This window comes from Lottia gigantea (genome assembly GCF_000327385.1).
Source record: "Lottia gigantea unplaced genomic scaffold LOTGIsca_30, whole genome shotgun sequence".
Lineage (NCBI taxonomy): Eukaryota > Metazoa > Mollusca > Gastropoda > Lottiidae > Lottia > Lottia gigantea.
Genome location: NW_008708987.1, coordinates 2,157,305 through 2,228,616, shown reverse-complemented (window position 1 = coordinate 2,228,616; position 71,312 = coordinate 2,157,305). Strand labels below are relative to the sequence as shown.

General features: G+C 35.0%; 9 protein-coding genes across 9 annotated transcripts in view; 4 read left to right on the top strand and 5 right to left on the bottom strand.

Moving 5' to 3' along the window:
- The window catches only part of LOTGIDRAFT_232653 (hypothetical protein), a gene marked incomplete at its 5' end in the record, with an annotated part of 23,644 nt that extends 19,211 nt beyond the window's left edge, over nucleotides 1-4,433 (bottom strand). The window contains 11 exons of the mRNA XM_009057560.1: nucleotides 14-104; nucleotides 428-526; nucleotides 854-1,081; nucleotides 1,365-1,600; nucleotides 1,980-2,125; nucleotides 2,438-2,517; nucleotides 2,770-2,849; nucleotides 3,096-3,193; nucleotides 3,373-3,445; nucleotides 3,562-3,720; nucleotides 4,272-4,433. Coding sequence (XP_009055808.1) covers nucleotides 14-104; nucleotides 428-526; nucleotides 854-1,081; nucleotides 1,365-1,600; nucleotides 1,980-2,125; nucleotides 2,438-2,517; nucleotides 2,770-2,849; nucleotides 3,096-3,193; nucleotides 3,373-3,445; nucleotides 3,562-3,720; nucleotides 4,272-4,433 — 1,452 coding nt within the window. The remainder of the gene's footprint in view (nucleotides 1-13; nucleotides 105-427; nucleotides 527-853; nucleotides 1,082-1,364; nucleotides 1,601-1,979; nucleotides 2,126-2,437; nucleotides 2,518-2,769; nucleotides 2,850-3,095; nucleotides 3,194-3,372; nucleotides 3,446-3,561; nucleotides 3,721-4,271) is intronic.
- Nucleotides 4,434-6,343: 1,910 nt separating this feature from the next.
- LOTGIDRAFT_119100 (hypothetical protein) lies at nucleotides 6,344-9,456 on the top strand (the record flags this gene model as incomplete). Its single annotated transcript, XM_009057559.1, has 6 exons — nucleotides 6,344-6,427; nucleotides 6,789-6,943; nucleotides 7,106-7,309; nucleotides 7,501-7,670; nucleotides 8,078-8,154; nucleotides 9,250-9,456. 6 exons carry the CDS (start codon nucleotides 6,344-6,346, stop codon nucleotides 9,454-9,456), a joined length of 897 nt encoding a protein of 298 aa, XP_009055807.1.
- Nucleotides 9,457-14,853: 5,397 nt separating this feature from the next.
- LOTGIDRAFT_216002 (hypothetical protein) lies at nucleotides 14,854-18,198 on the bottom strand. Its single transcript, XM_009057558.1, has 6 exons — nucleotides 18,119-18,198; nucleotides 17,285-17,324; nucleotides 16,473-16,649; nucleotides 16,101-16,160; nucleotides 15,505-15,689; nucleotides 14,854-15,047 (listed from the first exon to the last, which is right to left on the bottom strand). The coding sequence occupies exons 1-6, from the start codon at nucleotides 18,119-18,121 to the stop codon at nucleotides 15,000-15,002; spliced, it is 513 nt and encodes a 170-aa protein (XP_009055806.1). The 5' UTR covers nucleotides 18,122-18,198; the 3' UTR covers nucleotides 14,854-14,999.
- A 66-nt stretch (nucleotides 18,199-18,264) lies between these two features.
- Nucleotides 18,265-24,241, top strand: LOTGIDRAFT_189800 (hypothetical protein). Its single transcript, XM_009057557.1, has 11 exons — nucleotides 18,265-18,292; nucleotides 18,433-18,582; nucleotides 19,022-19,085; nucleotides 19,349-19,491; nucleotides 20,004-20,147; nucleotides 20,428-20,557; nucleotides 21,236-21,336; nucleotides 21,989-22,059; nucleotides 22,361-22,533; nucleotides 23,478-23,602; nucleotides 23,924-24,241. The coding sequence occupies exons 1-11, from the start codon at nucleotides 18,281-18,283 to the stop codon at nucleotides 24,074-24,076; spliced, it is 1,266 nt and encodes a 421-aa protein (XP_009055805.1). The 5' UTR covers nucleotides 18,265-18,280; the 3' UTR covers nucleotides 24,077-24,241.
- A 2,122-nt stretch (nucleotides 24,242-26,363) lies between these two features.
- Nucleotides 26,364-29,494, bottom strand: LOTGIDRAFT_118992 (hypothetical protein; the record flags this gene model as incomplete). The annotated part of the gene is made up of 5 exons (XM_009057556.1): nucleotides 26,364-27,025; nucleotides 27,384-27,520; nucleotides 28,148-28,244; nucleotides 28,427-28,617; nucleotides 29,154-29,494. 5 exons carry the CDS (start codon nucleotides 29,492-29,494, stop codon nucleotides 26,364-26,366), a joined length of 1,428 nt encoding a protein of 475 aa, XP_009055804.1.
- A 4,523-nt stretch (nucleotides 29,495-34,017) lies between these two features.
- LOTGIDRAFT_232649 (hypothetical protein) lies at nucleotides 34,018-35,597 on the bottom strand. The gene is made up of 4 exons (XM_009057555.1): nucleotides 35,498-35,597; nucleotides 34,847-34,902; nucleotides 34,704-34,814; nucleotides 34,018-34,286 (listed from the first exon to the last, which is right to left on the bottom strand). The coding sequence occupies exons 1-4, from the start codon at nucleotides 35,565-35,567 to the stop codon at nucleotides 34,143-34,145; spliced, it is 381 nt and encodes a 126-aa protein (XP_009055803.1). The 5' UTR covers nucleotides 35,568-35,597; the 3' UTR covers nucleotides 34,018-34,142.
- Nucleotides 35,598-36,815: 1,218 nt separating this feature from the next.
- On the top strand, nucleotides 36,816-41,032 carry LOTGIDRAFT_232648 (hypothetical protein). Its single transcript, XM_009057554.1, has 6 exons — nucleotides 36,816-36,909; nucleotides 38,124-38,255; nucleotides 38,699-38,958; nucleotides 39,402-39,529; nucleotides 40,298-40,477; nucleotides 40,714-41,032. The coding sequence occupies exons 1-6, from the start codon at nucleotides 36,855-36,857 to the stop codon at nucleotides 41,000-41,002; spliced, it is 1,044 nt and encodes a 347-aa protein (XP_009055802.1). The 5' UTR covers nucleotides 36,816-36,854; the 3' UTR covers nucleotides 41,003-41,032.
- On the bottom strand, nucleotides 40,998-45,655 carry LOTGIDRAFT_232647 (hypothetical protein). Its single transcript, XM_009057553.1, has 6 exons — nucleotides 45,542-45,655; nucleotides 44,736-44,858; nucleotides 44,007-44,263; nucleotides 43,149-43,279; nucleotides 42,147-42,326; nucleotides 40,998-41,936 (listed from the first exon to the last, which is right to left on the bottom strand). Exons 1-6 carry the CDS (start codon nucleotides 45,594-45,596, stop codon nucleotides 41,642-41,644), a joined length of 1,041 nt encoding a protein of 346 aa, XP_009055801.1. The 5' UTR covers nucleotides 45,597-45,655; the 3' UTR covers nucleotides 40,998-41,641.
- A 7,384-nt stretch (nucleotides 45,656-53,039) lies between these two features.
- On the top strand, nucleotides 53,040-66,907 carry LOTGIDRAFT_161717 (hypothetical protein; the record flags this gene model as incomplete). Its single annotated transcript, XM_009057552.1, has 3 exons — nucleotides 53,040-53,146; nucleotides 55,129-55,268; nucleotides 66,756-66,907. The coding sequence occupies 3 exons, from the start codon at nucleotides 53,040-53,042 to the stop codon at nucleotides 66,905-66,907; spliced, it is 399 nt and encodes a 132-aa protein (XP_009055800.1).
- Nucleotides 66,908-71,312: the final 4,405 nt, after the last annotated feature.

Genomic DNA, 71,312 nt, shown 5'->3' with positions numbered 1-71,312 from the left:
GTAGCAAACTGACCTCAATAGGGACAGCATCTTTCGCTGAAATGAAAGTTAAACTTCCAGATATTAACTTCTGTAAATCATTACTTTCTTCAAACTTCAATAACCTGCAAATAAAATCAGAAGTCTGTGGTTCCTGCAATTCCACTAAAACACTATTGCCAAGGCTTGATTATTAGCAGATTTTGAGATAGTGGTATAATGGAACGCAATTATTGTATATTTGCATGAAGCACAGTCATTTAACTGAATATTGAAATGGTTCAAGTCAAATGCTATTAGTATCCCTGGTACATATAAATAGTTTAGAAATCCTCTATACATCTAAGGATTTAACATTTACTGTCTAAAAACACTGGGCTTTGGGTTTCAAATCCAAATCTTGGCATCCCATTCCACAAAAGAACCACCAACTAACACCACAACCTACCTAAGATGTTGTTTATAAGGAACCATATAACATATAAACTGTTGACCACACATATCTTTTGTTAAAAATACTTTCGATGCTTTCCCTAGACTACCATCTCTAAAAATATACAGAAACAACCACAATGAAATGAATTCTTATTCACATCTTGTTCAAATCCAACATCATTTAATAACTGAAACGAAAACTGTGCAAGTTATACAGTGTAAATGAAATAAAATGAAACGAGTTTAAAATTCTACTTATTTGAACCCCTTTTGGGCTCATAAACATGAGCAGCGCAATTCATGGTGCAATAAGGAAACTTTTGGCAGAACATGACAATAGCCTACCCTAGAACAGTCTGTAGCACACAGAACTCAAAGCTGTTACCATGTTAGTCCTCTTGACCTGCATCACTGACAGATAACAATAGAGTTGAATTACCTCATAGTGGGAGTTGGTTCAGTCCATAAATGCTCCAGACAAATCTCGGGCTGTAGTGGTTCAACCCATTCACTATAACTATCTGGGGGTATCAGAGATAGGTTGTGGGGTCCACTTGGTGTTCTCATGGAGACATTTGGTGATTTAGTCACACCCCCAGTTTGACCTAAGACTGGTGACAAGAATTTCCTCATAGAATTGGCTCCAACAGCTGGGGACTGACTACGACTGCAATTAGAAATGAGATACAATACAAAAGACAAGGGATCAACTCGTCTTAAATTCAGCCAAATTGTGGAATTTTCTATTTTTCTTTTGTCATCTATGTACATAATTTTCAAAAAAATATATAATATACAATATGATTTGATTCTTATTGTCATAACAAAATCTTATTTTGCTAATCACAGAAAAAATACATCACAAAAGAGGTCAATTCAAATGGTAAATTACAATGTAATACTGCTTAAATTAAACCTGTTGACAGTTTCTATAAATAGATGACACGTACCTTACGGCAGCCATTGTTTGTAAACTAGGTGAACGAGATGTAGAAGTAGAGGGCGTTGACAGTTTACCAGACAAGGTTCGTAGCGGGGAGACATTCGGTGAGTTGATAAACGGACTGGCTCGAAACCTTGATTGGGTACTACTTGATTGGTTCAGACCCGCCACTGGTGTTGTTGGCATTAAGTGACTAAAACTGGCGTTGCCTGTATCAAAATATCCAGATATGGTACAACATTCCTACAAAATAAAGAAAGAATTAAGCCACGTTCACAAGGATAACAACCTTGGTTTTCAAGAACCCATTTTACTAACTGGTCCTTGAAAAAGAAAATTAAATGCCATATTTACAACAAAGTTCATTTAATTTGTAGATATGTTGAAAATCGTTCAAGGCTGAAATGTGAAAGAAAGAAACAAACAATTTTTCAGGGATAAATACTACTGGTTCACAAGGATTTTTTTTACCAGCTTGGTTAGACTCTGCAATCACTATTTGTAAGAGGTAACCAAGCAAATGAGGTAATGTTTCCACACCTCTCAATTCAACTCAAAAATACTATAAACTGTTTTAGTCCATTCAGTGACAGACATGACTAAAAAACTTTGATGTACTAACCTCTTGTCGAGCACGTCTGATTCTCCAGGCTGAATGTAAACCTAACATAGTATCGTAAGTAAAAGCTATAGAAGGTTCTATATTAGTAAATAATATATGTTGGGTATTGTCCGTTAAATAGTTAATCTTAGGACACCCTCCAGCACCTGTAAAATAATTCCATGTCATTTGTCACTGAGAGTCAAAAAATATAAAATAATATTCCCTGAACCTTAAAGAGAGATCTTCTTATCTTCAGTCAGGGTTCTTTGGCTCTTGCAATTCCACCAAAACTAAGCCTTTAATAAAGTACTTTAGCGAAGGCCATAAGATATCATTAACAGCTTTTGTGATGGTGACATCATTTAACACTCAAATTTATCATTTGCAAATTTGCATAGAAAATTGTAACAAACGTATGAAGATTTTGGAAAAATGAAAAATTGACAAAATGTCTCAGTGTAAATATTAAACAATACCTGAAGTTTTAGTAATGACTGGTGCCACCTCTTCTAATGGATGTAACATACTAAATACTATAGTCTGATTCGGTGCATTCCTGTTAAATACAAAAATATTTAATAAGCTCTCCACTACACCAGGGAGAATAAATGGAGTTTAATGTCCTACTTTTCTACACCATAAGACAAGCAATGCCATGCAGTGTGCGTGAGAAACTTTGTCATGATATCAGCACTAGCATACTCTTTTTCATTTGTCAAATATCACGACATCTTTAACCGGCACAGTCAATAGCACAAGGCCTAGTGTCCCTTTCAAGATTTTTAGTTGAAAAAATAAAATTTCTTACTTTTTTGGAGCTGAATATTCAAACTGTGCTAAACATCTTTCAAATAATAATCCATTTTTAATTGGCCAAGCTTGAGACACCTGCAAAAACATTGGGATGGCTTCTAGCATAAAATAGTTCCAGCACACTGGAAATCTTAAATGGGTGCCCACAAGCCTTTAAGGCTAAATAGATTATCCATACATAAAGATATTTCAGAAAATAATTGTTCCTGCAGTCTGCCCACCATATCAATCATCCTGGCTGGCAATAACATAATGGCTGGTTGGGTATTTAACTTTGGCTTTAAACTTTTAAATTTGAATGTTTTTAAATAAATGAATTACCTGGAAAGGCAGAGCTGTTAAATATTCACCTCCATCTTCTTTAAAGAAACTGAGAGTACTTGTTGATTCTATTACACAAATACCTTTCTGTACAGTCCCTAGAATTATAATATATTATATTAAGACTGAAAAACTATGTGTACTGGTAGATTCCATTATACAAATACCTTTCTGTCACACAGTCACACAGACATGGGTCATGCCCACAACCGAGCTCGACATTTCATGTGGGGGTATAAAAAAAGGATTTTCAGCGAAAGCAATGAATTTATATTACCTGTAGATTCTACAGAGGAAAGAGGAGTAGTATTCTTGTCTTTTCCACTTAAAATAAACGTCCCCCATAATGCCTGAAAAATATTTTGTGGACAAAATGTAATACTTAGCTACTTCATCAACTAAAATCTATTTTGAGAAAAAAATCAATCTGCAACATGTCTAGTAAATTTATTCCTCCAACTCTTACCTGAACAACTGGTGAATCGACTGTGAATGTTTTAAGAACGTTTTGTACACCGTTCTGTCCACCTTTACTCCAGACAACAGTTCTATCACTGACGTATAATTCTTCATCGTATTTTTCTTCCCCTTCTCCTTCGTGGTGTCGAAATAGCCATTGTTCTTTCTGTAATAACAGAATTAATATTATTAATGTTTCTTTGTTTGAATTCACCATGATTTGATTTTGTTGATGACAGTGTGAGAACCACATAAATCTAATACTAGTACTGATCAAACTTTGCCAAAACAATTTACATATAATTGACAGTGGTGGAGCCAAAGGGGAGCAGAGGGGTCACCTGCCCCCCTGCACAGCCCCGCAGACATGTTTTTTGGGCAAATATCTCATAACTAGGTTAGAACCACGTGCAACCTCAGATATTTCGCCCCCTCGTAAACCTGGTTTACGCCACTGATAACTGACTGTCACTCTACTCTAAATTCCTTTACTAGTAATTTTTCAATAAGTATATAAAGCTTAGACTACATATTGCAACATCATCTTGGTGTTTCTAGTAATAACCATTTCGAGTTTTTAACATGCTTCTAATTTTTTCCATCCAATTTGAAAGTTCATGAATCGTGGCATGTCCTTGGGCAATGTATTTGTTTACTGATATATCGTGCCTGCCATCACCAGAGAAAATATAGAAGAAAACTATTTTGTCCACCTACCTTGCCAGCTTCATGTGGTGAATCACGAAATATTTTGAGAATATGGAGACCATGTTCAGCATGTTTTGTATTTTGTACTTGCAGCTGAAAATGACCAGGATGATGGTGAATGTATTCTCGGCCAAATGGCACGAAATCCTGGGTTTCACATGCTGCTATCATCTCATCAGACTCCAGGATGACTGGCTGAGTTCAACCCTTCTATGATAACTGAAAATATAAATATCAGCTTATATTTTACATCTTCTATAACAACTACAATGATAAATAAACATGTCAGTTTTTATTTACAAATTATAAATACAAATGATAGGATTTATTTACATATATCTATAACCACTGAAATAATATATCCACGAATGTAAAGGAATTTAACAATTCAGACTAACTGTTGTTTTTATAGGATTGCTTTTTATTGGTCATTTTTGTATGAATTAGAATATTAACTTGCTATTTAATTAGGATATATTATAACACTTATTAATTCTAATGAGTCAAAATATCACTAAACACAATATCAGGAAGAAACTCGTTAGATCATGGAAGGCAAGAGTAGAAACCAGCGAATGCCAGAAAACATGAAACAAATAAAATCAAATGAAATGAAGTGATCTTTACATCCTACTTTTCTGCAGGAAGACGAGCAACGCCATGCAGGGTACAATGAGGGAATGTTTGCCAGGACAGCAGCATTAGCCTGCTCTTTTTCGATTTCCAACTATCGAGGGATCTTGAACATGCACAGTCTGAACTGAAGCAAACAGGGCCTCGGTTTATTGTCCCTTCCAAAAGACTAGCACTTTTTCCATGTCGGCCCCTCATACCTGCATCACTGACAGGGGGAAACCGGGTTGAAATATCTGAAGGTATCATCACGACCTATGCCGGGACTGAACCCTGAAACTTCAGGTTATCGAGCAAGCGTCTCACTGAGCCACCGTGGCTCCCAAAACATGAAACAACACATCCATATCAACATGTCAATCATATAGAAAGAAGGACCACTTTGCATGTCATCAAAAATAGAAAAAAATTATCAATAGACCTGACATTATTGTTTGTCCTAAACTACGGATAAAAAATACAGAGGTGTTCTATGTGCTATACTGTGTTCCTATTCATTCGGTAGTTAAAAGACGGGCACCTGTCCGACTAAAACGGTTTATAACTCACAATCGACAGATGACAAGTGAAAATCTTCATGAGTTGTGTTGTTTTTGTTCTCTTCTGAACTAAGAAAGTCTATGCAGTTGCACATATTCTACATTTTTAATGTTTTAATTGACATGATTCCGTTTTCAGGATCGAAATTTTGGAAGACATTTCCCGCAAATAGACATTGCTTCCGGTTCAACTTGATTTTGTGTTTTAGACCAAAAGCTTAATATCGATATATGGTTAATAACTTTGGCATTTTGCAAATTTCTATTGAAATCATAAAAGGCGTTCCTTAAGAGATTGATTATTTCAGTCAAAAAACTCCCTGTAACGTTACATCAAATTGTATTAGTTTTCAAAAACACACACCTCTGGGTTTGACAACTTCCGGGAGGCCACCGTTTCGCTAAAGTAGTTCAACCACATAAATAAACCAAAATCTTTCTAAACAATTTACAATTTATATTTTCAAACTACCTTGCAGACATGAAACTGCGTCTAAAAATCTCAATTTTGGTATTGGTTTGTTTCTTCAATTTGCCTGTGTCGTATGGAGACGTGGAAATTGTGAAGATGAACGGTAGGCCTAATGTTTATTTTATGAAAAACTCACTCTCACTCACTCCATTATTTCGGATGAGTAGTTTGGTGCAGAGGGTTCTTATGTTTACAGCTTACGTCCTATTTTAATTCTTGATTATTGGATAACACTCTAGTGTTTCATACTTTCTCCAAAACAGATATTACCGAAGCAGACAAAATCACCGACAATGTATGATTAAATCATGGCTGATGAAGTTTCATCCTAAAAATTATGTTAGTACTGAGGTTGACTAAGAAGCAATAAATCTTAAGACCGACTGAATAGATAAACAGTATGATCTGTTTGTTTCCATCCTTTTAAAGTGGCATCCATGTCGGTTGTTTTTTTTTCAGTTATCAGTAGAAAGTGTCCTGGTCTATATTGTGGAAGAGTGAATCCAGGGGCTGAATGTGGGGTAGGTATTAGGATTATTAGTTTGCTTTAGTGTTTACAAAGACTTCAGCACTACAAAACATACCTGGGCTTATAAACTAATCTAACAACCTGAGAAATATGCACTTAAGCTTACCAATGACATAGCTGTTGCAAAGGCCCTTAGATATTACTGCTATCATATATAAACCAACGGTTAAAACAACATAAGGCAACTCGAAATCCAAGATCAACATTTTAGATAGCAACGATGTACATCTTTAATAACAGGAACTACATACATCTGAAAGAAAATGGAAATGATTCAAATGGAGACACATAAAAAGCTGAAATCACCTCTTTACAATCCCTTTAATTATTCTACTTGGCTTAATATTTTCCAGGCGTGTCCCCGTGGTTATCAACCTAATGAAAACTCGCTGTGTATCAGATGTGAAAATAAGCCTACATTTTATGATTGGTTATATATGGGCTTCATGGCTCTGTTATCACTTTGTTTACATTGGTTTTATATAGACTATAAAACTAGGGGTAAAAGGTAGGAAATATTTTAATGTCTTCTCATTAACATTGTCATACTAATTCCACAGGCACAGGCAGTGGAAACAGAGATTTTACCATGGTCCACCCTGGAGTCAAAGTTGTTATCCCTGTAAAAAATTAATGTTTTCTTTTCATTCTTCCATTTTTATCTATACAGGTCTGTGTTGATATTACATATCAGTGCCTTGGTAGAGAGTGTTGTAGCAGGAATAGTAACGTTGGTACTAGCAGATCCTATAGGACCACTGGAGATTAGATCGTGTCCTGTGAACCACCTAGCTGATTGGTACACTCTCCTGTATAATCCTAGTCTAAACTATACTACTACATTACATTGTAGTCAGGAGATAGTCTATCCACTGTAAGGAGTGTCACTTCTTTTATTTTGTATTTTGTGATTTAAAGTTATCAGCTGGTAAACCAATGATTATGTATATTTGTATATTTCCCCTCTTCTTCATTGCATCTGAAGACAACACATGTCAATTGTGATGAAAAGTTATCTGCTATGGTTATTTTTCCGTTTAATAATGTGTTTGAATTCTATTACAGATATACTCTAGGAATGATATACTATGCTTTCTCTATAGCACTATTATTAATAATACGACCTATAGTGTCATGTAAACTAGCGGATGGCCGGGGAAACAAGTCTATTTATGCTGCCCTGTATTTCCTACCTATATTAATAGCAGTGAATGCTGTTGCTGCAGGATTGTTATGTAAGTCTTTGATTTCTTTAGCTTTTACATTCAGAAAGTGAGGTTTAAATATAATTTTATTTTGAGAAAAACCATACCAGACGATCAGACAAAATTGATCGTAGAATTTTTAATGAAAAAGGTTTCTGATGAACTCTGCATGGTGGAAAGAATTTATTTATCGTAAGATTTAGGTACAAAGGGGAGTTTATTCAGCTGTTTTGATTTTGTTTCTCAGTTTTACAGAAGTTTTCATGACAATATAACATAAAAAAATTCTGCATTACACTAGTCTAAACATAAAACATTTATGGTTAACCATTTGCTAGATTAAGACAAGAGTTCCATCATTGAAACACCGTTTAATTCAATAAAGTGTATTGTGTTTATTATAATGATTTGATAAATTCTGTTTTTGTATATTTCAGATTATGCCTTCCCTTCTATAATTTTAATAGCCTCAGTTGTAACCAGTGCTTTTCATTTATCTTGTATGGATGATCAGGTAGGTAGAAAACACCCCTGTTTTTACACATGATACATATACAGTTCATATTAATTGAAAGAATGCATGTGTGGAATAGTTCAATAGAAAGTTAAGGGGTGTCAAGTAAATGCATGGTATTCTACAGCAGAATTTAAAACTCTGTTTCATTCCAGTTTTTATACGCCCACACGTAAGATGGGCGTATATTGTAATCACCCCGTCGGTCCGTCCGTCCGTCCGTTTACATTTGACTCGTGCTCACTCTACAGGCTACAGTTCTTTATGGATTCTTTTGATTTTTATTTTGTATGTCAATGTTGTTATGAAGATGATCCCTATTGATTTTCGTGATGATCGGATAATTTTTCACCGAAATATCCTGTCTGACTTGACGTTTTTCTCTATTAGCTATATTGTGCAACTCGTGCTCACTCTACAGGCTACAATTTTTTACAGATTCTTTTGATTTTTTTTTTGTGTGTCAATGTTATTATGAAGATGATCCCTATTGATTTTCATGATGATCAGATAATTTTTCACCGAAATATCCTGTCTGACTTGACGTTTTACTCTATTAGCTATATTGTGCTACTCGTGCTCACTCTACAGGCTACAATTCTTTACAGATTCTTTTGATTTTTATTTTGTATGTCTATGTCATTATGAAGATGATTCCTATTGATTTTCATGATGATCTATTGATTTTCATGATGATCGGATAATTTTTCACCGAAATATCGTGTCTGACCTGACGTTTTACTCTATTAGCTATATTCTGCAACCCGTGCTCACTCTACAGGCTACAATTGTTTACAGATTCTTTTGATTTTTATTTTGTGTGTCAATGTCATTATGAAGATGATCCCTATTGATTTTCGCGATGATCGGATAATTTTTCACCGAAATATCGTGTCTGACTTGACGTTTCACTCTATTAGCTATATTGTGCAACCCTGTAGTCACTAAAGACTGTTTAATCATTTCTGACAGCTGCCAGTGGGCGTATGTTACCATGCCTCGCAAGCTATCTTTACAGATAGTTCTTCCAACAATGTATTCAAATTTGACAAGCAAAATTATCTGATTTATTTTGTTTCATTTCAGACAATGAAGAGTTTAATTAAAAACAGTTTAACGAACCCTAGAAATATCATCATAATATTAGGACATTGGGTGTTACATGCGTACGGTATAATATCATTAACTAGACTAACACAGCCTGTATTTCACGCCCCCCTCATAGCCCTAGTTCCCTTCCCTGCCATATTTTATATACTTACTGTTCGATTCTCAGACCCTGATAACTTGGAGAAAGTTTAGCACTTTGTAAAGATTTGGAATTTTTTCCTGTGCAAGGAATTATGAATTTTTTCCTGACCAAGACAATTGGAATTAGTTCCAAAAAGAAACCATGGAAAACTGAAGATTTTGAATTAGTTCCAGGCAAGCTGGTGAGGATCATTCTTGGTGTATTGTTAACTGAAATGTTAAGATATAGTCATCCATAGTATATTAGTGTTGTGATAATATGGTGATAATGTCATGTCATGCTGTAAAAAATGGAGCTACACATTCCTCCCACACTGGGTCAATAGCTCATTCGGTAGTGAGTTTAATTGTCGTCTGCTAAGATTTGTGTTCTGTGCAGTCCAATCATCAGGAAAGAATTCTGCTTCCAAGAGCCGCCTTTCAACTGCTACCACATAAGATTGCCTCAATACAACTTGGGGACAATAATTACCTGTGATATTGTGCTGTGTGTAAATGTGAAGTCATGAGAAAATATTAAATACTCAAAATGAACTGCTTTGTTTTACAATTTTAAGTACCGTACTAGTTCTTGTTGTATTATGTACCAGAGCATTAACCCTTCCAATCAGTCAGCAGATGAAATTGTCTCGAATAGATAACATCTTGAACATGAAAACTTCATGGCAGTATTCCCATGTATTTAGAGAGCAAACACTGTTAAAACTGAATTCTGGGCCCCGCTTCTACAAATTCATTACCTTTCTCCCAGATAAGTTGCAGAATTTTGGGGTCCCCTTTCTCAGATGTTAAGACTTATGTCACAAGCCTCACCTATGCATACTTTCATCCCTAGAGATTTTACTTTTTTTTGTTCTGGGATAAAATTGATGTGGGTATAGCACCAGTATTTATATATATACAACCAACACTAACTGGAATTGTGAAAAATTTATTCAAAGAAAATCTTTAGCAATGGCTCTTATTTAAAATGAGTTTATGCAGGAACAGACAATATTAACAATCAGAAATAAACAATGGCTGAACAGACAGAGTACATATAGGGATTGTAAATATACAACAAAAATAAATAAATAAACATTTAGATTTTATAACCCACAGGCATTTGTTTCTAGTATAGTCAACCGACAGGCATTTGTTTCCATTAGAGAAAAGCCAAGACATTTGTGCTCGTCCAATGACAATTTGAACTCTCTTTATGTACACAAACAATAACTGCTCAGTGACAATATCAGGTCTAAATGGATGGGCTTGAGTTGTTGGGCTAGGATGCTATATATCAATATAGTATAGCAATGCCCTTACTAATAAGTAATATACATGTATACAAATGCCTGTGTTTTTTCCCTTTGAAGATGTGACAAAACTTTGTGGAGTATCAATTTTGAGGATCCTGTCTTACATGTATGGTGGTTGATTTTATCAAAAAATACACATAGTAAATAATATGCTATGACTAACTTGAGGCTGTTAAATATTAGCACATTATGCCTATATTTGTGAATAATCAACGATAGTATAGCACATCTAAAAGACATGTCAAGATAAACATTACACAGTTCAAGTTAAGTAGCTATTTCAAGAATGATTATGAACATTCTAATTTACTTTCTATCAATGGGACATATAACGGTTAAAGTCAATTTCATTTCAACATAAAAACACTGCAAAATAACATCTAATTAATAAATATACAATTAATTCTATATCAGAAACCATAAACTACATCATGATAAGCTAAGTGGGCCGTTATCAAGCTTGCTAAGGCAATTATTAATCTTACTAGGGCATTATCAGACTTGCAAGGGCCATTATTAGCTTCGTAAGAGCAATATAATATTGGAAAGTTACTGTTATACTTGGAAGAGCCGATATACCAATTAAATTTGAAAATGCCAGATACTCGTTAAAGGAAAATGAAATGAAATTAATGGAGTTTTACTTTTCTGCACCATGTGGGCTAATGAAGACGGGCAACGCCATGCAGGGTGCAATGAGGGAAATTTTGTCAGGACAGTGGCATTAAACTGCTCTTTTTCGATTTCCAACTGTCGAGGGATCTTTAATGTGCACAGCCTGTAGCAAACAGGGCCTCGTATTATTGTCCCATCCGAACGACTAGAAGCTTTTTCCATGTCAGCCCCTCGTACCACTGACAGGGGGAAACCGGGTTGAAAAATTTAGTTAAAGGAATTGTCGAGTAAGTTTAGAAAGAAAGAGCTAATATCAATCCTTCTTAAACCAGAATTATCCAGTGCTACTTCACTTTTCATCCACTAAAATACGACAGGATGATGTTCTAGACTCTGAGTTTCTGAGATTCTGAGTATTCTCACTACATTTCATCTCAATCGCATTATTTTCCTGCTTTAAATCAATTTTTTTTTCAATCGTAAAAATATTGCTCTCTTCATAGAAAATGTTCCAATATTAAAAATAAGATAACTTCAATAGTTACACCTTTAGTACAAGCTACTCATGATGTAGTTTAAAATTAAGTTTACAATCCTACTCACTAACGATGTATTTCTCTACAAAAACTTATATTAATTTTCATTATGCTTCTTAATAAGAACTTAACACACAAAATACAAACTAAAAATATTACAAAACAATTCCTAAATCTAACTTCATTTTGAATAAATTATCATATAGCTTAATTCATTATGCTAATATATTAATCTATAATTAAAAATTTCAAAACGTGCAGTGTATGGCTTGTTCGAGAGAATATTTTCATATAGTCCTCAAACATGAAAACTGTTTAAAAAAACACACTGGCTATTTGCACCGTCTTGATTGTGTGTTCTCTATGGCTGCTAACAACAGTATGGATAATATAAGACACAAAAGGCGCGCTAATTTTGTGGTTTATTTACAAAGCGAGAAGCCATTTAGATTGTCAAGAATGATATTAAGTGACTTTGTTAAGGTTAGTATGGATGGCCATATGTTTGTAATACCCATTTTTGTACCTTCGTGGTACAAATAACCACGGCCTTAAAAAAATCTGAAGCAGACTGCTTGTTCAAATCAAGCATTAACCTGATATCATTTCTTCCAAAATATTTTGGCTTAATTTTTCAGGACTAGGAGGTCAATATGGAAATACTATCTCAAACAAGCCATATTATAGGATCCAGTAAATATCATATCGTGATAAACTAAGAAAAGAATATGTGAATATCTAATCAACAACTAATCCACAACTGTTCTTGAGAAAATATCAACCACACTTTAGTCAACTAGCTAACAAATTGTGTATTTTGGCTGAAATGGTTGTCAGATTTTGAATCAATTTGTAATTAATAAAATTGTCTTATAGCAGGTTTTTACTGAATATATCCCACAGGATCTAATTTTCAAATTGATACTAAAACTTTTCCCAAGATGAGTGTTGATGGTTCTAAAATTTTCACTTAGCAAGGGTATTTGACGAATCTCCAATTCATGGTTTACACTCAACTTATATTGTTTTTTATGTCTGTTTTGTTCTCACGTTCACAAATTTTAATTCTGTATAAACATATTGAGTGATAAGCTAGCTAGATGATCACATGGAAGGTGTGGTAAGTAAGTGAGTTATAATATAGAAGATGGTAGGAGTTTATATCACACAAAATCAGCAAGTCAAATGTCGCTGAAAAACAATCAATATTCCTTGAAATTACATAGCAGGGAATTGATTGTGATTTACCACACAATACATGGAAATTTATCCAAAAGAAAGTCACAGGAAAAAGTTAATTGAAATTCACAACATCTATATGCTTTTTAACATTCAAACAGAGATTATGACCAAAAAAAAATATAAAATAGAAAAAAAACCAACAATACATATATATTATTTAACAAGAAAACACCAAACAACAACTAACAGCTTTCTCAAGTGCAAAAATTCGAAAAAACAAAATGGCTGATTGGTTGTCATGGCAACACAAGATATCAGAATGAGGATGTCTAGCAACTTCAATAAATATTGTACACCTTTTTAGTTATTTTATCATTATTTCACACGATTTCATTGACCCTGAAAGTTTTGCTTAAAAAAAGAGAAAATGAAATATAATTGAGAATATAATATATGGACAATGTTAATTTTACTTGAAAGAGGGAGAATAAAAACTAATGAAATGAGACAATATTTCTTTCTAACTCAAAAATGTTCGGGACTCTTCAAAAATCGTATAAATATCGATTTTCCTTTGAGTATAATTTCACAAATATTTAGAAACAGGACCTATACAAGACCTATACCAAATATTTAGAAACAGGACCTATACAAGACCTATACCAAATATCTGAGAAACAGACCTACTATATTAAGAAAGAATTAGGACGTATACCATCTTTTTATGTTTAAGTTATTACATAATAATATATTTATTATAGAAATATAACTGATATCTAAAAAGAATATAACATAATGAATTTGGCAAATACGGGTCCACAGATACACTAGAACATAGAATACTAGACTAGAATAAGTAGAACAGCTTTAAGCTTGTGAATCTACATCCCAAATTTTCATCATTTTTGTCCTTTAACATAAATACCGAGATCTAAGTCAAAGTACAAAAATTTACTGGGGGGTGGGGGAGTCGTTATTGATGCAGGGCATGCTTACTCTTCTGACACCACTCTGCCCTTGAGTATTTCATTGAGACATGCCTCATTGTGAGTCTACATGAGTTATATTTTGTTAGTCAATATTTTACTTTTGAAATAGTGGCCAACTCTATTTTAATATTGTGCAGTATTTTCTTATAGAAATTACGTCCGTAGAATAATATAGAAATATGAATATAAAATGAAAGGAAACGTAGAAAATAATGAAAATAAATAGATTAGCATGCGATACGTGGAATGACATGAAATTTTACCACAACCTTCTCTTCTCTCAAAGTCACGTGCCTTAATTTTATAATTGCGTGTCACGAAAAAGTAATCATGTATTAATGAAAATGTTGATTAGTTGAAATCGTGACTTTTAGTTTTTTTCTTCGAGATTCAATACTTGACAAAACTTTTAAAAACATGCCGAAAGGTAGAAAATATTTGACACAATAGAAGACAAATGAAACCTTATTTCTTACCACAATTAGAACCTGCCATCCCACAAACAATGTAATACATTCGTCAGATATTCTCTTAAGTTAAATTTTGAACATGGCTCCACAGAACTTATTGATGCTTTTTGCCAAATTCCATTCAATAGGACAGAAAACTTCAATGAGTATTGGTAGGTTATTCTTGATTTTATCTTAGTCAAATTTTTGAGAATGCAGCCCCAGGGTAAAATTGTTTGAAGGGGGGCAGGGGTATAATTGTCTATGCCCTAGTTTTTCCACAGTCTCTCATTAAGTTACTTTAATGCCTTAGCATCAAGCTATACATGAGAAAGAGTCCATGAAGAACGGTGGAATTTAAATGATTATTAAAACTGTTACCATAGCAACATAATATTAATAATAACAGACAATACGATAAACATATGTGGCGTCATAGAAACTCGATGACAATTTTTGGAAAGAGAGAGAAAGCTGTCATGGGAAAGAGAAAAAAACAATATGAAATAACAAAACAAGGTTTTTCTAGACATCGACAACCATTTTCTTATGAACGTCCATCGTACCAACAACCTGTAAATAAATAAATAAATAAACAAATCAATTTTATATCTAGTCAAAGTCTATCTTATTGCACCAGGATTAGGATGATTAAAGGGATTGTAAAGAAGATTACTAGACTTAAAATGTGTATCGAGAACACTGATATCATGGATTTGCACAATTTTGAAATAATCTAATTTTAACATATAGTTTATGTCCCACTATGTTTTCAAAGCAAAGAAGATCAAGGTATTGCAGTGTGGCATGGACTGAAAACTTAAAAGTGCAAATAATGAAAAAGAAATTTGTAAAATATTATCACTTCTGTTTGTTTTATTTTTAGATGTATTGTACTTTGTATATATTATTATGCATGTGAATTCTGACCCTTGTTTCATGGACATTTTGACAATGTCAATACCTCGCAATGTGCAATGAAGGAAATTTGAAATAAACATGCAAAGATCAATAAAAAAAATCTACTTACAGAACAAAATTCTTCGAAAGAAATTTTTCCATCGCCATCAGTATCAGCATGAATGATAGTTTTATCTACTATCTGTTGTAGTTGGGTATCTTTTAAATTATTCCCTACCATCATTTTTAAAACTTGAAATAATTCACCATTAGAAATATAACCATCTTTATCCATATCATAAATTTTAAAAGCAACTGAAAAAAACCAACGGGATTGTAGAGAGGTTTTACAGTCTATATACGTGTATGTGACACAGTGATAGCTTTCATTTTTACCATTCCAAGTTCTTATCTAAGTTTGCGGTTCCAACAATTCAGTGATTCATGATATGATTATGATCATCAAAAGGCTTCAAAGGGAAGCAATTCTCATGATACCCAAAATTGAATGATGGTCAATAGATAAAATATTTTTAGTACAATCTACCAGAAAATAATCGGGAGGTTCTGATGATGTTATAAATATTCTTAAGCCGATTAATTAAGAAAATAGCATCAAACACCTGGCAATACACTTGTACGACAGCAACATGTAAACAGTATTATTGTCACAAATTATATTCAAACAAATACAGAACTTTTCTGTTGTCCATTATGAATACTTACACCGTAATTTCGATTCTTTATCACCCTTTACACTAAACTGAGAGATACCCTCTATAAATTCTGAAGATACAAAAACAATCAATTAGTTTGCATCGACTAGCCAACCAATACATTTTATAAAATCTTTATTGTATTCACAACAATTCAATAAATAAAAATATAAGCTAGCCTAGTAATAGGACTCCAATCTAGAATTTCCATTCAGTTTTCCAACTCATGCCACAGAATCATAAAAAATCTAATTTGCTGTAGATGAATTGAGCTAGCTCACTGGTACCAAAGAGAAAACTTAGCCACCCCACTAAAAATAATTGTATAATCTGATGAAAATCTTCTGGAAACTCAGAATTAGAAACAAACAAACGGGCATACCTTTAAAATCAACCTCTCCGTTACCATCGGTATCAAATATATCTATTACTCTCTGAACTAGTGGATTCTGTTGTAATTCTGGTAATGTCATAAACTCTTCCACGCTTAATGAACCGGAATTATCTAAATCTAGTTTACGAAATCGTTTTCCTAATCTTTTAATCTCATCTGCATCGACTGAAAATATAAAATAATTGACAGGTTACAGGATTCTTGATTACAATGTATTTGCCAGATATGTCCAACAATAACAAAGCTTTGTCTGACATAAAGGACTGTAAATATCCCACAACTCTTCAGGCAATCAAACAAAATGGAGACTGGAATAATTTACCTGGAATTTATAAGGAGTGTATTTGATCTACTATCTATTAGCTTTACGTCAGCAACACTTAAGTTACATTTTTACAAAATCTATTCTTATGGGGAAAATAAGTACCGTTACTATTTTACAAAGGGTTATAGTCATAATGGCCCTAAACCAAAATGGTCCCAGGTCAAAATGGCCCCAAAAGTCAACATGGTCCCAAAAAAAATAGTCAAAATGTCCCAAGAAATTACTCTTTGATTTCAACCAAATTTTCAAGTCAAAATGGCACCTCAAAAAAATTCAAAATGGACCCAAGAAAAAATTGTGGGACCATTTTGGTCTAGGGCCATTATGACTATAACCTTTTTACAATAAGAAATCTATGGTTTTCACAATGTCACACAGAATAAACATTTATGACGTTACCAAGACAAAGAGCCTCATATATCATTATCATCTTTACCAAAAAACTTCTTTCATAGAGAAAACAGGAAATACTTACAGGTAGAGCAGAGTTCTAATGGAAGGCTGTTTTCATTTCCCTAAAATACAGATAGAACAACATGAAATCAAGCTTTTGCCTTTTGGCTTTCATCCGTCAAGATAGAAAAAAAACAGACTTGACAATTTAGCCCCATAAGGTAACAGTCACACAGAGGCAATTTCTGACAGGCTTATTTGGTCCTGGTCTATCAGCGGGTACCAAAAACAGATCTTGATGATCGTTGGTATTTACGTGACTAATTTTGTACCCTTTGTAATGAACATATTATCATTTTTATTATCATTAAATAATGTATGTTTACAAAAACAAGCCAATAAGCTTAGTTAAAACTTAATAGAAACACTTCTGTCAAAGATCTGAGATATCATAATCTTCTAATCTGCCTACATAAACCCACTAATGATTCAGAGGATTACAATTAGAGAGCTAGGGTCTTGACAGAGGCATCAGATGAACATTAAAATGAAGAAAACAGGTCCCGGTATTTGTGTTTCCTGTAGCCTAACTGTTCAATATTCCTGTAAACTTATGACTCTTGCTTTGAAAAAATACATGGATATTTGGTCTTGGGCTGTGTGCAAGAAAATGAGTTATATAACCAAAGGTGTCTCATTTTGAATAGACGTTTTATTAACTCGAAATGGAATAAAACAAAATAGAAAGATGGATATCTCCATTTTTTAATAGGATAGGTTTCCACTGTTTCCAGGCTTATCATTTCAGTTTGCTCTTTATTTACCGAACTCTGAAGTCAAAATGGAAAATTTCTAAATAGGGATAGGCACATAGACTAAAAGTCAAATTGTGGACCAAATTAGAACCTTCTCTTACCATTTTATCTGTGAATTTTTGGGAATCTAAGAATTATTATTTCTCTTCATACACTTTCCCTTTTTCAGTACACAAAATTTTCATCCGGGCACTTTACTTATGGAAATCACTCTGCGCATGCCCGAAAAAACTTACAACGTAACTTCCTCTTATATCGTGAACATGGCGTCCGGAGTAAGTTCTTGCCGGCTTCTTGCATTAAATCCGACTGAATCGGTGTAACTATTGATCTAACATTAATGAAAATGGACTGGTGATGAACATCAATATATCATGGTCTATTTGAAATAATAATTTTACTCATTTCCTTTCAGACATTGTTCACATTCCCTAACAACTTTAGGGCTTACAAGGCACTTATCGCTGCCCAATACAGCGGTGCCAAAGTAACTGTTCCGTCAGATTTCAAGTTTGGCGAGTCAAATAAAAATGACAAGTTTCTTGCCAAGTTTCCAATGGGAAAGGTAAGTGTGTTGATTTTCATTCTTTGTGGTCAATCATCTTTTCTTTATTTTGTAGTCGTGGCAAAGTTCAATATGTCATTTGACCAGGTTTCGTAGATGTAGCCCGATTTCGTGTAATTTCATCAGAGAGGCTTATTTCACCATTATTGTAGTTCGGCACATATCTGTCTGTAGAAATAGTTATGTCATATTTTGAAAATTTGAAGGGAGTGCCAAGTTGACCACACTGACACAGTGACACTCCAGTGCCATCTTGTTCATCAGCTGATCAAGTGTTCTGTATGGGTGAGCATAGCGTGACTCAAGACAGTTTTTTTGTGTAAGTTGTATAGGCTAAAAAGGTACCCTCAATTCTAATAAGTTGTGTGATACCAGTGATTTTACCTTTATACTCAAATATTTTCCATTACAGTAATTTTATGTTTGTGTTATTTTCTAGGTACCTGCCTTTGAATCCAGTAATGGTAAATGTTTGTTTGAAAGCAATGCTATTGCTTACATGGGTAAGTAAGAATTTGGTTCACTTTAGAAATGAGTATGACAAATCTATACTCTTACAGAGGAGGGGCCTGGACGGTTGGAAGCCTTTTTGCTAACATGGTAGGGTGTCCAATCTAACATAGGTCTAGAGAGACTGCAGGTTTGAGTAAAAGGACCTAATCTCCCGGACAAAAATCGAAGTCTTTTCATGTGTCTAATATATCTCAAACTACTTTGGCCACACTCATAACTGATGTTTAATTTTCTCTATGTTTTTGTTTTCCAGTTGGTAATGCAAAATTGAATGGTGAAAATCCAGAAAGTGCTGCTGAAATTTTACAATGGGTGAATTTTGGTGATAATGAAATTTTACCAGACGCATGTACCTGGGTGTTTCCATGTTTAGGATTAGTTCAGTTCAACAAACAGGTAGGTAGACCTATTTCTAAACTTTCCTATGTTTAAAGTCTAAGTTAAGACTACTATTTAATAACAAACTGGGGGGACTTGCTCTCCATAAAACTTAAAATACAGACAAAAGATAAACAGTAGAATAATGATAATGAAACATCTCAAGTTAAGTTTTGGAGAACAATACCCCAGCTGTTGCATGGAAGTTTAAATCTTCATTTACATAACCAGCTGTTTGCATTCAACAGACTTTATAAGTGAAGATGAACTCATTAGCTATAAGTTTTGTTCAGTTTATGCCAAATTTGAATATGAAATTTCTCTGTTTAAAATGAAGCAAAATATTTCTTATACATAGTCTACATAAAAAGAACTGTCCCAAGTGAAAGAGTAACAACTTTCAAAATAACAGTTAAAACTAATTTTCAGCTTCAAAAAGAAGAGAAATTTGCCTCTGTCAAAAAACCTCTCAGATACATATCAAAACACAACGATGCACAGCAATATTAATTGCTATTTTATGATTATAGGAAACAGAGCGAGCAAAACAGCAAATTAAGAAAGCTCTGGGTGTTTTAAATACTGTCCTGTTAACTCGAACTTACCTGGTGGGTGATAGAATATCTCAGGCTGATATCAGTGTAGCTTGTAATCTTTTATTACTTTATCAACAGGTAAGTCAAATATTTCTTTCGTTATCGCCTAACAAGGTGCTGTGCTGGAAAATGCCCAATCTCAACCTTTTTAGTGCTCAGGCTTCAATTGATGTCAGTGAATTTGCTGTATATCCTATTAATTTCTGAAATAAAAGTCCAAAGTGAATAATAAGCTAGTTTTGGAATACTTTGGATCAATTGCAAATAGTGCTTAAATCTTGGTAAATCAAATGTAAATATTTAAAAGTGACAAATTGTGTGAGGAATACTTTGTGACATTCTCTGATTGATATTTTAGGTGTTAGAGCCAGAATTCCGAAAAGAATTTCAGAATGTAAATAGATGGTTTACTACTCTGATTAATCAGAAGGAATTTAAAGCTGTCATTGGTAATGTCACACTATGTACCAAGATGGCCCAGTTCGATTGTAAGTTCATTAAATTATTATGACCTTAGTAGAATTCTTTGAAATCGATAGTTTCATTAAGTAGACACAGGTGAAAAGGCTAGCAAGAATATGAAATTCTTTACAAGAGATTTTCCTAATGACATATTAGCATGTTATTAATAAATAAATTAAATACATAAAAAAACAATGGATAAAGGGGCTCTGTTTTGTGTTAAAGATTTTATGATCGAAGACTATAATAGGCAAAGAGAATTTACTCTCTGATCCATTTATCCTTGTGGATCAGTGTGATTCTTTGCTACTTCTATGAAAGCTTGTTTAATTCCTCTCCAAAAGGCATGTTTGTAATATTTTACAAGTGTGTAAGTTAGGGAGGTAGAGTAAATCAGTTTGATCTCATGTATTTTGTTTGCTATTTGTAAATCATAGTCAAATAAGCAGTTTGATCAAGTACATATTTTTATGTGAAAATGGCACAATTCCAATATCTATATCTGAGTTGACAATGCACAAGAAGCATTTTATTTTAGAGTTCCAGTCATCTGATCAATCTGAAATACTGGATTTTAATTTTGCAAGAAGTGAGGAGAAATATGAACATTCTTGAAATATTTTTGTTGCATAATGCAGAGAATTTCAGTCCGTCCTTATCTATTGGTTTTAACCAATGTACATAGCTTGAATTTATTTTTCCAGCCAAGAAATACAATGAACTTCATGGTAAAGAAAAGAAAGAAACTGGTGCTAAAAAGGACAAGAAACCTAAAGAAGCTCCAAAAGCAGCCAAAGCTGAGAAGGTAAGATAAGTTTTACTACGTAGAAAAAAAAAAGATTTTATGAAGATAACAGCTTGGTTTTAGAGTAACTATATGGTTATGTCTGAAAGTGACTATGACCCCTTGACAATATCCCTATTGACTGAGCTACACCCTTATATTGGATTTCAAGTCTAAATGCGCCTTTGTGGTAGGTTACCATTTGCATTTGGGGCGTTCTGGCTCTATGAAACAATTCGTAATCCTATTTTGCCCATCTGGATATATATATGTCTAGTAAAAATCTGTTGGAAATGATGTTTAACACGTTAGACTTCTGATAATGATTTGAAGACAAATTTCAGCTGATCCACAGATATTTTATTCTCATTCCTTTGTATCATTTGGTTATCTGAATTAAGTTCCAGTTGAATCAACAGCCACATCTTAGTATTGATATGATATAAACCTGTTGGAAATGATGTTTAACACGTTAGACTTCTGACAATAATTTGAAGACAAATTTCAGCTGATCCACGGTTTATTCATCCTGATAATTTGGTCGAAAGAAGAATGTCAAATTGATGTGGCTGAAAATTCCTGCAAACTTTCAAAAATAGACAGCAAACTTTGGAAACAGACAGTGTTACTAATGTTCATTTGCTCCTACACTCCTACTTGTTTTTTTATTCAGAAAGCTGAAGCAGAAGACGTGCCCGCCTTACCGAAAGAAAAGAAAGATCCTTTTGCTGATATTCCAAAAACGTGAGTAGATCTGCCAAATATTAAAGTTGAGCAAAGCCATTTATACACAAACCAGTCCAATCAAAGAATTATCATAAGGGGGGGGGGGGGGGGGGGGGGGAGAGATTGCAAGCTTAGTCTTGGATGGCCCAGGCACCTATGTAGATAGTACTGCTTCCTTATAATTCGCAGATACAATATGTGAAATGAATTGGTCATAGTCAGTTATTTTTCTGTTTTATTTTCAATTGAAAAAGTTTGTCTTCTAAATTTCAGTTATAATAGTATGTTTTATGATATCTTGATGTGTTCTCTTTTGTAGAAATTTTAACTTTGATGAATTTAAAAAGGTGTACTCCAATGAGGACACAGTAGAAAAAGCTATTCCTTATTTCTGGCAACATTTTGATAAAGAGACTATGTCTATATGGTATTGTGAATACAAAGAAGATCTTTCAGACAACCAATCTTTTATGACCATGAATTTAGTGGCTGGTAAGTTCTTACTTTTTTAAGGTGGTCCTTATTCACATGTTGGCCATATTAAATTCAGAAAGAGGCTCTTAGAAAATGGTGGCATTTTCACTGCCTCTTTTTCCAATCCCACTAACTCGAAACTAATCGTATTTTACATCATTGAATTGGAATTGATTAAGCTATTTAATACCTTCAGTTAATTGCGTTATGAGCCTCAAATTCGATGTGTTCAAAATGAGGCATGAATGAGGTCTATTCCCAGTCATAGGTATAAATCTTGGAAATGATGTTTTTCACGTTAGACTTCTGACTCAAATTGAAGACAAATTTTTACTGATCCAAGTTTAAAAAAGTGTTACTGCAAAATTAATTGTAATTCTATCACTGATAATCATATTGACTAGGGTTCATCTTTAAATAGTAACTTCTTTGTGTGGAACTGAGGTAAAGAGTCCCCCATTGTACACTTCCTGGCTTTGCTGGTTTCCATGGTCTGAATGAGGAAATGATGTTTTAAATATGTTTTTACTTCTGAACTAATATTGAAGAAAACCATGCTGATCTAAGTTCAGATTTTAAAATTACAAACTATCAAAATTTAATCCAAAGATTTATTGAAATTTACATGTCTAATCGAGGCATTTCATCTGATAACGACACGTGTAATTCATGTTGAAGTTTTGTGTATACTATTTTATCGAAGACGTGCTTATTCTGCAACTCTTGTTGCCAGACCTTTTATAGTCCTTGAAGACATGGAAATGATGTCTAAAATATGTTTTTACTTCTGAATATTATTGAAGAAAACCATTCTGATCCATGTTTTAATCTTAGTAATTGGCTTTTAACCCAACTTTGCAACATTACAATTGTTGGACATCTAAATGTCGATTTCATCCGAGATATATTGTACTAATCACCCCAATTTTCTCATTTCTTGATTCTTTAATTTTCGCTTCCAGGTATGTTCCAAAGATTGGATAAATTACGAAAAAATGCTTTCGGTACGGTGCTAGTTTTCGGTGAAAATAAGAAAAATGAAGTTGCCGGTATTTTCTTCTGGAGAGGTCAACAGCTTGCTTTTGAGGTATGCAAAATATGAAATTATAAGAATAAGGTGTTTTATGGTGATTGGGCCCATCAACAATGCTCCAATATTATCAGACATATTATACAGATGTGATGTAGTCAATGGTCTGGCCAGGGCAGGGCCGAAGTTGTCAGGCTAATGGCAGTTAAACTCTAGTCACATAGCTTTTACAGGATCAAGTCAAATTATCTTCAAAATTCTGATGCTTGATACAATGCCTTTAAGAATTGTCCCAATGTTTGCTTGCAAACGATCTAAATTCTACAGCGCATTTCTGTATTTACAACCATCTCACTGAATAATATTCTATTATTTCAGCTTTCTCCAGATTGGCAAGTGGATTATGAATCTTATTCATGGAAAAAACTTGACCCCACCACACCGGAAACCAAAAAACTGGTCCACGAATATTTCACCTTTGAAGGAGATTTTGGTGGCAAAAAAGTTTTCGACGGTGAAGTCTTCAAATAGGCTGAGTCATGACTGAATGGCCTTTTAACTTGTTATTTAAAATGATAAAATGACCCGCAATGAAGAAAAACTTGAAAAATATCACACAAAAAAATTGTAAAAATAAAAAAACCCATGATCGTATTTATATAAAAACTGACTGGAACAATAAAGACTTGAGCTGTACTTGTTTTTGTCTCTTGGCAGAAAATCATGTCCCTTTTCACAATGTCAAGCTATTACAAACTTATACCTTTACAACATAAGGCAACTTTCGTGTATCACAGAAGTTAGTAACTGCAGATACATGAAAGGTGGCTACTGCAGTCAAGGACTAAGACACAGTTCATAATAGCTGGATTTTGTGAAGATGGTCACTGTTTCACTTGTATTACCCTTTTGGTCAGTCATCTTGGTGACCACAGAACAGAACAGCTGCTTCAAAGGTGTCAAAGGCTTTCATTATGTTCTACAATCTACTAACCAGTTAGACATTGCAGTTTTGTATGGTACGATTGTCCACTGAGATTGGGGCCTAGCCAGGCTTTGGTTACTCCCCCCTTTCCTTCATAATACTTGGTGAGAGAAAAGCCTATGAGGTAACTATGGCCCATACTTGCCTTCATGTTTCTTTGGCAATGGTAAATATTGTCAAACAATATATCTACACCCCGTTGCTAAAGGAACATGACTTGCCTTCTGAGTCATAGTAACACCACTGATGTATTGTTCAAGAGATGCAGAGATTGGACTGAACCTGTACACCTTGTTTGGTGGTTTACTTTGAGTGTTGATGAATATGGTGCTTAAGGTTCAGCAATTCTGATCTTTGTTTTGAATACTGCTTGCTCTCTCCCAAAGTAAAATATGGCTATGATTTGACTCTTGACCTGTACAAAAACAAGAGAAATATTGAGCAAAATTTAATAACAATTATTAGTAATAACATTAAAATATCGTAAAATTAATACGGTGGTCATGAACAATTCAATTAATGGATTAAATAATACTTCTCTCCTACTTACAAATAATAGAATCATAAAGAAACCTAATCAATAAGAGTGATCTTCAGTAATATTTTAAAATATCAAAACCCTCTACAATTGATTCTTTCATATGAAAATGGCACTGCCATATGTTATATTACATGTGTAATATTAATTATAAATAAAATATGCAAGTTAATTGGGTTAAATTGATTAAAATATTCCATATGTAATATTAATGATAAATGAAATCTGCAAGTTAATTAAAGAATTTAAAATATTTCAACCAATACCTCACACACACAAATCTAGTGTGGTCATCTAGTGCATAGAATGAAAGAATGGATCTTTATATTGACAATTGACACCAGCAGCAGGTTAATGCCCTTCCCCCTCTACTCTAAGGGACAAAATTACCAATTTAGGAGTGAAAATATGCATTTTTTCATCTAAAAAAAACTATTAATGTTGAAAGATTAGTTTAAATTGTAAAAATACAAGTTTCAAGTCCTTTGATTTCAAACAAATATTTACCCCATCCCCAAGAATAAGACAATATTAAAACTGCAATGTGCATAAAATAAAATATTAAAAATCTAGACTATAACTACTGGAAATTTAAAAAACATGATCAGCTTGGATATTACTGGAGTGATAAATCTGAACATGTCTGGTGGGGCTATTTTTTCATCTCAAAATTATAACATAAGCATCACTTACTGTTTAAATCAGTGGACATCTAAATTAGGATTGATAATGTGCCACTTTGTAATCAAAATCTTTTCATTCCAGGACATGACACACAATAATACACTTACCATTTTAAGTATTTTGATGCTATGCATCGGGTTTCAATCCACAGATTTTCATCAAAAACACAGAGCTTATTTTGATTTTTGAAATTAAACTGATGTTAACCTTTAAATTCTTGAAAATTGAAATCCATTCTTTCCTTAAAATTCCAAATAAAAATTTAAGTGATTTGAAAACAAATTTCCCATGATCAAAAAAATTAACTTTTTATAAAGCTATATTAAGTAAGGTTCCATCTAGAAACCATTCACTTCAAGACCCTGATAAATCATCATTACTAGAATAGTTAACTGGTACCTTTAAATAAATTAGACTGTGTCACTCCTGATGGAGGACATATGGCAATGTTAGGCATTATCATAATTTTAATAAATTATAAAGTGAATTTGGTTTGGCAATACGAGATTAAATAAAGAAACAAAATTACAATCTATACAAATTAATACTAATACTAATGTATGTATGTGGGGAAAATCTGATTAAAAACATAAAATTTCAACCAATCATAATTAAATCTGTAAAACAAGACCAGCAGACGATATATTATCTCCACCGCCAGCGGTTTGTAAAATATTCGTACAAACTAAAACGGGAGCCACACAAATTTCATAATCATCTTCATCCCAGCATGAAACTGGACGATTTTCTCGGAAATTAACTTTATTGGACGAATCTCTCACACTTCGTGCAAAAGAATCATCCATTAATATTTTGGCGTTGACTAAATTGATATAATTGGACCCGCAAACGTAACGGTGAGCGGTTAACGCTGCTTTAGCCGCAGCCGACATTGTATTTTTCCACGAAGATGATTTTTTAGTTAAAATGGCTTGATATGCTAAAGTATGGACGTGCAGACGTGATAATTTTCTACTGGATTTCGGATGATTTTTCATATTTTTATAAATAACTCTCATCTGGTCTAAAACTGTTGCTACGCGAGGAACTATTTCAGATACCAGCGTTATTTTTCCCTCGGTGAGTAAACTGGCCAAGTTGGGTAACTCTTGTTCATTCATACCTAACGAATCAGAATGAAGCATCACATTCTCGTAAACCTCTTCCAGTAGAGTTCCGTCTGTGAATGATGCCATTTCAAAATGTATTTTTGTCGTCGAAGGTGTTTGTTTTAAAAGATTTTTAAGTTTTTCCAGACGTGCTATTCTTTGACCTAAAAACAAAAATATGAATCTATAATTACAAGAGTCTATTTGTAGGCAGACTGAGGGGATGGACAAGGGGTGAGGGGCTCTATAACTCAAAATTTTGTTGTTTTTTTTCCCATAGAAAAATATAATAGCCTAAATCCAATGAGAAAATTGAGCAAGGTAGGATGGGGCCTCCAGAAAATCCATTGGTCAGAGGTCCCAGATCTGCTCTTTCCACCACTGTTGGTATGACCATATGAAAGATTTTGTAAGGAATCACCACACATGAGCTTTGCCCCCTTCCCCCTTTGACAAGTCCACACTAAGCCCCTTTCACTGATATAAGTCTAATTGTTCTATTGATTTCCGTATTATATCTACCTGCTTCAAAAGGAAAGTTATCCATCATCTGCAATCCACCAACTACTATTAACGAAGGGTTAAATGATTTTATTTCTCTCTGAAAATCTTCCAGAGCTTTTAAATACGGATTACTGTTATCACTGTGTAGAATCAGTCTGTAATGAAATATAATATACTGGTATTACTTAATCAATGCAACGGAACGAAAGGAGTTTTACTTCCTACTATTCTGCACTAGACTTAGCTAATAAGGACAGCAATGCCATGCAGTGTGATATGACGGAAATACTCAAAGTGAGTCACTGCAGCTCTTATTACTTATTGTATGATTTCATAACTCATTTTCGTCTAAATATTCAATGGTTTATTTTCTGATTTAATTGGTACGAGGGGCTGACATGGAAAAAGAGTCTAGTCGTTCGGATGTGACAATAAACCGAGGCCCCGTGTGCTAACGCCGTTGTCCTGGTAAAATTTCCCTCCCTGTACCCTGCATGGTGTTGCCCGTCTTCATTAGCCCACATGGTGCAGAAAAATAGGATGTAAAACTCCATTCATTTCATTTTCTGATTTATTTGTATGCTATATCACTGATATGATATTTATTCTTTCTTATCTTCTTAGTGGAATATACAGAATAAAGGTATGTTAATAATTAACTGTCAGATATAATATAAAGAAGTAGAATAAGTATAAAAGTTAAACTCATAAGGATTAGGTTTGATATAAAAATATGAGACACAATATAGAGAATATAGAATAATCCCGGTATAAATAATTACCTGTTAGCTCTAGGTGAAATATATTTGCCCCATTTTTCACCAGTTTTATACTCCAATACAACATGGACATCTTCATCTTTAACAGATTTACCAGTTACTGAAATATTAATTCACAGATTATTACATGTTAACAGTTAGACAGACAACTGACAACCTAGACCCTCCCCAGCTCTCATGCTACCGTAATGCCCCTCGGTGGCTGCGCTTGTAAACTACATACTCAATTTGGAGAGTCCACTCAACTCTGTTGAAGAGAGATTGTACCTCAGCTCGGCTTACCTTTTATATTAGGAGATATTGAACTAGCTAAATTTGGTGTGAGTCTTGAACCAAGGAGAACATCTAGCCCCTCCAGAGCCATTCTATTAGCCATAGCCGGAGCGTTTCCACCTAGAGCCCATCTCCTGCCAGCAACTGTATCACTGATAGAAACTATCGTCTCAAATAAACTGGTATTGCTCACATATCTCCTGAAAAATAAAGAGAGGGAAATAAAATATAATGTTAATTGACGAAAAAAACCTTAAATGCCATTTAGCAATTGTAAGGGTAATCAGCGGCGGGGCGAGCGTTCCGAGACTGGGGGTACAAATAGGGGGGGGCAGACTGACTTAATTCAAATTTGTGTGTCATAGTCGCAAGCCTTTCATAGTGTCTTAGAGGGTTCTCTCAAGAGAATTTTAGAAAAAATTAATAGATTTTGTGCATTCTGGCACATATTTTGGCAAATGCCCCACTCACTCAATGTAATTAAAATAAATGCACAAATGTAGGGCCTATAAAGTTTCCTATCACTTTGAATCACTATGTGCCTTAGGTGGAGGGGAGAATCATACTGAAAGATTGCATACAATTTTAAACAATCATTGTTGTTCCATTAAGGTAATCTTATTTCAGATGTAAAACCAATCTATGACCAGTTTTGAAAAAAACTATTTGGAGCTCACAGTGTGAAATAGAAAAATGGAAAAAGGGCAAGGAAGTAAAATGAGAAGAAAATACTTACTCTGCTGCAGCACCATATCGAAAGAAATAAGCTGCCAATTTAGCCAGGGAGTCTGTACTATTTACAGAATCAAAATGTTCTGGCTCGTCAGGAGCTATCAGGTTCAACTTGTTAAAAACTGGCAAAGCATCGACAAAAATATCTGAGCAACTTCCGAAACCCAGAGCTACCCTTGCCTTCGTACTAGTTTGTGAAACTTTTCTTTCAGCACGTAGCAAACCCGACAAAACATGATCTAATCTATCGTGTATGCTGTTTGTTTCGTGTTTCTTGTAAAGAATGGCGGCAAGAACGATTAAAGCAGAAACAGTTCCAACTATTTTGACTCCCGTCGACACCATCTCGCCGGTTTACTCCGCATAAAACAAGTTTTGAACAATTAATAAAGTGTTTGTTTACTGATCCATGAATGAATGAAAATAAGAGTCACTTCCCTTGACAACAAATTAATTTCGATTAACCAGACCCAAGTATGATCCATGATTATCCAGTCTTTTTCTTATATAGTCGAACCTCTTCCTACTTCAATTGAAATATTATGACCAGTTTCGCTTGTAAGGATGGCCAGAAATAAGTCTGCCACGGCTAGATCCCCTTCCTCCCATCAGTTTCAAATTCCTAATAGCCTAATAAAACAATTTGGTGCACTGTAAGAAATTTTCCGACACTCAGAGGTGTGCGATTTTTAATGGAGGGGGGTGGGGGGGGGGGGGGGGGGGGAGTACTTTATGAGGAAAAGGTCATTTGCAAAGGAAATTTTACCTGGGCTGTAGGCCCACTTTTTCCATCTCTGTGAGGGAAGCAGATTTTGACTTGTCCCCCTTAGTATTTGATGTAAAAGATTTAAAGTCCAAGGACCTTACTTGAAAGTCACCAAGCGCCCAATCAAAACGAACTGTGGTGAATCCGAGGAGAAATATAATCAACAATAAAAGTTTCAATATTTATTGAGAATGAAAAAGAAATATTGAAATAAAATATCAACATGGACAATATAATAATATATATCAAACTTTGATATTTATACATTATCCATTAAATACAATATATTACAAAGAACGTCGAGTAGAGTTGGAAAACAAAGAAAGTGGACAAATTCGACCAATCACCCGTAAATATTATTTTGGAAAACAGTCATCGTTAAAAAAATATATATATACATATACATATATATATATAACCCGTAATCGCCATTGTACAGTAGGCCTATATTGACTTTCAAAATGAAACTAACAATTCCAGAGTCAAGCCGCGAATAGACGATGTAGGGTGTCCGGTGCGAACAATAGAACAAGTGAACACACGAGGTGGGGGTCTGGACACGGGGTGGATTCGATTCTTCTATTTTCTACTGTATCGATAATTCCGCATCGGACACCGCACATCATCTTTTCGCACCTTAACCCGACTTGTACCCGAATGGCCAGAGACATTAGCCAAGCCCGTAACTTGATTACTCTTGTTCCATACTCTGATAGATTGACGGTTGGGGCCAACAATTTTACACAATCATTATTGCTTCAGGTGATTAAGTGTTCAGTCATCTCATTGGTCTTATCGTGGTTTTATCAACCCATTAGGTCATTATATTTCCTTAAAAAAGTGTTTGACTTCCACCAAAAAATAACCATCAAAGACCAGAGTTTCGGACTAGTACATCATCAAAAACCTTAACGACATCCATTACAGCTGCATCCCTGCCACGGTTGACATCGGAAACATTTCTTACTGTTCCAAAATCCACATGAACTCGCACAGCATTTTCTAAATCCTGAAAGAGAAATATTCAAGAAATATTCAAGATATATTCATCTAGTTTATCTACTGATCTAGGCCTGAACAAAAAACACTTTTCGAATGTTTCTAAAGAATTAGGCTACCCCGGCTTTGCAGGTTACACCCCCCCCCACCCCAAACCCAAACCTAAATAACTCTAGTTCTAACTCTAGTGAGTTATAGAATACCAGTAACGATAACAGCCGTATATTACGTACTTAATTGGTAGAGTCAGAGTTGTCGGTCTACTCTAACCCTGCCCAGTATCAAGTCTCAGCTCAAACTGTGTAGAGCCATAGTTGTCGCACTCCCCTAAGCCTTCATAATTGAATTGGTTGTAAAAATGTACATACCTATACTGCCTCGAACACAAGTACAGCTGACACAGTTACACGCCCGGGTATTGTTAGGGTCGGGGCAAGAAAAGGTACCACATCGGCCAGAACATCGACATCGGGCAAACGCTGAAAAATATAGAAAAAAAGGTCTTTATGATTAATATATCAAAATCAAAATATCGAAATAACATTAGTCTACTTTAGTTTAATACCGGATTGGAAAATAAACCCTCTTTGTTAAACGTTGCCCGTCGTCAGTAACCTAAACTTGAGCAGAAAAGTAGGGCGTAAAACTCTATTTCGTTTCTGGCTATAGGCTATTGCGACATTAATGGGTTTCTCCTTTCCCAGTTCAGACTGAGTCGTATTTGTCTGAAACATACTTAAGCCTAAAGCCGGGAATAGACGAGGTACGGTATTTGATGCGGTGTATGTATATACGGTGTGGAATAATTGATACAAATGAAAATAGAAGAAGTGAACACACGAGGTTCGGATCTGGACAAGGTGCGGACACGATTCGTTTCTTGTATTTTCTACTATATCGATAATCCCGAACCAGACGCTGCACCGGACACCGTACCTCGTCTATTCGCATCTAAACCCATAACCTATATACGGTAGCCTCTAATAGGTTGACTATTTGTAACATAACATAAGTCAGCTAATTTGCTCGACCGAATTTATCTCTGAATTAGTAATGTAAAAATCTATATTTTGATTTAAAAGTGTAATCAAATTAAATATGTCGGTTTTATCGAGTGTAAAAGGGTTTACCAAATGTCACAATGATATATATACATGTAATCTACCTTCAATATTATATAATCCTTATTTAAGTAGCTTATAGAGACTGTAATAGCTTATATCAATTTCTTATGTATATCATTCCAAACGTCTGCGTGACTTCACCAAAACCATGAAACTTAGCGTTTTAAAAAAAAGTTTAGACAGAGGTTTTCTAAAGTTTGATCTGCAAACTTTCAAGCCCAATGCTATTTGCTATAATGACGTCATCATAATATGTCTAAATTTCAAGAATCAGTCTTTTCAGCCTAAATTATATTTTCAAAATGTATTATTACCTATGTGGACTCTCCAAAAGATAATTGAAATATAAATATCATCATGACATGAAATATATTGTATAATGTACTTACCGGCGTCTGATGTTTGAAAAATCAGAACTAGAAGTAAACAAGACATTCCCAGAAGGGCCGCAGACTTCATTTTTTTCGAGAAATTTGAAAAAAAAAATTTATTAAGTGAACAAACAGAATTTTTTTTACCAATTACCTTGTCCGGGAGTCGTGCGGTTTTATATACTTCCTCTAGATCCTGTTATTTTACATTAACTCGTAGTTTACTTGGAATATCGGTCAAAATTAGGCACTTTTATTTACATATGATGGTAGATCCCGGATGTATTTAACCCTTTCACCGCAGCTGTTTATTCGATATATCAATAAGGTTGGTGTGAAATGCCATTTAACCTTCAAGGGTGAAAGAGTTTTGTGGCGTTGAAATAGCTTAAAATTGTGTAAATATAAAAACCTTCTTTCGATGTAATTATTAAAGAGTATCATTTCATTACCATTATACCTTTACAACGGAGTTTTTATGAGCCTTTGGGGGCAGTGGGGCTGAGGTCATGAGCCGTCATTGGCTTCAATCTTCCAGAATTGCACCCTTTAAGTCGACTAGTCTTTAGTGATCAATTGTGTGTTGTACCCCTTTAATAAATACTTTATATGAGAACTTGTGGGCATATTACACCACCTGGGTACAGAAAACTTCTAATCGAGTTTATGATAAAGTGTTTTTTAGTACAAATAGTTCATACCGGATTCTAGTCACAACGTATATTTATTCAAATTGTCATTTCGTTGAAATGTTTTCAAAATACATGGAAAATGACAATATTTCTATGACCGACATTACAAAATAAACAATATGTCTAGTTTTAAGTGTTAAAACTTGGTATGAGATAACTTAAAAGATGGGTTCCCTTATTTTTATTATATATACTATTACTTATATGAATAGAAAGTAGAGGTGTTCTAATGACTTGGGAAAAATGCCAGTTTGTCTCACATGTCCATAATGAATTCATAACTAGCTAAATTAGAAGAGAATTCCAATGAGTGACCGATCAAGACTTTTTTTGTTTATCCAAACTGTACATACATGGACATTTATAATTGGCTAAAACTCATCATATGCAATAAGAACATAATGATATGATTAAGAATACACGATAATTCATTAGAAACACCAATTAATCAAATAGTTTGCTTAATTTGACACTAAAAAATAAGGAAACACATCTTTAAAGCTTTTGAATGCTCTACTTTCACTTTACCAAATTTTAATAGTCAACGCATGTTTATTTTAAAACTGTTCGTATCACATTTTGAGAGTGTACATAGCTCCTAAAGCCTAAATTGCTTAATCTTATGTACAGCTAAAAGATCTTATTTTCATAGTTAGGTATACATACAGTGGTCTATACACATTTGACCTGTATATGGCAAATATAATTTAGCGTTTACGTCTTATATTGCATCAATTTCGTGGCGGTATGACGACCGGCAACGCCATTAAGGAACCTTCTGCATAGACAATGACAGAGTCGCTATTTTTGCAACCCTGAAATTTGAGGGGAGGATCTTTTCGACACATAAAGGTACCTTTTCATGGTCTGGATGGGCTCGTGGCAATTTTTTCTTTTTTTGACAGAAACTAAAGAAAAATATAGAATAACAATTTTTATTTCATGAAACGTCACAAGAAACAAAATAAAGATCAAAAATAGATTTCCACCAGAATTTGGGAGAGAAAGCTGCTTTAAAATACAACAAATAATCAGTTCATACTATAACAGACAAATATTGTACATGGTCAAATTGGAATGGATTTTATCGGCATCCGCTACAACTGCAACTTTGCCATGGTTTACAGGTGAAACATTTTTCCGAGTTCCAAAATCCACAGCTTCTTGCACAGCATCGGCGGAAACCTGAAATATTTAAAGAAGAAATATCAAATATAGTGTTGAAACTTGACGAACTGTTCCGCAACATTGTACTAGATTGAAACAGAGCCTAATTGACGTCCGATTGCCCGAATTTCTAACCTAGTTATGAGATTTCTGCGAGGGAAGGGAGTGGTGCCCTTTCTGCCACCCGCCACCCTCGTCTTGGTTCCGCCACTGGCAGTTTCGCCTCCGAATAAATAAAAACGTAACGGGAAATGCAGTTCAGGAGTCCTGGTGGGCTGCAGTTGACTTAAAATTCAAAGTTAAAGTTTTCTGCATACAACGGTTGTAAATGGCGAGCGAGCATGCGCCTTGAATGATAAATATCAAACACTGTCTAATTATATCCGATGAAAAATTTGGCATTTGAAAAGGAAACCAAAATAAAAAAATACCTACCGACATTGCCCCTGATGCAGGTACAGGAAACACAATTACATCCCTTGGTATTGTTAGGGTCAGGACACGTGAAGGACCCACATCGTCCCCCACAACTACATCTTGCCGTGGCTGAAATAATTGAAAATAAAAGGAAGTTTTACGTCTGACATTTCAGTACGTTTGTAGACTACAGAACTCAGACACAAATATACACACACTGTGTGATAAAAAATGTAATATCAAATTAATTAACATGAAATTCTGAGCCCTAAATAGTGTAACTATTGAAGGCGGGCAATACCGTGCAGTTTGCAGTGAGGTAAAATTAGTATTTGCATATTAGCGATCGATTTCTATAAATGGAAAGATTTTTGACACGTATACAGCCTGTAGTAGTACCGGTCAGGATATCGGAATAAGAGGAATAATAGGAGATAAATGTGTCTCCGATTTATTCAAATGCTAGAAATAAATGTTTTGGTAGAAATTTATTCTATTCTCCTGTCGTCTGCTATAGTAAGCAGATTTATGATCCAATCCGACACATGCAACAAAGTCAGAAAGCCGTTTTCAATATCTTTCAATTAGTTGTACAGGGAAAGTAAAGAGGTTTTTTATGTGAATCTGATAGAATATGCTTTATCACATAAGGCCCTTCGCGATAAGTGATGCATGAAACACTTAGTTTTAGAAATAATTGCAGGAACCACAGACGTCTGATTGAAAATTGGAATGGCGCAAATCAATGCTCTCAGTGTCCCTGATACACATAAAATACATTATGACAAATATTACAAAATGTACAAACTTACCAGCATCGGCAGAATGGTGGAGTAAAACAACCAACAAACAGGCTAAACCAAGAATCACTGCAGATTTCATATTGGACGAGTTAGGTTGCACGACTGATTCAAATTTTACAATACAATTCATAAAACAGTCAGGGTATATATAGGGATATAACATCCTGTTTTCCCCAATATAATTCCGGCATTTCGGGGAATTTTTATCATCAGTGAACGTCGATTGGTTGATTTCGGTTTGTTATGTTCTATTTAATTCTACAGCGGAGATACCCCAGTTATATTAGTTAATCAGTCCGAAACATCTGCATCTTTTCCAACCTCAGATAAATATCGTGAAAAGTTGTCGGCTGGTGAAGATTCGTGGGTATGTTTAAAAAACCGCATCTTCGGAGGTATACGGAAAAATCTTCATCAAACAGGGCCAAGTTTTTATGACTTTACCTCAGTTGACAACAACTATCAAAATGTTTCGGACTAAGGGTTAATCAGAGTTCGTTCAGATTGTGAATAGGTTAAAATACTTATCAATCTCTCTCAAAATCCGTTTTCTAATTTTGACCTGAGCTGGAACAGACGATAAAGTCGTTGTGTACCCTCTCTCTCTCTCCCACCCATCGCCCCTTTTAAGAATGAATTAAAAAAATAAGACTCTCTCCTGTTAAAAATCTTATGCGTACTTCTAAGGCGTAAGCGTTTTATGACGCAGGCCTAACTATCGCAAATACCCATACGATTGACAGCTTTTGAAATAGTGACGTCATATAACCATTTCGATTATCACAAGATACAGACATCTACAATACGCACAAGAAGTTGTAAATGCAGCAATTCGATTGGAGTGTATTCCAGCCAATACAGCCAATACAGCCCCCTATTGAAAGTCGGTAAGCAATGAGCCATACTGTTTACTGTCATTCTGTCGAAGGCTCTGATTAGCTGTATACACTCGCGTACAATCCAATCAAATCGCTGTATTCCTTGATGCAAGAATAGCGGCTATTGCAGTAAAGGTATAAGACGAAGTTCGCTATAGAGGCTATCAACAATCTCTTTAAATCTAATCGTATGATCACTCGATGGCAAATTTGTTTTTATTAAGGAATGTAACCTCTATGAATATTCTCAGCGACCAATTATTATTGTTGGTAAACTATATTATAAGCTTACTGTACAATAGAAATTGATTTTATGATTGATATTTCGCTTCACAATCTCTCTTTTATTTACTGTAACAAAAGAACTGAATTAATCTTCCACTGTATTCAATGCAAAACAATCGATCTGATATCCCCCTATATAAACCTTTAAAAGGCGTAGTATATCATTTGATGGAGAGTTGAGATTTTATGAAGACGGTTTGAAGATGAATTTATTCTATGTTTTATTTCTTATTCCACTGGTTGCAAGCCAGTCTTCAGGTAATTGATAATTTTAAATTGAACTTATTAAGAAAGCAGTGGCCGGGGAAAAATTTCATTTAAATAAATTACTGTTTTGTGCAGAAAAATGTTTAAAAAAATATACGATGTTTATCTGGTATTTATAAAACCAAAATACAGTTTTCTAAAAATAATAGATACATTTATTTTAATGGAAACCGTGTATTGTTCAACTTTAACCAATTTAGGGGATTATTTTTCATTTGCTTCATCATTTCGTCTACCCGTAGTTCTTTTCAGATTGTAAATCGGACGCACTGTTCGTCTACAATAATCTGGAACTGACTGATCGTAGTGACGATAACCTAAATTTCTTCTGGGCATTATCAATTTTCAATGTATTTCTTAAAACGACATCGGTAATATTGGCATCGCGAATGAAAAGAGGTTTTTATGTGTATCAGGGACACTTTCAGTATTTGCACCATTTTTTTCAGTCGCAGACGTCATTGGCTTCGGCACTTGCTCTAAAAAATACATATTAGTTTTAGTAGAATTGTAGGAACCACAGACGTCTGATTGACAATTTGAATGGTGCAAATCAATATCAGTGTCCCTGATACACATAAAAAGTTAAGAAAACCTCTTTACCGATTGTTAAGATTATTTCTAGAACGGTTTTCGAGGTTATTTCCCTTGACTTAGATAATCACTCGAATCTACCGTTTAACAATTTGACATTTGATATCATTACGTTTTTTGTGCTCTACTGACTGGTAAAACAAATATTTATACGAATGTATCCCTTAAAACAACAATGTAAATATTTTGAGAGTAAAAAATATTTTACTAGTCAGTTAGAGCACAATTTCAGCTAACTGTATAATTGAATGGGGACAGTTTTTTTGCATCGCATTAAATTTTCAGTCAGTTGTCCGTGGTTCCTGTAATTATAGATATACTTACCGTATTGTACATCACTCTCGCCATAGCTGCTTATATACAACTATCCAAGGGCCTTTGTGATAACTACGCAATAAAACGCTTAATTAGCCTATAATGGAATTATAACCTCAGACATCTGACTAAAATTTTGAATGGTGCAAATTGATGCTATCAATGTTCCTGGTACACATTTAAAGTTTAGAAAAACTCTTAAAAGTCTGATTAATCAAATATTTTCACGACTAATCCTATTCCTTTTGGTTCCTAATAAGCAATGTTCAACGCTCAATTTTTTCTCTATATTTCAGGTTTACCTGGCAACCAGTGTGGTGGTGTGATCTGCCTTGACAGTAATGACGTCACGTGTAATGCGGAAAGCAACGAATGTAAATGCAATGCTGGAAAAACCGGAAACGGACGTTTTGTTTGTGTGGATGCAAGTAAGATTTGTTTGTATTTTTGTGCCAATCTCCTGATGGTGGGTGTACAAAAATGGGACAAAATGCCTCTGTGGGGGTGTACTGTCGTATCCTAACTGATATCCAAACTGAAAACTCCACTGGGCTTCCGAATTGAATCGTTTATCTAAAACTGGATCTTTTTGTGTTCACCACTCTAGCATCTAACTACCACGGTCACCTTCATTCAATGTAATTTTATAGACATGCATAAACAGACAGGTAGGATGCAAAACTAGATGTGTGGATGCCCTTGGACTCAAGTGGGTTGGGGCCCCTACCCAAGGAAATTATTTTTTAACATATGCTCTCTGGCTTTTTTCTGGGGCCTTGGGACCACCTTAGAGGTATTGGGCCTGTGTACTTGGTTTAAGAAGTCAACATGGCAGTTAAGCCACTGTTTTTCATTTCTGTCGTAATTTCAGCTGAAAGTTGTGTGTGTTATCTATATGGAGATCCCTACGTGACTGGCTTCTCTACCAGCGAGATGTCAATCAATCTACCATGTCAACATATCCTCGCCGAGTTCACTACACCTAATGGTATCAAAGTCAAAGTTACTGCTATCGCAAGCCAGAGAAACGAACGCAACTACCCTGGTTACGTGTTTGAAGATGGATTACTTTTCGAAGCATCTAAAGGAAATACATTAGCTACCGCCATGTATAAACGCGATGGATTCTGGGTAAGACCTGCTCCTACACATCTGGTCATGAATCATCCATGAATTTTATGTTGGACGTTAGCGAGAACGTCATTTCTGGCGTTTCTACGAGGCGGCGCGGGGGAATGGGGCATAGCCCCTCCACAAAGAGGCTGGCCCGGGTTTGGCCCCACACTTTCAAATTTTGTATCATTTCAAACAGTGAAAGAATGACCTGTGGTCCCCAGGGAAAAATTTTGTGGCGCCTGCTCGCCCCGTAACCCGATGTTTTCTAGAATCGCCACTGTTTTTTACCACAATGTATGACTGATATCAGCAATCCAATTTTAATTCTTACAAGTGATATTGATGGCTGAAATTGAGTACTGTCAGCTTATAAAGCAAATTTATACGACCCAATCCCTTCTCAGTAGATAAATGTCTGAACACCCCAAAATTTTTATTTTCAATTCTTCTTATTTCAGAACAAAGGTTTAAAGGTAAAATTACCGTTTTCCGGAAACTTCCCAGATTTTGGTGTATATTGTTCGGTAGATGAACATCAATATTGGACTCTGGAGTTACCAAGGCAAGGCATCGTCGTCAGATTCAGGTCAGTTACCTCACCATTTGAAAGAAATATACAACCCACAAGGATAACAACATCACAAGAAACCTGTCTATTCACTGGCCGAACCACAAGGATAACAACATCACAAGAAACCTGTCTATTCACTGGCCGAACCACAAGGATAACAACATCACAAGAAACCTGTCTATTCACTGGCCGAACCACAAGGATATTGTATTACAAGGATTATAACTTAGGTTTACGGGGACCTTCTCTACCATTTGTTCCTTGGCCAAACTTCTTAGTAATGATATTACAAGGATTATAACTTAGGTTTACGGGGACCTTCTCTCCCAGCTGATCATTGGCCAAACTTCTTAGTAATGATATTACAAGGATTATAACTTAGGTTTACGGGGACCTTCTCTACCATTTGTTCCTTGGCCAAACTTCTTAGTAATGATATTACAAGGATTATAACTTAGGTTTACGGGGACCTTCTCTCCCAGCTGATCATTGGCCAAACTTCTTAGTAATGATATTACCAGGATTACCGGAGCCAAGGGGAGGGGGGTATCAGAGGGGTCACCTTTTTTCGGGCAAAAATCTCATGTCTAGGTTAACAATTCGGGCAACCTCAGATACTCCCCTCGGAAGTAAACCTGGCTCCGCCACTGGTTCATTCATTTCATGTCTTTTTAGATTTTATAATCTTTCAGTATGTGCTGCTAATATTTTGCCAATTTGTTGTTTGCATTTCGGGTTTCGTTTTGCGGTTTGGATCGTTAATACGTGTTTTATTTCTTTCAGGAGTGCTGATTCTTCTGTGACTATTCAGGCACCCAAACAATCTCAGTTCGTGAGTGGCAGACCATGTGGACAATGCGAAGGTGACAGTAACTCATACAAACTAGCAGCCCAACAGTCAGGTCTCAATATTAAACAATGGTCACTTGTTAACGCTTTCAACAATTTGGACACACAGAGAGAGTAAGTATTTACATCTATACTGATTGGTTTACAATGTGTCATTGATCCAGTGGGTACCAGTGAGTGGCGGTACCAGTGAAAATGAGTTTATACCTCCCTCTTCATGACTACCAAATTTCAATATTTGATTTTTCTGCCCTTTTTTCCTCCTGCCCCTGATGATACAATCAGACATGTAAATGTACAGTTATATTAAGATAATCATAATATTAAATTGAAATTTGTCTCAATTTCAGAACAGATCCTGTTTGTAAATCATTGGGCACCGCCTATAACTCATGTTCAGAAAATCAAAGATCTAAAGCAGTACAGTTCTGTGGGGCACCTTTCAGCAACCATCAGATTGGGGAGTGTTTTAGTCAGAAGTTTGGTAAAAGAACACTATTATCAATGGTACAGGCCTGTATCAACGCTTACTGCCAAGGGTCAGTAGCAGGATGGTGTCAGGCTACACTGGGCGCCAAAACTTCTTGCAGCAACTCTCAGGTTGATTTTGAAGAAATAACAAAATATTGTGGGATATAAAAAGAAAATAAAATATTATTAGTAGAAATGAGTTGATGTTTTACAGTATGAAAGGGATGGTAAACCGCTGATATCATCAATTTGCACCATTCCAATTTTTATTCGACGTCTGTGGCTCTTCAATTTCACTATTGAGTAAGCGTTTTATGACGTCACTACCGCAAAGGCTATTGAAATATAAGGACGCATAGTTGAAGTGAAATTACAGGAACCACATACATCTAAATGAAAATTGGAATGGTGAATATTGATGCTATCAGTGTCGCTGCGCTGAAGGCGACATTTAACCCCTGTAGATTCATCTGTGTTTACAAACCACATACCCTTGAATCAATCATGACTATCGCTTTAAAGAGATTGTAAAGAGAATACTATTTACACCAAAATACGATAAGAATATTCAGCTAATCTTATCATTTCTAGAAATTATAAAGTGACGCCAGGTTCGTTCGCAATGAGATAAAAACGAACTGCACCGACTGACGAATTTAATTGGTTATGTTATTTGTATATATATTTGATCATAGACGAACAGGACGTCAGCTTATCATTCTGAATATTCATACTGGAATCCAAATCAAATTTTAAGAGGATGAGCAAATAAGTAGACGAATTTTTAGATAAAAATAGATATGCTTCTTATTGTCCTGGTTGACACATTTTATCAATGATATTTTCCTTCTCTGAACGATACGAGCATGCCGCCAGGACACCGGTTACTTCCGTACAAAGGTCTGTGATAGTCGACTGACAAAATGTGTTCACGCATTCTGCTGTTTTGGCCAGGACTTCTTCTTTACCATAGGCCAGTACGAAACATTTCCCAATCTCCTTGTCGGCATACGGAGCACCACAGAACTGTAGAGCGTTTTGTAGTTTGGTCTCAGGGCACGATGTTGCTGCGGAACTCAAGGCTTTACACGTTGGATTTTGTCTGCAATAAATAAGAATATGAAGATCATAAACTATTCAAAATAGCATATTCAACCAGTGATTGGGGGGACCTTCCACCGAGAAATATTTTGCTGCAGAACCAAAGACCCCACAGCATGTATTTTTGTGCAACATTTATTTGTTGTTTTAAAGATGGGTTTTCTGTGGCCAGAATGAGACTAAAGCATACCAAACTATTCTCAATACTTACTCTTTATCAAAATCCAAACTCAGTACAGTTTTATAGAAAGAAAGTTCATTCAGAGACAATCTTTGAGCAATAGACGCCCTAACAAAGGCATCTGGTGGGTCGTCACAATTACCACAGGGTCGATCTCCGGAGAATGTCGAACCACGTGGTGTCTGGATGGTCAGGGAGGAATCGGCACTCCTGAAGCAATAAAACAATGGGGAGTATATTCTCTATAAACCGACATTTCCATTGATCCTGAGTGGTGCCGGTATCGAAGGTTTTCATTGTATTATGATGATGAAATCGGTCATTATGATGATGAAATTAGTCATTATGTTGATGAAATCGATCATTATGATGTAATCGATCATTATGATGATGAAATTGGTCATTATGATGATGAAATCGGTCATTATGATGATGAAATTAGTCATTACGTTGATGAAATCGATCATTATGATGTAATCGATCATTATGATGATGAAATTGGTCATTATGATGATGAAATCGGTCATTATGATGATGAAATTAGTCATTACGTTGATGAAATCGATCATTATGATGTAATCGATCATTATGATGATGTAATCGATCATTATGATGATGGAATTGATCATTATGATGATGTAATTAGTCATTACGTTGATGAAATCGATCATTATGATGTAATCGATCATTATGATGATGTAATCGATCATTATGATGATGGAATTGATCATTATGATGATGTAATTTGTCATTATGATGATGATTATGATATTTTATTGTGATAAAATGATGAAAAAATTTTAATGCGATCGCTATGTTTTTGGTGCAAGTGTAAGAAAACTACTGTACAAATTTAAGAAAAATAAACGCCAAATTGTAGTGAAATAGGTCGGTTACTTATTCTTGGGGTTTCAACTGAATGTTATCCAGACGTTTATAAAGCCCATTAGCCTTTTCAATAATCTGTTCACTTATAATTTAAACAGATGTTAATAATGACAGGTAGCTTGATAATATTGAAGTCTTACTTACCTATACCTAACAATAACTTTATGCCGGGGTAGTTCGAGTCTCCAATAGTGTGACTCGTTTTCTCCGTACACCGTTAACCCTATATCTGGGAAATTCTCACGAACCGGAAGTGGTATATGCAAACCTTTGTTCTGAATAGAAATAAAAAATCTGAATTATTTTCAAATAAATGTCAAAAATGTGTCAAATAGGAGGGGAGGATGGTATAAGAATTACCTTGAATAACATATTTGATTGTAGATTAACCTGATGTGGGATTCTTTTTCTGTATAGGGATATAGGTAGCTACAATCGGGCTCTATGTCAACGACGTAACTGAGCTTTGCTAGTCTTTCCGGAACCAATAATTTCAACCTAAATTTGAGATTTGAAAGAGCAGGCTATCATGGCCAGTGCTTCTATAGGAAAGTATCTTCTATAACACCCAATACTGCATTTTCACAATGTCAAGCTTTTACGAGCTCCATACTTATACCTTTTATCACGGAATGCAGTGATTTGATTGGATTACACGCCAGCGAATACAGCCTATCAGAGTCCTCAACTGAAATACTGAAAACATTTTGGCTGTATTCGCTGTCATCTTATCGTTTCATTTACAAATGTCTATGAATTTCGTAATTGCTTGACATTGTGAAGATGTGACTCAAGAAAGGTTGCTATTTCAGTCAAGGTAAAAGTACGATATTCGTAATAACTTGACATTGTGAAGATGAAGTTCGTAATTGCTTGACATTGTGAAGATTTGACTCAAGAAAGGTTGCTATTTCAGTCAAGGTATAAGTAAAAGCTTGACAGTGTGGAGATGTCAATAAGTAATCGTCTGATTTAAAAATGATCACGGAGAAATTGACTCACATAGAATCCAGATCGTCTGATATTTGCATGAGCGGTCGTGGTACCTTTGGATGCGTCAAAGTAGATCTGTTCTTCATAGATTAGCCCGGGTATACCCTCACTACTTTCTACACCCAAGGCTGCAACCTTGACGGACACACCAGTGGGCGTAATAAACTCCGACAGGATATGACGACATGGTAACGGAATTTTTATTACAGCCTCAGAGAAAGCTGTCACGTGTGGATCACCATAGAGATAGCAGACACAGGCCGTACCTGAAAAACAAAATTATGGCCAGTTTTTAAGATTACTTATTTTGGGTCTTAACATTGATGAAGAATGCTTGACTGCTTTGAATTTTCACTTTCTTCAATTCTGCGACTGTCTGTGCATGGAAGAGGAGAATTGTCATGGAAAGTGGCGGGATATTCAGATGACTGTACTCTGTCTTGGCATGGATGAAGAATTTGTTTACTGCTTCATCTAATCAAATGAAAGTTAAGTTTCTTGTCATTCAAATCGGCACTTTATTGTGCACAGAAGATAAGAAACGCCATGGAAATTGTCGTGCGGTCCTAGCGATTTTAATTTCACCAAGGTAGTCGATGTCAACGTTTATGGGTGGTGTATAATGTGAATTATTTTTAGAAATAGGCCAACAGATTTGCAATGATTGAACTTGGAAGTGAATTACATTTTTAATTCATAGCCATACTTATTATCATATTTTTTTTTAAAGATACTTACTCTTTTTGACACACTGAAACCTGCCGTTTCCATAGTAACCTTCATTACAGTTACAGACGCCATCTTTACAATTAACTTCGTGTAATGTTGAGTTTAAACAGATATACCCTCCACATTTCTCACCTAGAAGAAAGTAACAGAGTATTCTATAGTAGATCAATGGTTGTTTTGCACGTACAGGGATATCTTCACAATGTCAAGGTATTACGATATTTCTTATTGATGTCAGTATGCACTATTCTCCGAAGTTCTTAAAAGCAGCATCTCGATTGCTCTGCACGATAGCAAATACAACCAATCGACAGAAAGACAGAAAAGTTTATCATATTTTCCGGGGCAATGTTAATTATGTTGGTGATGATGCGTTTCAGTAGTTATCTACTTCATTATCAGCTTTATATTCTAACTTTGAATCTTCATTAAGATGCGGCAATTTACATCCACTCCCAAAACAAACACCTTCTCACCATCAGTCCACATTTTACCTATTTCACATAAAATTGGCGTTGGCGATTGAAACAGCAAAATCATCAGATTTGGAACTCTCTGGAGCCTTCCTGCATCATCAGGTAACAAATTGTATGTCACCAACCATCCTTACAATATTAGTCACCAAAAAATGAGATGAACAGATGATGACAAATGGCTGCTATAACGTTTTCCGTTTTTTTATTGCATACAGAAAGGAAAGTTTTTAGAATCTTGCAACTATCCCAATCCCAAGAGAACAAGACACACCCTGCAACGTTTCCTTGTGGCCCTCCATATTATTAAAGCAGGGTTAATAAAAAGTTTGCAATACATACCCGGGAAGAGCAAGGCGCTAGCCACTGGGACCAGAAACAGCAAATAATATAACATTATGGCCCAGGCTCTAAACACCTAATGCCAATTTGTGGGGTGACTATTACCTTTGTAACGACCGACTCAACCCAATGGAATTTTATTACTTAATGTTTATACCTATAAATTACCCACAGACAAAGGTAGTTACACAATTCTAAGTGGACCAATTATTATAATTCACCGCTTCTAATATCTTTGTCAATATTTCTCAGCTTAATCATTTCTATTTCATTATGGTGGCATATTTTAGGTCAACTGCATAATGACATAGTAAGTAAGTAGCGTTGTCGCACGTTTTCCGCAATGGCCAATCAGAAGAATGCATCAGCAACTTGAACTTCATGCGCTTATACTTGAAGATTAGTGTATATAGATGATCTGGTGTTCTTACAGGACTCTCGGTCACGAAACGAGATATTGAAATGGTCCAAATGAAAGCTATATAAAGACTAGAAACTATCTTTGCCAGTAGCGGCGCCACCCTCCCGAAACAGGGGGTACATATAAGGGGCAGACTGACACAAATGCGGCAACTCTGTGGAGGCGTCATAGTCGTAAGCCTCTCATAAGGTTCATAGAGCGTCTGAAAGGGTTCTCCGAAGAAAATAATACAGTATTTGGTTTGGGGCAAAAACGTATAAAAATCATGTTTATTAATTTGCTGAAAATAAAGTGGGGATACAATAGGGGTGCAAACCATTTTTCTAGTGAAGGCTATCCTGTACCCCGCACGCCTCTCCCGAATGGCGCCGTCACTGCTGTTTGTAGCCATTTAATCATCTGAAATAGGTTTAATGACAATCTCCATATATGGTAAAGTATCTTTCTTATTTAGTACAAAGTACCGTTATGCGAGATGTACTTGTCGAAAGATGGCTGAATAATCAATTAAGATATGGATTACGTCTGTTCCATTCCAACTTAATAGATATTGTAACAATGACTTCTTGATATAGCCGAGTGATTTGAAGAATTAAAAAACCCTGGACTAAGGACAAGAAATCGGAATAGTGCAAATAAAACCTACATATGTAATGTTATCAGTAGCCTATGTTCAAAATTAGATGTTAAAAAATCTAAAAAATTTTTACTTCCTGAATCAAAGTAGAAGGCTAACGGAGACTTTTCATCAAAAAAATGTCAGAATTGTAAACGTGACATGTTCTCTATAAATCAAAATTGTTATTCCAAATAACTTCGACATTTTTCAGTGTTTGACTTCCATCTGTGACTGATTATTTACGTGTAATCAATGGAATTAGCATTATATACTTACCTGGTTGAACACAATCTAAATATCAAAGAAAACTAATCAATGGTGTACGTACATAGTCATTTGAATAGAATACCGTAACAGTGCATTCCCTCACAAACTGTGTATAATACCGTGACTGCAATAGCAACCGTTCTTGTATCACGGAAGTTTGTAAATGCAGCAATTTGATTGGATTGTACACTATCCAATACAACCAATCAGAGCCATCGACAGAAAATATCTAAACCACCAGTCTTTTGTCCAGGGCTTACGGCAGAGGTATTTGCTGGTGGGAAATCCAATCAAATCGCTGCATGCGTGATACAAAATCGTTATCTATTACTGTCAAGGGATAGGACGAAGTTCGTAATAAAAAGATGGGGATTTGGTTCTTACTTTGTTCCTGACAATCTAGCCTCGTCACATTGTGACCATCAAATATTATTCTGCTGAATGTCATCACAAAATAGAAATACAAACAAAATGATAATTGTGTGACTAATTTCAACAGATTTCTTTTTTACTGAGTGCTTATGTACCTATCTGAAATGTTCTCTTTCGCAAGAATAGGCTGTTTTCTCAAATTAAATAGTATAAATTTTGTTACAGGACATTTCTTCAAAAGAGAGGATTCGCCTTTTGAATAGTGCAGTGACCTCTGTGAAAATGCTCCATTCTATTCTGACTCTTTCCCAGGTGACAATCCGACTAAACAATCCGCTGGGGCCAATATGGTCGGAATGCTAGCTAGTATGAGTTGAGATTTTGTGTCTATGATCCTGCCAATTAGACACCTTTTCTAATACATGACAATTTCATAGAGTTGATGGATTGCATATACAAAATGGGATACAATACCTGGACCAGAGGGACCCTCCGCCCCCCCCCCCCCCCACCCTTCCCCACGCCTTCCCCACGCCTTCCTCCTACCCTAGTTCAGATTTAAAATTTCTTATCAAAGGTAAGTCTGCGAGTCCCATCGTGTAGCCACTACATGGTCCCCATCTCGTGAAACGTCGCTGTCGCACGCATTTTAATGTCTAAAAATCCCTAAATCTCAGTAACGGAATTTAGTTAATCTGAACTACGTTAGTTGATAAATCGAACCGGAATTTAATTAGATTTTGAGAAATTCACACCTGGCAGAGATAAGTACCTACATTGAGAAAGAGGCACGATTTTATCTGACTGATTTCCTGTCTGTTCTGAGAACAATTTATAACCTTCACTTATTTCTTACAGTAAAGTACGTAGTTATAAAATTGTCGTAAGAAATGAAACGTCCATAAAATAAAAATGAGTGGTATGACTGAAGTGGCATTAATAACACCATAGCGATCACCAGTTGTATATGGATACTGGTCATCAATTTCGAACGCATCTCACATACTACTGAGTTGCATTCGGAACTAATGACCACTTTCATTATTTACAACCATACACAACTAGTAATCGCTATGTTGTGAGCACCTCAAAGGGCTTCTATCTAAGACCAAGACAAGATATCGACTGCTCTTCCTATCTCAAACAATACTCAAGCCTAATAGAATGAAATATCAAAAAGTCAAATTTACAGCTCTATAGAGGCCTATAAAGTCTTTGAATGGCATTTAGCGACACAGCTTTATGGAACAACAATCACTGGTTAAAGTTTTATGCAACGTTTCGACATGTTTCCTCAGTATTTGTTGTTCCATAAAGCTGTGTCTATATAGCTCTCTATATAGAGTTGTTTTTGCAGCATTGATATCTTTTTTATATATTATGAAGATATGGTTCGAATATTCATTTATGTCAGGAACCAAACAAAATGAAATGAATGGAGTTTTACGTCCTACTTTTCTGCACAATGTGAGCTAATGGAGACGGGCAATGCCATGCAGGGTACGGGGAGGGAAATTTCACCAGGACAGCTGCATTAGCCTGTTCCTTTTCGATTTCCAACTGTCGAAGGAACAGTCTGTAACACATAACTAAGGGGAAACCGAGTTGAAAAATCTGAGGGTATTGTCTTGAACCTGATTGAACCCTGGACCCCAAGGTTGCGAGCAAGCGTCTAACTCTCTGGGCCACCACGGTTCCTAGGATCCAAAACAATAATGAGATGCGCTATCATTATACATAAAGCAACCCATATCTAAAGTCAGTCGATTTAGCTAGACGATAGGGTTGCATATCATTCTTACTTAGTCCGAAGGTGCTGACAAATAGGACGTAAAGCTCCATTTCATATCTTCCTTGCTAGTTATTATGTCCAGTTATTGGGTCCAGTTATCATGTCCAGTTATTATGTCCAGTTATTATGTCCAGTTATCATGTCCAGTTATCATGTCCAGTAATTGTGCCCAGTTATTTCGTCTGAAAGGAATAAAAAGTTTGAGACAAAGAATTAATTGTAGTAGTTCAATATTCGAAGAATATGCAGTTACCTCCCTTCTTCCAGTTTTAAGCTTATGTCTCTGACTATCATCAAGAATTTTGAATTTTATCTCGCAGAGTTACATATTGATCATGTGACGTCACTCAACACTACGCTACAATATCGGTACGGTTTATGTCGCTGTCCTAGCAACAGTTTCCTCATTGCACAATATACGGCGTTGCCCGCTTGTGAATCTCGTCAGGAGCAGAAAAGTACAATGTTTATTATTTCTGTGGTGGAGTCCTGAGCATTATACAGAAATCGGTGATATTATTCTTTATCTGTCCACAGGGAAATATCAAAGGGCAAAAGAAGCACAAGCCCTCCCCCTAAATACGCTACTGTCTGTACATGATGTACCAATATTGTACCGTTTTAAAATGTTTTTATAAAAGGTGTGATCTATTTTGTTCTTTGTCAGTAAATCACCAGAATCTCAATGAAATTCAAATAATGTATAAGAATAATATATTTTATTTTAGAATGAAATTAAGAAGGGTAACAACCTAAGACTAGTACCATGTCACTCGTTAAGAATATTATCACGAGACGAGACGGTGCCGTGGTTGCCACTGGACTGGAAAATTACCTCCAGTTATTTTTTCTGAATGTAGATGACTAATCTTACTATGTCAATAAGAACGACTTCTTTTCTTCTTAAATGTAGATTTTGTCGTGTGGGTTCTAGAAGAAGAAAGCGTGTAACTGTTAAAGGTGCAATCCCAGTAATGTTACTATTAAAAGCGCAATTTTTTTCTCAAATTCGCTTACAGTTACAAACAAAAGTTCTTTTCTGCAGACGAGTCACCGGTAAAGGAACAATCCCGGGTAAACTTTTTTCTCAAATTTGTCTACAAGTTATTTATTTCTAACAAAAAAAAATCTTTTCATTAAAAAAAGGTTTTAAAGTTAATTGAGTTATGGAATTTTTTGATATCAATTAAATGGATACTGTTCGGTCAAAGGGTTTTTATTTGCAGCATTTTCATTGAAAATATATTTCAATAATCTTAATTATTAAGGTAATAACTAGTAATTTCTTCATATTCACCAATTTGAAAACCTCTCTTCAGTCCTATTTATTTATCATTAGTTTTTCAAGACGCTCAAAGCTTTACATGAAGGACAGTTCTGGGTATTGAGTCTGTTTAAATATATATCACAGAGTATCTTAAATTGACGAGTCGCAGATAATTCTGGATTTACATGGATTTGGTGGCTCAAATTTCGACGGTGAACTGTGATCACTGATTATAGCCTAGCTAAAAAAAAATTCCAATTTCTGAGATTATGGTATGATTGGGCAAAAAATGGTACAACTGCCCCTTTAAATCTTCCATCTTCTTCTTGTGAAAAAAAAACTAAAATACCCAGAAGAAAAAGTTGACGGCGGGTCTGTATTATAATCTGAAATTTAGATTGACAGTTAACTTGTGGTGTACCTGTTCTGAAGTAGATTCTCATCTCACTAGACACTAAACTACATTGTTGATAGTCATAAATAATATAGACTATTATCAACCTATCTTAAATATAGACTTGAAAGTGGGGAACCGAAAAATTGAAAAAGATTTGAGAGTTACAGTCACATTTTTAACATTTTGTACCTCATTTAAATTAGTTTTTCTAGAATTTGACCGAAGTGTACCGGTACTGAAAGTTTGTCAATTATCTTAAAGATTTTATCCATTAGTTCCTGTTTTCTGATGAAAATAAAAAGTTTATGGAAGAGGATCTGTGACTAAACCAGTAATCAGTCTGTAGTTTTGGTTGTCGGTTTAGAAATGAAATGAAATGGAGTTTTACGTCCTGCACCATGTGGGCTAATGAAGACGGGGGTTGTCGGTTTAGAGAGGTTAATTAACTATAGATAAGCTGCTTTGGTACCGGATGTCGGATTACATGTTAGAGAGAGTGCAGGTTTGTGATTTCTGATGAAATTATAACATTATGGAAGGGGGTCTCTGACTAAAATCACGTTGTCTAGTATTAAATGATCGTTTGTATATTTTGAATTTTGAAACGGGACTGTTCAATTCTAAATTGCATGGTTACGTCAAACAAATGCTGGTCGTGGGTTCTAATCTTTTTCTGCGTGTGAAAGTCATATTTACTCATAATTCTAGTCTACCAAGCGTATAGATAATCCGGGGGGTTCATTGCCAAGAGGTTTGACCAAGGACCAGCCGGTAAACAAGTTTTTTGTTCACAGGGCCTTTTAAAACTATTAAAGTTGTTATCCTTGTAAAAAGGGTTGATTTTTGTTCATTTAACTTGGAGCACTAGATCCCTTATCTGTCATTATGAACAAGTGTGATATAAAACTGGGTATAATTCAATTCCTATATTTCTGGCATGCCGCCTGTAAATATAAAATATTAGGGGCCAAATTCCATTTCTGAAAATAGTAAGTTTCATTATTGTAACTGTTGGGGGTCAGTTTGTCTGGACACAGCCAAAGTTCAAGGTCAAACGAAACCACGTACCCTGTCTGGCGTGGTACACAAAATTGCGGAATTGGACTCTAATAGTACTGTTCCAATTTTCAGTCTGTAGTTCCTAAAATTCCACTTAAACTAAGCATTCAGTCAGCAAATTGGAATGATGTGTAGAAGCCTTAAATGGTCCAGAAACAAATAAACATTCTAGAATATATCTCTACTAACGGTCTAGGTGATGATAGCAGAGATGGGGCGCAGTACACGTGCCAACATTTTGAAGACACATAGTTTCATTTGCTAAAATGTCAAGGTATTTCTTTGTCTACATGTTATTCAATAATTAAATTATATTTAATATCAAGTTTATATTTTTATTACGATATTAACATTATTCCTTATTAAACATGTTCTTTTTGAGAGTTTGTCATCAAACAAGTTATTTCAGAGACGTCAAAACATTCATTATGGTTTTATAGGCTGGAACTAATGAAAGTTGTATGTCTCTGTTTTAATGAGAGATTTTATCATTTTGAGTGTATCTCGTGTATCCTACATTAAAGATATAGATAATGATATTGGAATTAAGATGGTAAAAAAATATTACCGCTCTCTTTAAATGGTTTCAGTTACCTTCTTCAAGGAGATATTGGGTAAGAGAGATGAGTAAAGGCCACAGGATCGTCCAGTGGTCTCACTCACAGTCAGTCTTAGCCCTCAGTCAGGCCCAAGTATATAATGATAAATTTGAAATGGGGAAGTGGGTGGCAAACTTTTGCAGTCTGTATCCCTAAGTAATTTGCTAATAGGGAAAAAAATGTAATTATTTCGTCTCGCAAGCATTAATAGGGAATCATTTCATGATTTGCAATTAGTCGCGGTTGGTGGGAAATTGGTGATGGCGCTTAACCCAAAACGAAATAATGTTTAATATAGATAAGAAGTAATCTTCTACCGAATTTTCTACTTTAGATTTTATCTTGGTTGATAGCTTGGTTAGGTGACAATTCTAATTAAATGGTTTAATTAAAACGATGTTTTTGGCATGACCTTGATTAAAGGAAATGACATGCTGACATGTTCCTATAACACTATAACACGTGGGTGAAAACATGGAACATGACATTTAAAGGAATATAGTTATCTAGTCTTTGATATCAACGAACTTTTCACTTGTAAACTAACAATTAACCATTACATTTCTTCCATCAGATAGAATCTGTGAGTCATGATTTTCTCCCAGATATTTTAGGAAAAACCTGTTGCAATTTGACCCTCGATATTCCTACAACACTATAACACGTGGGTGAATACATGGAACATAAAGGGATATAATCATTTAAATGAAACCAGCAGAAGATGTGTTTTCACCGGGTATTGAATTGTCGAACCAAAATAGTTTAGGCGTAGCCTGTTCAACTTTGATCCTAAATGAGACGTTACGAAGCAGGTCAGTAAAGCAGGCAATTTCAGAAACAGAAAAATCTCCATTGCTTGTAGAAATCTATAAAGTGTCAAATAAAAAGCAGGTTAAATTAAACTTGAGAAGCCATGAGTAGCCTACTCAATAAAGTCAAAGGGACAAAAGAAATCTCTTAATTCAAATTTATTTTTTGGAATCATAGGGGTAGGGCCCCATGACCACTCGGATATTTGACAGACTAATCAAAGAACCACCATAAAAATGTTATTCCACAACCACCATATTGCTTTTATTTAAATTCTATTCTGAAAATCGATGGAACATTGTAATTCCAAGATTTTCTCAGAATTTTTTTTTTCACTTCTGCTTGTGAAAATTACATTGTAATGTGAAACTGGATTGAGAAATGATTTGAATATGAGAATTAATGAGTATTTGTTCACGGAGTGACATCACAAGTTGGTAAATTTGAGCTGAAATTTGTCAGTCCTTAGTCCGTTCCTGACGAAAGCGCATCAAGAGGCACCCTCATGTCTTTAAGAGAGATTGTTACCTACTATTTTCGTGCCACAGGGCCTATTCCACGGCTAATTTAATCTAATTATAAACACTACCTGATTATTTATATCAGGCAGGTGTAAACATCATATATTATAGCACGTGCAGTAGAGGGGAGGTAACTCATTATAATAAACTTCAAGTAACATTAAAACAACATTTAGATTTATTCACAATATAAAAATAATTTCTTTTTATTACACCCTGTACTGTAGATTAATTTCAATGTACAAAAACTAAACAGACCTGAGAAGAAGGTAAGTAGCCTAAAGGAACAGAACAAAACGGAATAGGCCTTAAAAAACGAAATAACAGAAATACGACCAGCATCTCAATAGATGGAGCTCTCCGCCCTCATGATCACCATCAATATTTCAAAATACAGATTGACTAAACTAAACCTACAGTAGCCTACATATTAAGTACTAAAAAAGGGGGGGGGGGGGGCAGAGGGTTCGGCTACCCCCCTCAAATCATGTCTAATAAACACAATTCATTTCACCCCTTTCGAATTGTGTGTCACAAGAAACGGTGGTTGATAAGGCCCACCTTCCTATTCATAATCTATCATAATTAATCTCTGAAAAAATCTCATTTCAATCATATCAATTTAACACAATTCATAAAGTTTTATTACACCCTACACTTCCCCCCTTCAGTTTATTTTTACAATCAACATAAATGTAACGAGGAAGTTAAACACATGGCTTTTGAAGTCTCCGAGGGTCTGTGGCATTTATCATCAACACTTGTTGCATGGCCATATTTTACATAAAATAAACATAGTAGATAGAATTATTTCCCACAGTCGAGTCGTCTTACGTCTGCTGGTGATAGTGTAACTTTCAGTTCTGCTAATCATTTTATGACGCCATCTGTCGACCAAACGTTGTATGGACAACCGTTATCACCAAAATGGCGTAATGTGTTTCACGTTGTTACGTGATTCGTGCCCGATTTTGTCGTATTTAATTAAAATTTGTGATAAGAAAGAGTAAAAGACAATAGAATACACGAAATGATATCTTTACGTTTATTATTCATCGTATCCCCACAGGACATGGTAGTCAAGTAGACCTATTGTTTCTACCTCCCTTGTGAAGAGTTCTATCTCACCCAACGTATCAGTTTGTGTTTTGTTGCGGTTGAGTTCAAGTTCTCATTAAGAAGAAGGTTGTAAGTCAAATCAAATATAAACAGATTCTGATAACATCTTTATATATACACTTTCTGTATTGCATTTGGGACATTTTAAATAATGCACATTGCATTGTGGCTGCCATCCGGAATGCATAAAGTATCTGAAGCGCCATCTGGTGTTATTTCACAATACATATGACTAAAAGTGGGACTTCCGGTTTCTGTTGACCACATGGATGGATGATGGTGAGAATTATATAATAAAATCCAAACACGTTGCTATATTTGCAATTGTGACTTGATTATTTCAGAGAATTTTCCTTTGACAAACTTTTTCGAACGGAGAGACATGGCTATCCAAGGATGTTACAGGTTCGGACTCCCAATCCCTTGCAGTACGAAAATTTCTTGATCCATTTAAACTCCGGGGAGCACAAGATTCCATGTTATGGTAAGTTTAACTGTCAGCAAAATAAGATCCATTAAATGTAAACCTTATTGAATTGGGGGCATCCGGTGAAATGCAAAACTTTTAAGGAAATTTCGGGCTTCTAGTAGATTGAAGACTTACTTACACCTGTAGAAGTATACAATATTATTCTCTTAGTTTTATCCTGTTCCGCCATATCAGTGATTTATAGTAAGTGTAACTGCACCTTGCCGTAAACATTAGGATTATATAACATGAGCTGTTGTGATAAATTGAAGCAGGTGGATGTGGGTTAGAATTGCTATAATCAATTGGTAACATTATATTGTTTCAGTGTAACTAGAGTATAGGAGTTGTTGAAGGTGATCAGATCTATTTGTTGTGGTTAGGTGTTGTCAAATATCTTCTACTCTCAACTAGATCTATATCTTATCCATTGGCGGCGCCAGTCTCATGGAAATGGGGGTACACATAGGCGCAGACTGACTTAAAGCGGGCGGGGGTGGCGGTGGGTGATATCGAGGATGAGAATTCAATAACCTGCCCCCACCCAAAGAAAACTTTCAAAAAATTTGATTTGATACATACTTTAAGACATACTTACATTTCATAGTTCGAAACTATAAAAATCCTGTTTTGAAATTTCTTCAAGTGGGGATTCAATTTGGAGGACATATTATTATTCAAATGCACCTCTCCCCCAACTACCCCCACTTGCCTCACCACTGATCTTGTCAAGTTTTAATGGAATAACCTTGAACACATGTTAACACATCTCGTCTCTTAATTGTTTACATATAGAAACGTAGTAACTTTGTTTAATAATAAATTCACCACTGTTGCTGAAGAAAGAATGGATTGCTGTCAGATTTTTTAGCTTTTATCACACTCTCAAAGACTCTGACATAAGTCAAGATTCTAAGATTCAGAACGATAAAACACAATTTATTGTTTCTGCATATTTTCCCGCTGGTAAATTAATTAAGAGTTATCTCCCGTTACAGAATGTTTTGTTTATGAGTAACGTTGTTTGCACCATCATATATAATTGGAAGCGATTAAATAATGAGTTGTAGATAACATCCGCAGATTAAAGATGGCTTTTTGCTACTTCCGGTTGCAACAGAGTCTCTCACGTCGGCGTTTGAGTCTGAGTTCTGCGTCTTTCACGTCTTGTCCAATACCATGTCCTTTGAAGATACCATGCGCAGATTAAAGATGGCTTGTTGCTACTTCCGGTTGCAACAGAGTCTCTCAAGTCGGCGTTTGAGTCTGAGTTCCGCGTCTTTCACGTTTTGTCCAATACCATGTCCTTTGAAGATACCACGCGCAGATTAAAGATGACACTGTTAGTTCCGGTTGCCACGAGTATCTCAAATCGACGTCTAAATTCATGGCCTTTAAGACTTGACCTATGTAGATACCATGCGCAGTGGCTTGTTGCTCCTTCCGCTTTCTAGTATATTCCATATATAATATTCCTATATTTAGGCTTTTCAGACGTATCTAATATTGATGGCTTGATGCTACTTCCGGTTACTGCTGAGTATTTCAAACCCACGACTGGATCTAAATTCTGCAGCTTTCAAGTCTTGTCATTTTGTGCTTTCATTTTGTAATCCCAAATCGACGTCTGAAACGAAATTCTTCGTCTATTTCTCTCAGTTAACGTTAATCAAATTTTCAAGCTTTGTCCAAAGTACCATACTACAGATAAGTAAGGAAGGTATTCAGCTATTTCCGGTATCAGCTGAGATGACTGTCGCATTTTACTAAACAGGTTTCAAATCTTGTATTTTCGAAATTCACAAGGCCTTTTCAAAACCCGATATCGATTCAATTCAATTGCCTTGCTGCTTTCTGAAGCCAAAGTTCAAGATTAATGGATCTTTAATGTTCTAATGTACCAACAGGTGTTATTGTATGGTCAATGGCTGTGTTTGAAGTACCGATAATCATAACTAGCTTGCTAAACACCCAAAAAACATAAGTACTAACATAGGTTTTACAGTTACCACCATGTATCCCTTGTAGCCCATTTGGTTAGACATATATCTTCACCTGTTCACTGTTTTGTGTTCATATATGGATGGTACGATCTAAGAAAATTAGAAATTTGTTGGCTAGAATAGAAATTTATGGCCATCATCTTTCTGAAATTCAGAATCTGCTTAAAGGAATACTGCATAAAATGTAAGAATTTTAGACTTGGCTAATATGAGTATATATTCATCAGTAGATCAGTACCTGGTGTCATAAATAACATAACAGGATCCTTATATAATCCGATAAATCCAAAAAAATTAATAAAAATGCAATTAACTATTGAAAAACGTTTTATATTATGATAAAGCGCTTTTCATTAATTGAATTTTCCAGATTTTAAAGGTATTCTATTGTAACTTCATGACACCAGGTAAGTTAACTGATAAATATATACTCATATTGACCATTCTTGAGAACTTAAATTTTATGTTCATTCTAAGACGTAGTATCACTTTAAATGACATTAAGTTAATTTCGATAGAGATAACGCAATACCGATTTTATTTAAGCGAAGTTTCGATTAGGATTCTCTTGTCGTTATCAAGCAATGATAATTTTCAAAAAAGAACTGGAATATTAACCCTGTTGCGTCCAAACTCATCCACCGTAAGAAATTAACCCTGTAAATCTCATTCTCTAATTTAACTCTGTTTGTTTTTAATGACGGGTATTATTTTACCCTCGTTTCTAACTCCATCGTGAAAAAACATAATTATTTTTCTTATCTTCATCAATAAGATGTTACATTAAGCGTATCAAGAATGTCGAGATAGGAGAAGTGTGACGGCTAACTGACAACATCTCAATGACTCCGAACAGGTGCTAAATGGCATTCGTTACGGCAAAGTAGTGCATTTCATACACCGTGGCAATGTAAATTACTTATTGACATTCTCGTTCGGTAATTTACGCCAAGTAGTATACATTTCATATATTTGATCTCCGTAGTCAGTCGTTATTTTCTTTCTCAGTGAACAGCACAACTCGACATGAGTTCTAAACCATTTGGCCTAAATTCTGGGCAACGCAAAGCAACGCAAAGCAACGCAACGCAAATTAAATTGCTCTCAAGCCTTTGTATTGACCAGAAGATGGTCCTGGCCAATCGCAATTCAACCTTGAAGCATTCATATAGTCCAATTAAAAGTTCTGAAATCAGGCGCTTCTGATACAAAAAAAAACATTACCTTGTGTTCAAAAAGCACATTCTCTGTGTTAAAAACAAAACAAAAGTAGGCCTAGAAGCAAACACCTCGTAAAGGACGCTCATTGTAACGATGTGATTAAAAATCCTCTGATTGGTCAATATCATTATTACAACCAATCAATGGTCATCAATTTGAAAATCAGGTATTGACTTTTTAAGCAGCAACTTTTTGTAGCGTATCTCAAAATGACACAGACTTCTGTTTAAGGCTAATCAAGACGGTACAAGATGGCGGAGTTCCTATGAAGACCGAGTGTAATGATCTTGTTTTCTTAACGAATGAATTTCAACATATGTTAGTCTTCAACTACCCGTCTTTAAATGACTCATTTCTTTGTTTCGCTTTTTTACCATCTTTCTATCTTTTTCTTAATCAAATAATTGAAAAACATAAACACAGTTGAAATAAGTCACTTTAACCATTTTAATTTTATCTCCCACAGAGAGGGCGTCTTCCACCTCGCCTCATTTCATCCCTTCTTTCAATAAACAGCTTTTATTTTTAAATACTTTCATAATTAAGTTACTTTTGATGAAGCGAAGTTAAAATATTTTTATCAAGTACATTCTCAGATAAATAATCAAATAGAAAATGAAGATAATTAGCCATCATGTGGACTAAAGGAAAAGGACAACATTTGGTTGACAAGCACGATCGCAGAGTGAAATAAGGATAAATAAATGAATAAATAAATAAAATAAATAAATGAATAAATGAATAAATGAATAAATAAATAAATAAATAAATAAATGAATGAATGAATGAATGAATGAATGAATGAATGAATGAATGAATGAATAAATAAATAAATAAATAAATAAATAAATAAATAAATAAATAAATAAATAAATAAATAAATAAATAAATAAATAAATAAATAAATAGAATGAATGAATGAATGAATGAATAAAATAAAATAAAATAAAATAAAATAAAATAAAAAAAAATAAATAAATAAATAAATAAATAAATAAATAAATAAATAAATAAATAAATAAATAAATAAATAAATAAATAAAATAAAATAAAATAAAATAAAATAAAATAAAATAAAATAGAGTGAGTGAGTGTGTGAGTGAGTGAGTGAGTGAGTGAGTGAGTGAGTGAGTGAGTGAGTGAGTGAGTGAGTGAGTGAGTGAGTGAGTGAGTGAGTGAGTGAATGAATGAGTGAGTGAATGAATGAATGAATGAATTAATGAATTAATGAATTAATGAATTAATAAATTAATAAATTAATAAATAAATTAATAAATTAATAAATTAAACTTCCCCGGAATTGTGACGTCACCAAACCATATATATTACATAATTGAAAAGCTGTATCAGGTCAAATGAATTTCAGGAAGTCTTGGGAAAATATTTCCTTTCAAAAAAACTAGAAAGTTATTTCACTTTTGTCAAAATATCAATAACAATTGGTACCATTATTAAATTGTCCATAGAAATACTTACTTTGCTAAACTACTTAAAATTTTACAACTATTTACTGATGAAAAGATTGGGGAAAGAAAATGATAAATTTTAACCACAAAATGTTTTGTAAAGATTTTTAGTACGTAACCTCAAGACGTGAAATGATAAATAAAACACTATATCTGTCAACAACGTACCCATTATAATACGTACCTATAAATTATTTATTATCTTCTCATTCTTTATGACAATTGTATTTTTTCTCAACTTCTTTTTTCATATTTTAAGAATTATAATGATTTTAAGATGTTTTTGTTGAAAAAATAGAATATAATTTTAAAATGTACTGATTGCTCTCAGAGAATTTGATCTTGAATAACATCTACATTCATTACACAAAATGATTCATTCTTGTAGACGTAATTTAAAAGAAAAATCAAATGAAATTTGAGGAGAAGAAAACTCGGAAAGTTCGGTAAAGGACAGGATAACAATGTGCCTTCATCAACACCAATGATCTTGATGTTTCGAGGGAAAAACTTCCGCGAGAAACTCAGTAATGTCTACAGGCATAGATCTAGTTGATTAAGTTAGCCACTGAGGGCGCTGCAGACGAGCGTGGTCATGTGCAAGGTCGGGACATTCTTCCCCGGTAAATTCCCCGATATATAGTCATGGACAATGAAGACCTTCATGAAAAATTAAAAGAGAATGTCTGCTTAGATATAATGACGTCTATAGGAATCAATCAGGCACGTTGGCTTGTTCGACCAATGAAGACGAGGTTTGAAATTCTGCTTAAAAGACTTTGTGAAGTCGTGTTGATCACAATTTATTCCCTAAGTGAAGTGGCAATAGAAGTCAAGGCCCTAAGTGAAGAAAGTCCGCCAGGATGCAGTAACGTCTGTAGGAATCGATATGGCGCGTTGACTTGTTCGACCAATGAAAACGTAACGTCAAAGATGGGAAACTCTGTCCCAAAACTTTGGTCTACTTCCCGAGGGGAGGCACTGAAAGAGGTCAAGGCCATGAGTGAAAAAAACCGCCAAGATAGAGAGTAACGTCTGGAGGAATCAATCTAGCTCGTTGACTTGTTCGACCAATGAAAACGAGCAACGTCATGATGTGCAAGGTGGTAAATTCTGCCCAAAGATTTTGAGCAGTCGCGTTAATAACCATCAAGGGAAGTACCACATGAAAGAAGTCAAGTCCCTGAAGAAATAAAACCGCCAAGATAGAGTAACGTCTGAAAGAATTGATCTAGCTTGTTGACAGATTGGGCCATTGAAGACTGGCAAACCGTATGCATCATTTACGAATTCTCTATGTTCCACAGATATTGTGCTGTGGTGCTACTTAGCCATCTTTCTTTTTTCCCAGTGAACGAAATAAAAAAGTCGCCAAGATAGAGTAACGTCTGAAGGAATTGATCTTGCTCGTTGACTGATTGTAAGTTAGACCTACCCAGTCAGTTATAGTTGTTGAAATAAAAACGATGGTATTTCTGACTGATTTATTTAATGGCGCCGATACTTGACTACCATCAATACAACATGTCGCCATATTCCTGTGTTGATTGTAAACGATCCAACTAATTACTTCAACAAATTGTTCTTCGGTTTTTGTTTGTCTTTTTACAATTTTCTTAACGATCGTTTAATTAGATAGATATGTTTTTCCTCGCAAGTAGAGATTTCGGTTTTTCTGCTTCGTAAATTTCGTCTACACCTTAAAATCCTTGAATTCATTAGGCATTTTACTTGAATCACAGATGTTTGTAAATGCAGCGAATTGATTGGACTCGACGCCAGCAAATACAGCCAATCAAGCACAAGAAATATAGCTAATGATGTATCAGACTCTACTTTGTCAGCTTCAAGTGTACCTTAATCATGGGTATAACTGCATGTTTCCATTCAAAGATGCAAAATGAAGTTTTGCGTCCTACTTTATCTGATCCCGTTTGAGCTAATAAAGACAGACAACACCATGAAGTGTGCTATATAGGAAATGTTGCCAGAACAGCAGCATTACCTTCTCTTTTTCGATATCCAGCTCTCAATGGATCTTTACAGTTCGTGTACAGCTTATAGCACAGAGGGCTCCAGTTTACCAATCCAATCTTCTTTCTCCCGATCGACCCTATTTTTTTCTCTAGGCCCTATTTATGAATGTGACTATATCAGTTTAGAGGTAATATAAGCCACAGTATAAAACCTAAAGACATTTTAACCACAATATCCAATGGTAATTTAAAATGTCATAACCACCGCAGGTATTAATATTTTGAAATACAAAAAGTTCTGAAGCTATCTGTCGATCTGAACCTCATTATCTTAGCAAAATAGAAAACTCCTTAGATAAAACTTTCAAACAACTGAGTACAAATTTCAAATAAACAGAAGACATTTCAAATCTCTAAACGTGTTTGATTCCTTTTGTAGAAGTCCCTAGTGTATTGACTAACGATATTTTTACATCACACAGTTATCTCCCTTTGAAAGTGATACCGGAAATCGGCATGTGTTATCAAACGAAGCCATTGTAAGTATGTAAGTGAGAGATACCTACGTTATCAAGTTTATATTTCAATATGATAATAATTATAATAGTCCAATACCAACATAGTTCATAGTAAAACTATACTCTTGGTAAAATACTGTTATAGTTACCTACGTTGTTTGATCGTTTTCGGTTACTGTCGGTGGTGTACAGATTGTCGTCTGATGTACTGTTCAAGATGACGAAACTCGGCAGGGGACAATATAAAGACAATGATATAACAAACCGTGGGAATGAACGATTGAATCGGAATATTGGGCTCAGTAGCGCAGTCGTTAGAGCTATGGTTCTTTATATATGACGTCACTTAGTTACGTCGAACAAATGGCGGGTGTGGGATCTGATCTCGGTCGGCGTATGAATGTATGATGGTCTTGAATAAGTCATCTTCATTCATAATTCCAGTCGATTCCGCTGTAAATAGGAACGGATAATCCTGAAGAGATCAATGTCAAGAGATTTGGCCAAGGACCAGATAGTAGAAAGGATCCTTTGTGAATCTTAGTTGTTATCTTTATAAAATATTGTTGTTTATTTTTTGTATAGCTTTGGAATATCCACTTTTTCAGCTGAATTATAATACATGTAGCCTAGGCCATCCATGTCACTTTTCAGTTTAGAACTGTCGCGTAATTCATTTTGATTTGCAATCCTTATTCCTATTAGATTAGAATTGGAGTAGGACATCTGGAAACCGAGATGACGTCACTTCCGTTAGACTGTAGCAACCAGTTGCAACGTCATCTTAGAATTAAATCCCGTGTCTACCATTGCAACACATTTGCCTTCTTTGTTCAAATGATGAAACTCATATAGTAATTAAAGAGTTGTCAAAATATTTAAATATAGAATGGAGAAATCATTAACCATTAATCAGACATCAGGCACGTGGTTAATGGCGGGGTTTTATTTTTTATATAAATATCATTAATATTCTATCAACTCCAATACAACCATCTTTGTGTAAATCTGTTTAAAAATTCTATATAAGCGATATACAGATGGAATATGAAGAACATAGTGATATTATCTACTGCAAAGATCATCATACTTATGTTAATAAATTTGACAGTAATGTAAAGAGTGAATTAAGTGTGGTCATTGGCATGCACTTGATGTAGTGGGCCTAAAGGTGTAGAAAAATTAAGTTTAAAATTATTGTGGATGGTTTTGAATTACAGAAGAATCACTGGGTTGACTGAGTTTTAAAATGAATGCACATGTATTTTAGTTGTAATGTGAAAACGTTTTCATATTTTGAAAAAAAACCCTTAAAATTGTCACTTAAGCGTGTTGATTGGCCGGTTTTAAAATCACGTGAGATCGTCAATATTAATCTTGGTCTCTGCTACCTGCTATACAGAGAAACAAGGTAAATATATGCAATAGTTTGTGTGTTGTAGGGATGATGAGGGTGGGGTGGGGGCGGGTGTCGAGATGTCCCTACCACCCATAGCAGTATCCGCCCCGTGATATAATACTATATAATAATAACAAGAGGGTAATTGACAGGGGGTAGAATTTAATCACGCTCTACCTGTTAAACTCATTATATACAATAGAGCGTTCACACATTTAATACGTTAGCATCACTATATACCATATACAACACACTTCTTTCTTTATAATATATCGCTTCAGGTGGTCTGTTTATTTTGTCTTTGAGGCGCTTAAAGCAGATGATAGTTGCAGGAACCTATCTTTTAATTCAATGAACAGCCACTCAAGCGTTTCTTCATAAACTTCTGAGAAACCATTAACAGTCGCCTAATTGAAATCTTGGTATTTAGTTTAACAATCTTGCCGGAATAATTTGACGGTTGAATATCATATAGGCTAACGACACCATATGTTATTTGGAATATTAAAAAGCGAAATTTTTATTCATATTTAAGGTAGTTTTAATTCTAATTCTTTAATCTCCAAACATTTTAAGTTATATGAGTTCTTTTAAATACATCATAGTGTCATATATCATGATTAAAGGAGTTAAAAGTCTACTTTCAAAACAAATAGTTTACTTGTTGTGTGGATTCTACGAGTGGCAAGTCAAAATCAGTCGCAGGATTTCCTTCAAGAGAAATGTATTCTGATAACATCCTGTCAAATAGCATGGTTTAAAGGAATAGCAAGCAGAATTCTTTAGTTGTGTGAACATAGAACCCATATCATTATCAAGAGGGTAGCAAAGGATTTCAGCCAATTATTATTCAGTTAAGAAAAGTAGGACGTAAAACTCCAAATTTATCACAATATTGTACCCAACGACTTTAAAAGTAAAAACTATCTAATTAAAGAGAAGATGAAATTCAAGTGTTGTCAAGAAATATGATAAGGTTGTAGAATTATGTTTAAAACTTTAATTATTGCAATGAGTTGTGTTTTACAGACAAAACTTAACAATTTCTTAGTCGTTTCTTAATGTAGAGTGACATTCAGATTCTAGATAAGAAGCTTGGCTGTTACTCATAGAACAGTTATGTTCAGTAGAACAGTCAAGTCTTCACTTTGATCCGTAGACTAACCAATGTTACCAGAAGGTTTTGTGGTCGACATCTTGACTTCATAGTTAGTTATGTTAGTTTCACTTTTAACAGTGCACTAACCAGAAAGTTTTGTGGTCGACATCTTGAACTTGTGAGTTATGTTAGTTTTTGGATGTGAACAGAGCACTAACCTACTACCAGAAAGTTTTGTGGTCGACATCTCGAACCAATGATACCATATACGTTATCCTGCCTTTGGACATGGATTGACCCCCTTTCATATTGATTTAGTATTCTTTGTCGTCACCTTAGGGGTGTGGGGGGGTCATCAACATTTCTGTGGCCCTACTCGATCCCTCCTCTAATTGATTCATAGAAACGACACTTTCTGAATATTGGTTTGGATATGGATTTAATGTTTTGTGAAGATTGGGTAAGCACACTAACAGTAGGATGAAGACGTAAAACTCCCTTAATTTCTATTTCCATGAAACATGACAGACCAAGGGAAAAAGACAAACTCAAACAGATTGGTGTCACATTACATAATTTCAATTAGCCTTACATTAGTCTTACAGAAACACCTGAGGAATGGCGGGGTTATCATATCTGAACCTAATACACAGTCTTTTATCTCTAGACTCCATTTTTAAACCATCACAACTAATTACCGTGATTAACCTCAGAAAAAAAATCAATTTACTCTTATCTCATAATTAATGCATTTCACGAAGAAATAATTGTCAAAAACTTCGCTTATCTCCCTTTACACAAGTATTTATTCGAAATTCCCACATCATTTTTAAAACACTGGTTTTGTTTGCCGTCTACAGTAATTATCTTTAAAAAGAACATCTCGCTCCAGCTGGTGATTACAGAATAGTACAAACTCTGGTCGTATATTTTATTTTAATGCCCGCCCACAATGATAAACAGCGTAAAAACCAGGATGCTTGAAATGATCAGGCGGCAGCGTGGGAAAATATTGCATGATGGGCTCACAACTAGTCACGCCACAACGAGGCTACTTGTAAATCGTTCAAATAACATGGCGTACACGTGAGAGCGTGCATTGCACGAGAATCGCACGAGCATACATTCTATTGGATGATATCAGTCACAGAGGGGTGTCGATCTTTACTCTTGATGTCACAGGTGTTAAGCTGAAAAATTTCAACTCGTAATTAAAATTCGGTAGAGAAGTCATCACTAATTGCTCTCCTAGGTCGTCTCCAGCACCGAATCTTAATTCGAGTCATATTCAACACAATTTTTAATAAACAGTACTTGACTAGAGTAGCGAGTCGGGCTGAGAGTATTCAGGGGCTCAACTAGATGAGTGGGAGACCGGGGACTCAAGTGGGTTGGGGCCACCCCCAAGTGAACCTGACATAGGGCCTTATTTTTCTTAAATAAGGACACAATATTGTCCTTGATAGAGCCCCAGCATCAGTTGTAAACTATTTTAGGCTATATGTGTGTTGTCCTTTTAGATACTTACTTTGGTACATTTTGATTTAATTTTGGTTTTTTTTCTTGGGGTGGGGACCCGTAGACTTGGTTCAACCAGTCCCAATGGTAGTAGAGCCACTGAGAGAATTTCGACCAGGTGTCCCTTGAGCCGTATAGTCAGTTATACTAGTAAATTACTTACTACTTATTAACACAGCAGTCATTTAGTTTGTACAAGTATATTAACTAGAAATTTCCCGCAGCACGCCGACTTTACCCTTTCATCTTTTGAGTTTTTTAAAACAACTGTAAAAATAATGCTGATACTTGACTTGATACAGACTGTTTAGTTCCTGGTACAGCGTATCAGATGGCACCAACATTTTATGAAGATCCTGGTCGCAATTCAGAACATATCTTACGCAATAAAACGAGAGCTGAGGTTATATTATTTGTTTGTCTATTCAGCATTGCTTTCAGAGTGTCCACATGATTTAAACATATTTTATTGTATTAAATCCAAACAAAATGATGAGGCAAAAGATGAAGCCCTTTCCTTCACATAGCCTCTAATGTAATTTTGATGTACGTTTCAAAATAAAGGGCGATAACTCTTGATAAAATACTTCCAAATATCATAAAAGTGATCAAGTAATGCTTTGCATATGGATATCTATGTAACTCTAATGTGTTGTTGGTGTAGCTTACGTTAACAAAGTCAAGGGTAATAACTCTTGATCGTACTCTCATCAAGCACTGCTTCACCTAAAGCATCCTTACAAAAACTCAATGTAAATCTGAAATGGCGTTTCTATAATCATTTGATGGGTAAGCCGAGAACGGGCCCGCAGAATTGTCCAGGGTAGGCTTTCAGGATTTTAAATGATAAGAAAAGTAAAGTAGGAGGAGGGGGTGGGGGCGTACCAGTAAGTCCCCCTGTCCCTCCCCTGGGGTTTGTCAAATTACATCCAGCAATACGATTATTAAAGTGGCTTTTGTCAGTAATAAATGATTAATTGACTAAAAAAAAACTTTCTTCATAGCGTTATCTAACACCGCCATTTTTCCTCCTGAATTATGAGCTCCAAACAAATTGTTTTTTGGCGGTAAATATCATGCTATATCGTTCAGAAGTTGACAAATGCTTTCAAAAACCTATTCTATATATTAATAATGAATACATTCTTTAACTGAGTGATATAAACGGTAATGTATTTTCCAGTTAAAATAAATAACGCCATGAGTAACAAAGACTCTGGGCACTACACAGCATATGGCACACCGTGTTTCTTAACGGTATGTAATACACCAAATACCTTCTCAAAAATCACATATTTCAATTTTTAAATCATCTAGTTTTTATATGGATCTTAGTGAACCATGACAGAGAAATTGGTTTGAAAGATATTATATTTCTAGCTCGTTTTAAAACCGCTGTGGAATATTCTACTCTCGCTAATTATCTCCAGTATTCTTCTAGACAATACGTATGTTACGTTACGTCATGGAAAATGACAGTTGTCCAAATGAACTGTTGAAAATCTCGGCGCTAATCTACAACGAGACGTCCCCGAAAGCAGTGTTGATGGATGAATATGTCTTATCTTGAACTCTTGAATTCCAATCGTTGAGCACACACAATCAAATTACTGTAATTTAAGAGAATTAATACGAATTTAGCTGGCTTCGAAATGTAACTTTAGAGAATTGTGGTTGAATAACATATAGGCTAGGCCTATCCACTTTATTTTTCAATCGATTTAATCAAAATACAGATTCATCAAAACTTCGTTTCGTTTTATCAATGGTAGGCTAAAGCTTTGTACGTTTGTAGGCCTAATCATTGTAGTAACCCTCAAAAATAAAAGAATAGAATTATGTAGAGTAATACTTATAATCAGATAATCAGTTAATCTTTCATTTAAATTGTAATATTTCATAATTTAAAGATCTGACGTCACCGATATATCATATTCAATAACAAACGTCTGCTTCATAACAATTGTTTGGCGCCAAATTTCCATCACGTGATCAAGTGCTGCGCTTGACATGGCGTGGGAGATGCAGAAACACTGCATATTTAATGCATCTGCTGTTTTAAGTGCATCACTTCATTGTTTATAGAAGTTGTAAAAAGTTGATGTGAAACAGGAATTTAGAAACAAAATCTTGATGCAGAAACATATTTAGAAAGAAATTGAGAAGATTGCATCGAATTTCTGTCGCCGAGCGGAAATTTACTACCTACATTTTTTATTGGCCAATTTAAAGTCATATTCATATTATTAGAAAGTATTTCAGGCGTCGTGGAATCCCAGCAGACCATGTAAACTTCCTGGAACCAATTCCAGTCTAGCACCCTGGTAATATATAGGCCCAATGTCTGACAATTTATTGTAACTATCTCCTAAAGGTTTTAATTGGCTGGAAACCACGTCATTCGCCTATTCTGCTATAGCTATAGCTTTTTCCGTTTCCCGCCAACCGAATTTTTCCCGCCATGGGCAAAAATAATATTTCTATAACGTATTCTGTAACTTGAACGACCTTGGTTCAAAGTTCAGAACTTCCAACCGGTGGTCGGGACATCAAAAGGACCACCGAAATTGTATAAACCTAGTAAAATTTGATGATAGGTAAAAATCAACACGTTTTGAATTGTAAACATTATATATATTATAAATATTATCGCAGGATATATTTTCATTCTGAATTATAATAATATTTATTAATATCAAATGTAGATCAAACAATTATCAAATAGCCATCTTTTATTGTAATAATTGAAGTCATAATATAAATCTACATCTTAATATCGTTTCTAGACTATACAAAACTCTTTGATGTTATACCGCTAATTTCTACAGTATCTTATCTATCGAGGTTTGTTTATTTGAAATCATAAAGGAACATAAATACCAATTCACTAGAATAGTTCTACCAGAAACCAGCTTGTCATCACCAGTCATTAGATTTGAAATATTTAAAGTCATTGGAACGGAAATGAAGAATAAATCTCAAGATTGACAAAATGATGGGAATAAGTCTTGAACGACATTGGAATGTCGACTGAAACCAAACATTCATGGGAATTTCGCAATATTACCAAAAACATGCGTTTGTTTGTTAAATTGTCATGACAACGCGTCCCTAGAAATGCCACAAAATGCATGTCATAATGCATAGCAACTTGGTTCTCACGCTCTATCTTTTACTACTGCCGCTCGTGAGAATATTCTACTTCTGCTACCATGTGATGATGCGTAATAGATCAGTTTTCGCGCGTAAAACCATCTGGTATTAATATTGTAATTTTGACGAGGTTCTCTAAAGGTTACACAATCTCATACATCTACAACTCCTTCAGTTTAATTACACTTTCTTCCCATCGTGTCAATAGACCAAGAAGGGCAGAGCTGGTGCTGGACTTGAAAAACCCAGTAGTAGGGTAGCATCAGGTGTTGTTGAATGAATTATATTTGCAAAGATTCATTTACATCAACTTCTCATTGTACAAATTAATATTGAACAGTTGCTACTGTACTTCAGGTCGCTTTGACATACCAACTTAGAGTTGACAAACCAAGAGTAGACAAACCTAGTGTTGATATATAGAGTTGATAAACATAGAGTGACAATCCCAGAGTTGACAAACCTAAATATGACATTTAGAGTTGACAAACTTAGAGTTGACAAATCTAGAGTTGACAAACCCAGAGTAGACAAACCTAGCGTTGACATGTAGAGTTGACAAACATAGAGTGACAATCCCAGAGTTGACAAACCTAAAAGTGACATATAGAGTTGACAAACGTAGAGTTTATATATAGACAAACACAGAGCGACAATCTCAGAGTTGACAAACTCTAAGAGTTGACAAACTTAGAGTTGACATTCCAAGAGTTGACATTCCCAGAGTTGACAAACTTTAAGAGTTGATAAACTTGAGGAGTTGGCAAACCTAGAAATGCCATATAGAGTTGACAAACCTAGAAGTGACATAAAAAGTTGACAAACCCAACAAGAGAGTAATATTAGGCATTCTGGTAGAGTGAGCAAAGCTACAACCCCTTCTGTGTTAATGATACAATTAGGCTGGTTATACATGGACGATCAAAGCAGATATTGAATTGTCTTATTATGGCGTTATTAAATCTGGAAAAAATGGAATTATGTCCCTTGAATACCCATCAAGAGCAAGAAATCTTTTGTATTAAAATGATAAAATGATAAGCAAAGGAGAATAAAAGTAATATTTATATGTATTTGAGGACGTATTAGAAATGTAAGCGAATTCCCCAAACAGACGAGGGATTATAATTTTGGAATAATATTTTAATTCTGATATAAGATATCTACAATGTAATAGATAAAACTTGTCTAAATATTTTAGTCACAAACCCGGAAATTCGCAAATAAAAAACGACTTTCTTCAAAAACATCTGGAATTTAAAATTTCCCTTTTGTTTCAGAAATAGAAACATTCCCATATAAAATATGAATTTTTTATAATCAAAAGCACGTGTCGTGTAGTGTGGCAGACCTGCCCTGGTAGATCCTCAATGCACGCGACAGGAGCGAGTCATTCTCGCGCGCTTTTCACAAGCCACGCCTACTATCTCAGAGAACGTACGAGAATAACGAACATATGTTTTGTGTGAAGTAATAGTAAGGAATAAACATGTTTTGGTGATATTGACAAGATTCAAAGACATGGGAAAATATCACGAGAGAAAACATTGAAAACATATCCACATGTTTCTACTTAACCTAGCTTTCCCTGTCTGTATATTCGTCTTATTTATAAAAACTGTGATTACTCCACAACTGGGAACCTGGCTTATTTACCTGCGTTGTTGTTTACTCATTTGTGCATCTCGAGTGCACGAGTGCATCAC

Bases quoted from the DNA above. Each gene is read 5' to 3' on its own strand.
- LOTGIDRAFT_232648 (XM_009057554.1), top strand. From the start codon at position 36,855: ATGAATTTATTCTATGTTTTATTTCTTATTCCACTGGTTGCAAGCCAG. The intron at 39,530-40,297 runs GTCAGTTACCTC...TATTTCTTTCAG, and splicing joins GGCATCGTCGTCAGATTCAG to GAGTGCTGATTCTTCTGTGA. The intron at 40,478-40,713 runs GTAAGTATTTAC...TCTCAATTTCAG, and splicing joins AATTTGGACACACAGAGAGA to AACAGATCCTGTTTGTAAAT.
- LOTGIDRAFT_232649 (XM_009057555.1), bottom strand. From the start codon at position 35,567: ATGAAATCTGCAGTGATTCTTGGTTTAGCCTGTTTGTTGGTTGTTTTA. The intron at 34,903-35,497 runs GTAAGTTTGTAC...TTTATCACACAG, and splicing joins CCACCATTCTGCCGATGCTG to TGTGTGTATATTTGTGTCTG. The intron at 34,287-34,703 runs GTAGGTATTTTT...TAAATATTTCAG, and splicing joins CTGCATCAGGGGCAATGTCG to GTTTCCGCCGATGCTGTGCA.
- LOTGIDRAFT_216002 (XM_009057558.1), bottom strand. The intron at 16,161-16,472 runs GTATGCCCGTTT...TTGTATCTTCAG, and splicing joins CGGAGAGGTTGATTTTAAAG to AATTTATAGAGGGTATCTCT. The intron at 15,048-15,504 runs GTAAGTAGATTT...ATTTATTTACAG, and splicing joins CTTTCGAAGAATTTTGTTCT to GTTGTTGGTACGATGGACGT.
- LOTGIDRAFT_189800 (XM_009057557.1), top strand. The intron at 18,583-19,021 runs GTAAGTGTGTTG...GTTATTTTCTAG, and splicing joins CCAAGTTTCCAATGGGAAAG to GTACCTGCCTTTGAATCCAG. The intron at 22,060-22,360 runs GTGAGTAGATCT...TCTCTTTTGTAG, and splicing joins TTTGCTGATATTCCAAAAAC to AAATTTTAACTTTGATGAAT.
- LOTGIDRAFT_232647 (XM_009057553.1), bottom strand. From the start codon at position 45,596: ATGTTATATTATTTGCTGTTTCTGGTCCCAGTGGCTAGCGCCTTGCTC. The intron at 44,859-45,541 runs GTATGTATTGCA...ACTTTCTTCTAG, and splicing joins TAGCGCCTTGCTCTTCCCGG to GTGAGAAATGTGGAGGGTAT. The intron at 44,264-44,735 runs GTAAGTATCTTT...TTTGTTTTTCAG, and splicing joins GTTTCAGTGTGTCAAAAAGA to GTACGGCCTGTGTCTGCTAT.